This window comes from Sander lucioperca, chromosome 19, assembly GCF_008315115.2.
Source record: "Sander lucioperca isolate FBNREF2018 chromosome 19, SLUC_FBN_1.2, whole genome shotgun sequence".
Classification (NCBI taxonomy): domain Eukaryota; kingdom Metazoa; phylum Chordata; class Actinopteri; order Perciformes; family Percidae; genus Sander; species Sander lucioperca.
The window spans coordinates 19,581,494-19,642,441 of NC_050191.1; the positions used below are offsets into that span (position 1 = coordinate 19,581,494).

Genomic DNA, 60,948 nt, shown 5'->3' on the forward strand with positions numbered 1-60,948 from the left:
AGATCAGGGAGGCCGTTCCTCCCAATCACGCCTCTCCATGTGTCTCCATCATTTCCCACGTGCGCGTTGAAGTCCCCCAGCAGAACTATGGAGTCCCCCACTGGAGCCCCATACAGGACTCCATTCAAGGTCTCCAAGAAGGCCGAATACTCCGAGCTCTTGTTTGGTGCATACGCACAAACAACAGTCAGAGTTTTCCCCCCCACAACCCGCAGGCGTAGGGAGGCGACCCTCTCGTCCACCGGGGTAAACTCCAACGTAGCAGCGCTCAGCCGGGGGCTTGTGAGTATCCCCACACCCGCCCGGCGCCTCACACCCTGGGCAACTCCGGAGAAGAAAAGAGTCCAACCCCTATCCAGGAGTATGGTTCCAGAACCGAGACTGTGCGTAGAGGTAAGCCCCACCAGATCCAACTGGTAGCGCTCCACCTCCCGCACAAGTTCCGGCTCCTTCCCCCACAGAGAGGTGACGTTCCACGTCCCAAGAGCCAGCGTCTGCTGCCCGGATCTGGTCCGTCGAGGCCCCTGACCTTCACTGCCACCCATGTGGCAGCGCACCCGACCCCAGCGGTTCCTCCCACAGGTGGTGGGCCCATGGGTTGGAGAGAGAGGTGCCACGTAGCTTTTTCGGGCTGTGCCCGGCCGGGCTCCTTGGCAAACCCGGCCACCAGGCGCTCGCTGACGGGCCCTCCATCTGGGCCTGGCTCCAGACGGGGGCCCCGGGCTTCCTCCGGGCAGGGTCACTCCATCTCTACCTCGTTTTTTCATAGGGTTTTTGAACCATTCTTTGTCTGGCCCCTCCCCTGAGACCACTTTGCCTTGGGAGACCCTACCAGGAGCACAAAGCTCCAGACAACACAGCCCTCAGGTTCATAGGGACACACAAACCTCTCCACCACGATAAGGTGATGGTTCCAGGAGAGGTGAAAGTTAATACAGTGTTTCCTAATAATATTGCCTAGAGGAAGCATATATAAGGAGAATAGAATTGGTCCAAGCACTGAGCCTTGAGGAACGCCATGGTTAATTTTAGCGTAATTGGAGGGTTTATTGTTAACATTAACAAATTGCAATCGATCAGAGAAGTAGGACTTAAACCAGTTTAGTGCGATTCCTTTAATGCCAACTAAATGTTCCAGTCTCCATGACATGCGGGAATAACGGGACGGTTGGGTTTAGGAAAAGGTCGTGGGTGGGCTTACACTTCCATGACTTACGGGAATAACGGGACGGTTAAAGAAGAAAGCAACTTTAGGAAATGTGACAAGTGGGATACGAACCCCGGTATCCTAGGTGAAAGTCCTGTGTTTGACCCGTCCCCCACCCCCAACCCCCCAACCAACCTCCCTATGTGGAATTTTGGCTTTACATACTACTCGCTAAACCCCGTGTAGCTGCCTGCTCTCCCCGGTACGTTATACAAACACGCTGAAGGATGCCTTTTTTGTTGCTTCAGACGCTGACAGCCACTGTCGAAACAGCCGTATTTTACGAGTTCGGAGTGAGAATGGGTTGTTATCGAAGAATCTGCCTCCTGACTCTTCCTCTCACATCTACATGTGAACTTCCTGCTCCTCTTCACCGCCGTCTGTGTGAGGCAGCAGCTTTACAAAAAGCCAAAAATCCAACAAGGGAATGTATCAAATTAGAGACACTTGATCAGTTTCCATGGTAAACTCACAAACAGAGTCCCTGTAGAGGGAAATACTCTACTGGCTACCGTTAATGGCAGGTCCTCAGGAAACACCAGCAAAAGCCATTTTCCAATTACAGTAATTCTTTTCATCACTCTTCTTAAGTAGCCGTGTGGCATTGGCTACAAGCCACCGCGGCTTCTTGGATCCAATTCAAGCACAGAGAGATGGATATGGAATTTTGGGCCTTTTTTGTTATTTGAGGATACAGTTATTTATATAGACAAAGCTATTAGCGTCAGACTGAATACTTCAGTGAGAGCTATGGGCTTTCTGGTTATCCTGAAATGGCCTGTGACATGGGTCAAAGTTGAGTGTATTGAATTCTGTTCATACACACATTAGAAAAACAAGACTTGGGCGTCCTGATGGTCGAAGGGTTTAAGACGCTGATCATGTAATCTCAACATCCCCGATTTGAGTCTGGCCAGGTGCCTTCTTTGCACATCTTCCCCCATCTTTCTTTCCCCTTGTTTCCTTTCATCTCTCTACAGGCTCTCTACAGTCTTTAAACAGACTTTAAGGAGAAAGAAAAGCCCAAAAACATCTAAAACAAAAGTTAGCTAGCAGTTCTGTGGGGGTGTACTAACAAACAGTGGTGTTTTCAGCTACATGCTAATGCCAACATGCTCATAGTGATAATGCTAACATGCCAATTTAGCAGGTATAATGTTTACCGTGTCCACAATTTCAATGTAGCACGTACGAATGCTGACATTTGCTAATTAGCACAAAACATAAAGCTTGTGTTAACATTTCATTAGCTTTGCAGGTATTTGTTCATTAATATACGCATCGAATTTCATGCCAACCCACTAATAGTTGTCAAGTCTGTTCCCTATTGACCAGCATTATCTCTGCCGTTAGCGCCAAAATATTCTTTTTTGGAATAAGATAAAGTGATTTGGCAACAGATTTTGTAACACTCTGCTAAGACATCACTTTTATTTAGAGCAGACAGTTGCCAAAATTTCCTGATGTTGGACCCACAAGTGTGTGGTCTAGTTTTACCTGAGTCCAAGAACAATCATACCACACTGTGAAGATTTTTCCATGTGTGACTGTATTTGACTGCACAGGCCAAGTTCCAAACTCTTTGTGTGTCCATTTTCTTACGTTACTTCATCCAGGGAAGTTAACTGATACATGCTTCTTTTTTTTCTTTTCTTTTTTTCTTACAAATCTACAGCTCCATGTTCCTGTGTGAGTATAATAGATTTTTACTGAGCAGGAGCTTTGAGTGAACAGCTGTGCTGTAGGAATGAATCTAACTCCTCTTTCAAGGACTCACAGTTCAACTCACCAGTTGTGCTTGAGAAAAAGTGTTTCTTTCTCTAAATGCTCCCTGACCAGCAATGCCAACCTTGTCTGGGGATTTGAAGTATATCCTGTAAGAAGCCTGCAACCTTCAAGGTTTGATCCCTCGTTTTGTATCCCGTCTTTCACAATAAAAGTCATTTAACTCATTCCCTGGTCAAGAAGTGAAACATCTTTGGACCATCTGCTCTCTCTCAAAATAATCAAAATCACTATTACACAATCCTAAATGTGTAATGATGCCTTGATAATAAGCTCTAATAAGATGGAATTATTCTCGAGAAAGCTAGCTGTGAACTTACTGGAAACCAGAGCTCCACAGAGCTTTATTTATCTGAGACTTCTCTTCTAATCTAATGGTGTAAAACAAAAGGCCTAGTTTTTACACTCACACTTGAAGGCATCACAGGTCCTCAGAAACAGCAAATGAGCGACCTCCGCCCGTCACCGAGTGAGGGGGAGTATGAGCGAGAGACAGAGGGAGGAGGAGAGGAATGTTAGATGGAGTGGGGCAGTTCAGTAGTCATGCTTACTTAACTTTGTGGGTTAATTACCATACTGACAGATTGATTACTGAGAGTGACAGAGGAGGGGGGTCTGGCAGCAGCTCCCAGCTGTACTCCTTAACCTTCAAACAGTGTGTGTGTGTGTGTGTGTGTGTGTGTGTGTGTGTGTGTGTGTGTGTGTGTGTGTGTTTGGGGGAGAAAGTGAGACTGCAAATGGGAATTGCAGAGTGTGTGAAATTGTTGTGAGAATAATAAATGGTATAAAAAGAATTAGTATTTCCAGACCTCAGTGGATGTACATCATTGCCTGGTTGACTGCAAAATTTGTCTCTCTTTGTGGTTACGTGTAGATGTGTGTGTTGGACACCTGGAGCTTGAAAAGTGTTTAGGATGTCTGTATCTGTATACTTTTCAGTTCAAGGGTCGCTGCAAAGGTCCTCCATGTCACTGCAGTTGGAAAACAAACACATCAACAGACACACACACGCGATCATTTTCTTGTCAGCAGGTTCTGGCTCTGGCCACATGATTGTGTTAATCATAATTACTGTGTGCTGCAGCAGATACAGCATACACACCTTTTAATCAATTACAAAGTCTCTGCATAACACATACAGATAGTAGACACAAATGTGTATAAGAATACAGAGTAAATTCACACTTGGATTTAAACTGTTTTTTATTTACAACAGCAAACATGGTTACATGAAACAAGTCACGTACTCACAACCTCATGCACTAAACCCGACACACAGATGTGTGTGTTTACACTAGTTTCAACACAGCTGTTTTTTATTTAGTGTTAAGCTTTATGTGGTACACAAGACACAAACACATCAAGTGTCTGACTACTGCAAGAGGTCTGTGTATGTCTGTTTTGTATATGTATTCTGGTGCGTTCATGTGTACTTTAACATATAATAAATGAATAAATAGGAAAAAAAAAATATATGTCCACCTTAGAGCTCTTACATCTGCAGCTTGCTGCTGCCCTGCACAACCTCACTGACCTCATCCTCTGACATTTCAGATCTGAGCAGCGATGCGAGGGATGAGCCAAGAGACGAAGAAGGAAGTAGCTTAAGTGTTTTTTTGTCTTCCTCTGTTGGGGGATCAAAGTGCCTGCTATAAGAGCCGTCTCTCTCATAAGGAGGATTAGTACGAATCAAATGCAGCTCTGGCTCAGCCCTCACTGTCTTCCACTGAAGGAAGGAAGAGGAGGAGGAGGGGCGCTTTCCCATGCCAGCACAGGTTTGTACCTTACATGCACAAGGGGGCTAAAATGGCAACTCATTTGGAAAATAATCCTGTAAAATATTTTGGAAAGCGCTGCATATAAAATTGTGATATCCACACACACAAACCTTCCTTTTGATGTTGTGATGGGTCAGTTTGTTGGGGGAAGCCCTTGTTCTGCCAAGCACAGATCAAATGGAATGCTGGAGAGTTGAACAAGTACACTGTGCGCACCCTCTTTGGTGCGTGCGTGTGCACGCGCGCGCACACACACACACACACACACACACACACACTTTGTGTCTTTGCAGTATATGAGGTAATGAGAGTTAATGCTTTAGCCAGAATTAAAAATTGCTGCCACTTGAACCCCTTTTCATTGACCAGTGGTGAGCAACATCTACAGCTCTGTAATCTCCATTCGTTAAATTTGTTCAGTAAATATCAGAAACTAACTCCTCAACACATTACATAGCAGTGACAAACCCTAGCTTCATGCCTATATTAGGCCGTTCTATTTGACATCAAATTAAAGTGACGTGCGGTGCAGCTGTCTGCCCCACCTGGCCAGCACCCTCACCACATGCAGGTGACTCTGCCATCAACACTTCCTGTCACAGTGTGTGTGTGTGTGTGTGTGTGTGTGTGTGTGTGTGTGTGTGTGTGTGTGTGTGTGTGTGTGTGTGTGTGTGTGCGTGTGTGTGCGCACGTGGACACAGTGTGTTCCCCTGAAGCATGCGGGACAGGAATGGACTGCTATAGTGCTGTCCGAGCAGTGTGACATTTTCGTGCCTCGTCATTCCTCCCTGACACAGTGTATCTGCCAAAACCCCATTGGTCACACACAGTCCTAACCTTGTCGGACTGTGACAAGCACGCCATCACACTGACAATCATCATAATAAACACTATGGATGTGTGGTCAAAAGATGAGACGGGGGACCGACTCTGCAGGGTGATGGGGGAATTCTTTCCCACTGGTGCCAAATTGACTAAATGTTTATGCATTTGTGGAACCATGAGAGTGCTGGGATGTCTGGTAGACGATGAAGAACACACTGTAGGGAATATAGCACACATACTGTCAGATCACAGAGGGACATGAACTAGGTCATTTGATTTTATCAACAGCATGGATGGTTTACTGGACTGGGACAGATCCAAATGTATCACATTCTTATTCAAACACAAAAAAAGTATACATGCTGACCTTCGAATATATGTATCATAATCACTGCTTTTATCGCTCTAATTATTAAAATTCTAATAATAAAATTGCATTTGCTTTCTTGCAGAGACTTAGATGGGAAGCTTTATACCACTCTTGCCAAACCTTCAAAGTTTTTTTTTTTTTACTTTATGCTAAGCTAAGCTAGCTGGCTACTTGCTTAAGCTTCCTATTAAGTGTAAAGACATGAGAGTGGAATTGATATTCTCATGTTACTCTCGGCAAATATGCGACTAAGCATATTTTCCAAAATAACACAAAACACTAACATATATATATATATATATATATATATATATAATATATCCAATAAAATAGCATGTGCAAATACAGAAAAAAAGAATTAAAAAAAGGCAGAAACATTATACGATGTAATTAAACGAGGCACTTAAAGCAGATTATTAAGATGATAGAAATAACTTTTTATAAAATATTTCTTAGCTAGTTCTCCTAAGCTCATATAGACTTATAGTTCATTTAAATCCTGCCTGCGTTGAACCTAACTATGATAAATAAAAATAAACAAACTTAAGCAAGCAAACCCGAGACTGAAAGCAGCAAATGAACTGTGTGTGTACACACAAGCCTCAGTGTTGTTGGGGGGTTACCAGGCCTGTAGTTGTGCCCGGTCAACACACATTTCTTTCTAAAGTGACAACCACAGGGGCTGACATGTTCAGAGCTGTTTCACTTTGTTTCCTTTTTATACACAAACAAGGTCCCACTGTCATCACTCCATCCTTCAAATACCAAAGGGCCCCCTCAAGAGTACGGTCTCAGCGTTGGCCTCGAGTCAGGCCCCATGATTTCTCATGAAAAGCACATCCCCAAGGAGGAAACCTTTGCTCAATGCAAGCTCAGAGATTTTCTTCTCTCCAGGATGTAAGCAGCCTCACATCTAGAATAACAGAATATACCTAAACATACTCGGCCAATCCTGCTCCCATCACCACATTCTTACACAGAAAGGTTTTCTTCATTGAAAGGTGCCTTCAGAAGGACAATGGCCACCTCCCCCCTGATGTCTTGTGACATTCGGATTGCATTACACTCTGACTGACATAGCAACACACCCTCCCTGATTGTGTTTTACAGCTGGTAGTCAATCTCTCACCCTGTAAACCTGCCGGCCTGTGTCAGTGTGTGTTAGTGGGAGTTTTCTCACAGGTTATCACTCTTACAGCTGTTTTTTCTTGTTCGGTGGCTGTAATTTAAGCTACTCTGCAATGATAATGGATTTAACAGGTTCCTTTTAACAGCACTCTGACCAGATGTGCTCTGCAGCCTCAGGATAGACTGCTAAGTATCACTATGTCTTCATTTCGTCTAAGGTGGTCCTCCATTTTCAACCAGGTAAGTCTCACCTAGAGGTCCTCGCCACACCTCTTAACTACCCTTAACTTTCATGACGTTTATAGCCTCTCCGAACTCTTTTCTTCACAGCTCATCCACCCTGAAAACTCCAACCTTAAAGGGATAGTTCGGATATTTCCGTGTGATCTGTTTCTCCCCAACTGGGGTGCGTGCTGGCCGACATCCACTGTAGTAATACACTGACTATGTATAAGTATCTCAGACAACCCCACTTCAAAATATCCGAACTATCCCTTTAAGACTCAAGCCAGCAACACACCGATATGCTGATTATCTTGTTTTCAAATTCCTTATATGTCATGTCTTTACAACTAAAATCAAATTACTTCAAGCTTAAAGTTCACAGTATCAGTCGCTCTCTTGTAGTCAAGTATTTATATTCCACCTGAAGCAACTTCTCTTAAACAAATAGTTCAACATTTTGGAAAATACACTTACTTTCTTTATTGCAATGAGTTGGGTGAGAAGATTGATACCACTCTCATATTTGTACATTAAATATGAAGGTCGAGCTAGGAGATGGACAATTTTGCTTAGCATCAAGACTTAAAAATGGGGGAACAGCTAGCCTGGCTCCATCCAAAGTTAGCAAAATCTTTATAGGGAACCAGCACTTCTAAAGCTCAATATTTAACACATTTTATCTGTACAAAAAAACAAAGTTTAAACCCCCACGTACCCTCACAGGTGCTTTCAGTTATGTTGCTAATTAAACCTACAAAGCTCTGCTGGGATTTGTTTATGATTTATGTGAGGTCATTATGTACTAATAAAAAAGACAAAGTTGTAAATTGCCCAACAACAAAACTAACAGGAGAGCCCAAGTGCCGAAAAATTATTTCTTGTTGCACATGATAATAACTTGTATGTACAAATTATTATCTTGTGTGCATAACATAAAAAACAATTTCGGCACCCTGAAGGCTCCATAATTTAAAGTGCTCATATAATGCTCATTTTCAGTTTCATAATTGTATTTAGAGGTTGTACCAGAATAGGTTTATGTGGTTTAATTTAAAAAAAACACCATATTTTTGTTGTACTGCACATTGCTGCAGCTCCTCTTTTCACGCTGTGTGTTGAGCTCTCTGTTTTAGCTACAGAGTGAGGCATCGTACTTCTGTTCCATCTTTGTTGGGAGTCGCACATGCGCAGTAGATACTCACTTAGTCAGTACTTGGGCACAGACATTAGTAACGGGGAGAGTGTAGACTAACATGACTAGATAGAACTACGTGTGAAAGTTACGGACATGGCGGCAGTAGTTCAACTATACATGTTCGAACCAGAATCGGATCCTGAAGGAGGGGAGTCTCCTGCAGAACCTGAGACTCAGAGAATTCAAATGTTTCGGCCGATGACGTAGACGGCCCTGCCGAGTTTGACCAGCTCACCTGGAGACTGAAGGCAGGATACATTCAGAAACCTGTATCTCACTCACAACAGCTAGGTTTTTTATGCGTGTGGAAGCACCAGAGACACAAAATAACACCCCAAATCCCAAAAAAGTTTTTTTCATAACATGGGCACTTTAACACTCGGGCAGGGGCCATTTTGCCTAGTGAGTACTGTTACTTTTTAATCTTTAACACTAGAACGGCCATGACGGTCATTTTGACTGAAATTTATATGTGTAATAACTTTGCTGAATAAAACAATACAATCCTGCTGCTGCCTGACTTTTCCTAAAAGAGTAGTTTTTATATACATTACACAAAAGGCAAAGAAAATACAATCATTTTTACCTATTTCGGCCATACACGGTCATATTGACCGCTTGGATTTTCGCGGTATTGTTTTTAATTTTTTCGCGCGGTTGAAGATCTTGGTTGCTTAGTAACTACCATAGTCTCTGTCAGAGAAACATGACTAGCGGTCTCAAGTAACAAGTGTGGGCATCACCGATGGGCCGAAGGCAAAGCCAGAGTCAGTAACGTAGGCTACTACGGCGTGGATAGTTCTCAGTTCTCAGTTCTGAATCAGAAGGCAAACACTGGGCGCTCGCTCTGTGAAAGGCGCGGAACACGTAGATGGCCGGTGGCTGTTTACATGTTCATATAACTTTATACATCCTCGAACTGGCTGGAATCATTGCACACATCCTCTCCAAGGAGTGCACCAGCAGTAAAATTGTCCGGAGGAAGTTCAGGCAGCAACTTGCAGAGAGCTGAGAGCGGAGTTTATGGAGGAAAAAAGGTCAGCGGCTCACGGTCCGAGCAGCGCTGCGCACCGCAGCAGACACCAAAACGGAGGCAGAGCCAGGTTAGGTTATAGCTAAATGTTCAAATAAGATACTTATAATTGTTATTTGGCTGTTATGAGTTAAGTTGAATGAATTTCCACACCATATTTTTCGGGATATGAATGTATGAAATAATTACGGTTTACTAGGCCATGATATGAATAATTGAAACACGTATTACTACTCAAATGTATAATTAAACTCGTAAAAATGTACATTTCGGTGTTATTACGTTTTTCTAAAGATATCCTAACACAATACATAATACAATATCACAATTAGGTATTTATCATGAGAGATTATAGAGTTTTGAATCTGGCGGTCAAAATGACCGCTCACGGCAGTTCTAGTAGTTATGGAATTCCGGCACTTCTAATGTTAAGTACACTTCCACCACTGCACAAAAGACACAGAGCTCTTGGAGAAGAGATCAAGGAGGCAGAATGATGCAGCCAGGAGTAGGGCGTTATTATGGATTCCACTGCAGTTCTAGGCAAGACCTGCCCTACGAAGCAGCCCAATTGGTTGAGGTTAGCCGTTGACCTCAAGTAGTTAAAGTTAGCCAATTGGTCAGGGGATAGGACCTGAACAAATCGGGTTCCGTTACCTCGCGCGAGCATGCACGCCTGGCCATTTGAAGCGCGCAAATGCTATTGAAGGGCGGGTCTTGCCTAGAACTGCAGTGGGTTCCATAATAACGCAGGAGGAGGCTATGACAGGCATTTAGCCCCACCTTCAATAGTGGCCATTCAGAACAGGTATAAACACTTTTCAGACATGATCAGACAACACTTTGTACTAAGTAGTCTGCATACTAATACCCTGACATCTGAATGCTCTAACCGTGCATTCTTATCTAGTCTAAATAACTACTGTTTCCTCCAAATAGAAGTCACATTTTTGAGAGGTAATACCTACCAGGTTAACAAATCTTCCTATAGCTTATGAACAAGGATGATAATAGAGTTTGTGCATTCACTTTATGAAGCATCTCAACCTAAATGGCCACAAAGCCAGCATATCTATGCTCTTAACCTTTCCCAGATGTGCGAGTCAACAGAGAGAGGAGGGTGTGGATGAAGAAGGTGCAGCAAGATGGGAAAATATCGCTGAAAAGAAAGAAAGAGTGAAGCCGTGGGAGGGGGAGAATGTAGCGGGGTGAGTGAGGAGGGGAAAGAGGCTGTCACTGCCTCCAGCGGTGAGGCAGGGGGCCAGAGGTGAGAGAGATGGGGGTCTGTGCTGTCTGGTTGGTGGGACCACAGGGAATGACAGAATTATTAGGACGAGCATCTGACAGGAAATAAATACAGTGTGGGCAGAATCGCCGAGAGGCAGCCAGCCAGACATTGTTGAAAACTACAATAAACTGTGCAGCACGGGTTAAAAAAACTTTTCATAGTGTGCTGCACCAGAGAATTCTTAACCTTTGCTGCTCAGACTGAAAGCAAATCATTTATTTCTTCCAGAGGGCATCAGATAAATGCTCTCATCTGTCGGTTTCTTCATTTTATTTATGAACTACACTGTTGACTTTATCCAGTTTAATAAAAACTTTTAATTAGAGATCATTATTTTTGAGAGAAAAAAAATCCCATTTTGAGTCTGTTTGGAAAACATCGCTTCATTAATCTTGTTCTGATCATGTTTGTTGAGGTTGTTAAAAGACGTCACTGCGTGGGTTACGTTCCATCATGTTGTGTCTGGATTTGTTGTGATGTGTTGATTAACAGATGGAGCAGGAAGACAACTGGATACCTCTGTAGCTTCGCTGGTTAAGGGTCATCCATCCTCTCTGTCATTTGTACAAGGATATTTGAGAGGAAAAGAATGAAAGGCATGAAGAGCACAAAGACAGAAGAGAGCGGTGACTTTGAAGAATCCTCCTCGTATATGTCATTGTCAAGAGTTTTCAGCCAAAGCGGAATCTGGGACCCCTAAGCAACACAAACAAACAGCTGAAACACTCCACGGCACTGCTTCTGACACAGTCAAGGAACGACATGAAAGAACATTTTTCTCATTCTGCTGAAGACATGACTTATGTGGCATTCATTTTTTTTTTTGTTTTCGGCTCTTTTTTTTTTTTTTTTTGCAGACACAGCATTGGCTTACAGCAACCCCCAGTGTAACAATTAGTAAGGTTATTGGAAAGGCTGGAAAATGTAACAATCATAGAAAAATGGTCAATTAGCTTCAAACAGGGCAACTGATACATTATCCGGTCATGTTCACAATTTAACTAGCTTAAATGTCTGGACATAAAAATTGAAATGCCTTTGTAGCTTCAGTGTAACTAGATGTGTCGCTTTGATGTGGTTCTGACATCCCAGAATGACTCCACGATAATGAAAGCAAATGACTGTGCTAATGCTTCCTGGCCAGGAGATGAGGATATCGCTCATACAATTTGTAATACTTTCTGACCACTAAACACACAGACAGAGGCCTTCCAAGAGCAGTGTGTGAAAAGTAAATAAAAAGAAATGGATGTTAGAGTATGTTATAAGTCAGTTTAAGACAACTTTGTTATGTTGGATCAAATATCTATTGAACTAGAATCTTCTGCCTCCAATGTTTTGTTTTACAAGCTAATTTCCTAGTAGGTGGTTGGATGTCTAAAGAAAGTTGAAGCCAAGTTACAACAAATGTTGTTTTGATTGAAGAGTTTTCACTGTTTATCCAAGCGGTAGTCTGGTTCCAGACCTCTAAATTGCTTCTCAGAGCTCCAATTTCGTCAGTAATTGAAATGGGTCAGTAGTTGTGCTATTTGACTGCTCTTTCTCTGGTTGGAGAAACCACCAATCAGACAATCTGAGCTTTGTAAGTAAGATTTCAAATGAGAGCGTTATCTTTCTGTGCCAGAGCCAGAAAAATGGTTCCAGAAAAATTGACAGAAACATGGCGACAAGCATGAAAAGTGATTGACGCAAGTTGTTCCAAGCTCACAAAAACAAATTCTTAAATCAACATACACTCACCTAAAGGATTAATAGGAACACCTGGAAGATTTCTCATTAATGCAATTATCTAATCAACCAATCACATGGCAGATGCTTCAATGAATTTAGGGGTGTGGTCCAGGTCAAGACAATCTCCTGAACTCCAAACTGAATGTCAGAATGGGAACGAAAGGTGATCTAAGCAACTTTGAGCGTGGCATGGTTGTTGGTGCCAGACGGGCTGGTCTGAGTATTTCACAATCTGCTCAGTTACTGGGATTTTCACCCACAACCATTTCTAGGGTTTACAAAGAATGGTCTGAAAAAGGAAAAACATCCAGTATGTGGCAGTCCTCTGGGCGAAAATGCCTTGTTGATGCTACAGGTCAGAGGAGAATGGGCCGACTGATTCCAGCTGATAGAAGATCAACTTTGACTCAAAAAACCACTCGTTACAACTGAGGTATGCAGCAAAGCATTTGTGAAGCCACAACACGAACAACCTTGAGGCGGATGGGCTACACCAGCAGAAGACCCCACCGGGTACCACTCATCTCCACTAAAAATAGGAAAATGAGGCTATAATTTGCACAAGCTCACCAAAGACAGTTGAAGACTGTAAAAATGTTGCCTGGTCTGATGAGTCTCAATTTCTGTTGGGACATTCAGATGGTAGAGTCAGAATTTGGCGTAAACAGAATGAGAACATGGATCCGTCATGCCTTGTTACCACTGGGAAGGCTGGTGGTGGTGGGGTAATGGTGTGGGGCATGTTTTCTTGGCACACTTTAGGCCCCTTAGTACCAATTGGGCATCGTTTAAATGCCACAGCCTACCTGAGCATTGTTTCTGACCATGTCCATCCTTTTATGACCACCATGTACCCATCCTCTGATGGCTACTTCCAGCAGGATAATGCACCATGTCACAAAGCTCGTATCATTTCAAATTGGTTTCTTGAACATGATAATGAGTTCACTGTACTAAAATGGCCCGCACAGTCACCAGATCTCAACCCAATAGAACATCTTTGGGATGTGGTGTAACGGGAGCTTCGTGCCCTGGATGTGCATCCCATAAATCTCCATCAACTGCAAGATGCTATCCTATCAATATAGGCCAACATTTCTAAAGAATGCTTCCAGCATCTTGTTGAATCAATGCCACAAAGAATTAAGGCAGTTCTCAAGGTGAAACGGGGTCAAACACGGTATTAGTAGGGTGTTCCTAATAATCCTTTAGGTGAGTGTATTTCTTGAAGTAACAAAAAATTTAAAAAGATTTCAGGTGGACAGATATGTCTGAATGAGTAACAGCTAGCATGAATAAAATGACGAGATAATGTAGTGAAACAAAATGGCACATCAGTCTGATTTTCAGGCTACTGAAAGGTAGCTTGGAAACAAGAGTCTACAGCCATGGTAGCGGCTCTGTGAGGCTGTACTTTGCTTTGAGGTAAATACTAACATCTCCATACTAACATGCTTACAGTAACAATGCTAACATGCTGATGTTTAGCAAGTAATATTTATCATCTGTGTAGAATCTTAGGCAGTCCACAGTTGTCAAGCTATTTCACTTGAAACCAAAGATGTCAATGATGGTGGCGCTACAGGGAAAAAGTCACAGGAACACCAACGTTTTAATGTCTGTACAAAATGTCATGACAAACAATCCTGTAGTGGTTGAGAAATGTCAGTCTGAAACAAAGTGGTGGACTGAAAGACTGACCAAAATTTCCATTCCCAGAGCCAAGCTACTAATGTGGCTAAAAACATGAAAAGATGGCGCTACAGTTATGCACTTTGTTTCCTCAAAAACCAAACAATTCTTCAATTCATTTCAGTTTCATTTATAGTGTCAAAACATAACAGAAGTTATCTCAGTACACTTTACAGATAGAGTAGGTCTAGACCACTCTATACAGAGACCCAACTATACCCCCCATAGCATTTAAGATTAAAATTCCCAAATCACTTTTGAAAATGCAAATCAAGACACAGAATACAGACTTGACGCATGAATGCACAGTTATTATACTGTACATGTGTTTTGGGACAAGAACAGAGTTCTTTAATTAAAAGGGGCCAAGCAGTCACTGCTGTGCAACAGGCATGAAGCTAGAGCAACATCTGTGAAAAGTACATTTTCCATTCTATACCATACAGACAAAATATCCTTTCAGTACATTTAATTAAGCAAACTAGTGTTTGCAACAGCCAAAGGGTGTGTGTGTCTACTCATCAGCATTATCTTTAGCAATCTAAAAACTAATATTATTCTTTATGTTTTTTGGGGTTTTTTTAAGTGACCACCATGCTTCTATGAAAAAGAGATAATTTAATTTCCAGCAGGGCCTCAGTCCACAGAGGTATTCTCTGCTTGGAGCAGATCTGCTAGGATCCCCTGCCAGGATGTAAAGACTAACACAGGATCTCTGTTGGGAACACTGCACGGCTCTTGCTCTGGGTACATGTCTTTAACAATATGTCTTTTTTTGTACCTGAGGATGACAAAGATAATTTAATTTCCATGTTAAAAGACTGGTGGTGAAGGCTGAGCCCCTGGACACATGCCCTGAGGTCCCTCTAAACTTTTACTGCGTCCCAAACCTATTTAATATGGATACAACATACACATTATTGCGTGTGTGTCTTAAATAGTCAATGGGGATTTGGGTTATTGTGATTTTCGTTATGGTTTAGATCACTGCTGGGATTCAGCAAAATCTCAAGAATGAGGTAAGGATATTATACCCCTGCGTGGGACGAAAGATAACTGCAGTTGTAGTGCTTCCAATGGGCCATTGTATGAGCTATATAAACATATTACAAAGATTTTGGCAATTGCAAAACTTCTAACTGATAAAGTAAACTGTTCTGTTTCAGTGTGTCTGAAAAAAATGTATTTGAAGATAACACAAACACTCCTTGTAAAAGACAGACCCCTGGGGTCTTTGGTTTTATCGGCAGTCAATGTGATTGCAATCTGGCGGGATTCCTGGAGAAATGTTCAGAGACCAATTTCATACACTGTATATGGTCAGGTTAGAGGTTGTCTGTGTCTTGTTCTGGATAGATAGCTTTCTACTAACTCCTCTGCAGAACCATGTAGAGACATATTCAAGGAAAATTCCGGTTTATTTCAACCTGGCGTATTTCCCGTAAATATGGCTATTGTGGCGCTCTGGCTTGTTTGCACTCACCACATCAAAGAATTAGGGAAACGAGGACTCACGCAAAACAACGTATATTGGGGCAAGCTGCATAAGCCTCCTACAGCTCCAATACTTTCCTCCAAGTCTGAATGAAAATAAGGACAGAAAGCAGCCACCTGGAATGGCCATTATGGCTAACGGCATAGGGATCTACATCCGGGGAAACTTGCTGGCTAACCTTATTACACATCCGCGCATGCCGGTTTGTTTACATGCGTGATGCTGACTTTCACTGTTGTTATTCTGTCTTCTTAGGAAGCTCAAAAAGTTAAATGCAATGGTGGATTATCACCATATATAGACATTTTCCTTTTCTTAACACAAAGGAAGAGGAGACACGAAGAATGGAGGCAAAGAGGCAACAGGAGGAAAAGCTAAAAGTGGGACCTGTTGATGCCAAACTTGGAAAATAGATGTGTCTGCGGATGTGAGTGATCCCAGCTGTGTAACTACAACAAATGAATTTGCAGGGCCTATCAACATGATTGTCAAGTAGACTTTGTTTCACTGTCTGTCTCTACCATTTTCTCATTTTATTTTTGCAATTCATACACCTACAAACATTTGTTTGCTAATTCTTGTCTATAGCACAAACACAGCCTCACATGTTGTCAGGGTTTTGGTATTTTGTTTTGTTTTATTGTGTAGTCTTGTTTCTCTGTTTTGCTTGGTTTCCTGTTTTATTTTGTAGTCTGTCTTGTCTCCCTTGTCTTGTCTAGCTTTCTTCCTGTCTTTGTTCGTTTCCCGCCTTTTTTGATTGTTCTGCCCCACCCTGATTTGTTTCACCTGTTGTGTCACCTGTCCAGTGTTAGTCCTCGTTACTTGGTGTATTTAGTTCCTGTTCTGTCTTTGTCTCTTGTTGGATCATTTCATTCTGTCTGCCGTGTAATCGGTTTCTGTGTGTTCTGTCCTTGTTAATCCTTGTCAGTGGATTTTTTGCCACTGTTCTGTGTTTTTTCCTGTTCCTGTTTTTGGGATTCTGCTTGTACCTGTTTTTGTATTTGTCTGCCAACCTCTGGACACCTTTTGTAAGTTTTGCCATTAAATTTCTTATTCCGTGTTACTGCATTTGGGTCCTGCATTTCCTGTATCCCGTGACAGACTGTGACACATGTACACAAACCAATATGAAAATTGCCCTGGTTGTAGCTCCCTATGCAGTTAGACAAAAAGGCTGAGCCAATTAGTTGCTTGTGCAGCTTGCCCCGAATCTCTACAACAGAAGCGACAAGTGACAAGTTAGCATGACCCATACAGCCACAATAGCCACATTCATGGGAAATACAACAGGTTTAAATAAACAGTAATCATCCTTTAAGAAATCAAATACAGTCAGATATTGTAGTGGGACTGAATGTACCCAAAAACAGAGCAACCAAGGCAGATGTTTTATATCTGGGCTCATATTCATTAAAACTGACAAATCCCTGCTGAAGTAAGGTCTGTTAAAGTATTTTTTTTATTTATAGACCAATGTAATAATGTTTGCCTCAGAGGGCTTCATAAATTAAAAGATCAAAGAGTGGTCATGTTTGTCAGCGAGTACAAACAAAAACCTCAATCAACCCCATCTATTTAAACATTAGTTCTTGCTAATTAAAATACAAAATACAAGCTTGAGGAGTGACAATTTATATTTATATTTTAATTAGTTTTCTAATCACAAAATACAGCAATGGTTTAAATATTGATATCTTTAAAATTAAAATGTCATATTTACCACTGATATATCTGGAGACCTGCTGGAATAGGAAAAGAACAGGATCTGGTGCAGTTGGGAAATGAAACAAACTTTTGTAAAAACAGTAAATCCCACCAAAGATACTGTGGAGCCTTCACTTACCTGTAATAGAGTTGCAAATATTTTGACAGTGCATGAGTTTAATGATGTTGGACTATCCTATTACTAGTGGCATGCAAACTCTGTAGCCTACCTCCTGTCAGGGAACGCTCCGTTGCCTCGGGCTAAGCAGATATTACTTCAGGGAAAATAATCTCATTCAGCAGGCAGGTAATACTGTCTGTGTCCTCAGAGACTGTTGTCTGCTATCTGGATTTGAACAGCAGTGTTTTACAGCCAAGAGCGCAAGAGTTTAACATGATTTTCTGGATGATGACAAAGGTATGTCTTCCTTGTAAGTGTGGCCTATTGTGTCAAAGATATGGTATATCTGTTTTACATTACTGTGTGTCCCTAGCTTTACCCTGCAACTAATTCAACATACATCTCCAATAATCAGAGCCACATTTCTGCTGCAGGGAGGGAGATTTGTGGACTAGTATATATATATATATGAGGTCCAGGTCGTGATCACACTGTCAAATTGCCGTGGACGATTATTTTGTGCTGGTTACAGTCTCCTGGACCAAGTATATTCAAATAATAATTCACTCTTTATAATAACTACTAATAACTATATATAACACTCTATGTAGTCTTCAAATGAATATTAAACTATTTTGGGGCATTTTTGGAGAAGATTGATACCACTCTCATGGTTGTATTGTAATTATGTATCTGGAGCCAGCAGCCAGTTATCTTAGCTTAGCATAAAGACTGGAAACAGGAGGAAACAGCTAGCCTGACTGCGTCAAAAGAAAAGAAAAACCTTACCAGCACCTCTAAAGGTCACTAATTAACACATTATATCTAGTTTGTTTCACCCGTACAAGTGTTATAGCACTTAATGGTGTGGTTATGTGCCAGACTATTTCTTGGCTGGCATCCGTTAACTTCTTGAAGGTAATATAACGTGTTAGTTACTGATCTTCAGAGGTGCTGATAGGTGAATATATTTTACCTTTGGAAGGAGCCGGGCTAGCTGTTTCCCAGACTTTATGTGCATACCATCTTTATGTACATACAAAAGTACATACAAGTGTCTAGTTACTGTCTTTAAAGCTATTAGTGGTACGGCTTTGGTCCAGCTTTCATTCAATTTTTGGCTCCGAGTTCAGCACAAACACATGCTCTTTTTGAACTTAAGCGATCTTAAGAGATCTTCCTCAGATCAAATATCTGCAGATTTCCTGAGGATCAGCAGTAGATGAGCTCCAGTAGTAATTGAATCATACAGAACACTTACAAAAACAACACATAGATTATAACTTAACTTGTAACAGGTGGTGTGGTCAATGCAAAAGAGAACTTCAATCACTGTCATGAAAAACACTACTGTACATGTATGTGCAGTGCTGTGAAGTCAGTTAAACCAATGGCATGTGCTCCATGAGGATGAAAACAAGTTGTACAGCAATGGAAACCCATCACTGCTTAAAAAATCATATATGCTTTTTTTCTTTTAGATATGTCTGTTGAAATGAAATAAAATTTCTCTCCGGAGATGAGCTATCTTAAAAATGGAAACACTTCCCGTTGTTCACAGTAGGGAGTGAAGCTCAGACATGATCCAGATGCAACTGCAGAGCAATATTTTAGGAAAAGTCTTCCTAAAGAGAGAACTGGAAGTCAGCCTGAGGTTAAATTCTGGCAGCAGGCTATTATTTAAACACAGAAACAGAATAAGCAGCTACGCTGTGAAGAAATGTGAGTGAGCACGGTTGGTTAGCTGAAAGCATCGCTGTGCTTAAAAGCCGTGGCTGTAGACTCTTAGTCTTGATATAGTTTTCTGTGTGTGATTCAGTCCAGTTTTCCAGTAGTTATACCACCATATTAAGATCATATTGTAAGACACTCACTTAAAGGTGCAGTAGGTAAGACTTATAAAACTAACTTGCTGTCATATTTGCTGAAATTGACCCTATGTTGTACGAGCAGAACTACATGAAGCAGGTAATTTAAAAAAGAATCTGGCTCCTCTGGCACCACCTACAGCCTGTAGTGTGATTTGCAAAAATCCACAGCTCCTTGTTTACATGCACCAATCAGGGCCAGGGGGGGTGTCTAACTGCGTGTCAATCACTGCTCATGCACACGCATTCATACGCCCTTGTGGGGGATTTTGGGCTTTAGCAGAATGGGGGAGGAGCATCTCGCTGCAGTCTGCGGGAAGGCGGGGCTTGACATCAAGCCCCGCCCACATCCAAGTATTTTTTATTTATTTTTTACCTACGTCGTCTCCCCATACGCTCGAACGGACCAAGACAGTAGCAAAGCTGATATCCTCTTGTTTCACATTAGATGACAGAAACTGATGTAAGCTAAACACAAACGACATTTCATGCAACAACAGTGAACTGTAATTGGGCCCGTGTACTTTTTCGTTCATTTGATTTCCGACTTTGAAACGAAAAGAGTGGTTCGGAAATAGCGTAAGACTGCTCCGGTGAAAGCCTTGTTTTCATGAGCTTCTGGGGCTAGCTGCTAGCTAGCTCGGAAGCTACATCTGATCATGGCAGGCAGGTTGCTAATTAGCCAATGCTAAAAAGTATGGAAGTAGCCTACTCGTTCCCCCTGCTTTCTATCAATATTCCTCAGTATTTGTCTTTTGGTGTAGTTTGCTAACATGCTCGTAGACATGTAAATGAACTGTTTGCGTGGTAGCTAAGTCAACGGTCAACACCTTTTATATTGTAACGTGAAAGCTCAGGCTGCGTTAGCTTCAGCTAAACCACAGCAACGGTACGATCTGGCGACGAGTGGATCACAGAGCCAGCCTTAAATACTGCAGGAGGGTGATTAGGGAATGAGCTTCACCTGCCAGCTAAGCCACGCCCACAGCTCAGTCATCGGCACAGGAGGGAGGAACATGAGGGAAAACAAACCACACAGAACAAAAAGAAGCACGGGCTGCCATGATGACATCATGACACGTTTCCTTTAATCGTTTGTTTATTACTATTGCAACAATCCATAAAAATGACAAATACTGTCTGGAACATTCTCCAGAATAACCTCAAATGTACTGTATCCTCAAAAAATATGCTGAAAGCATAATATGGCAAACAACAGATGGGCATATTGAACTAAATGTAACATTACTTGGTAATACTAACACAATGTAGTGTCCCACTTTACACTTGTTCTTCTTTCTTCTTTGTACTTATTACACTTCTTAGGTCTCCAATTACAAACTATCCAGCACGTCCTGCCTTTGGCGCATCAGCCGTATGCTTGGCCAGCAAGTGGTATTTGAGACTCTACCCATACTCCGGTGGTAACTCAATTCACATCGACAGTACATGCAAATAAACTTTAGTCTTGTCGAAAGAACCATCTGGAAGGGTTTTGAAACTAAACTTGCCATTCAAAAGACCCTTTTCGTTATCCAATTCTGCTCAAGGTTGGTTTCTGCTAGCCATCGACAATGTTACTGCTGCATCGCTTCCTGATTTCCCAAAAGACGGAGCGGCCCAAGGCCCAAATCACAGACGTGCGTTAATCGTGCGTCTAAAAAATGAGTGGCATTGAAAGGAATTTGCGTTAAGTCGTTAATATCACGTTCATTTTGACAGCCCAAACTTATAGTGAAAAGATTACACTTCCTAGAAAAAATCCAGGTAGAGGTCTCTTATCTCTCAAACAGCTGTAGGGTCAAAAACATGAAAGAGCATGAGACATTGATCAAATGTAGGGGACATGAGGGACCAGAGGCTTTGATGCTTTTGTGCGTATTTATTTCCTGTACGAGCATATGGGGATACTCTAACAACAGGGTGTTTATCAAACATGAATAGACTTAAATCACCTGAGAGGACTTTGTGTTTGTTCTTCCCGGTACTTTCTGTGTTTCCTCCCTGTTCCCTCTCCTCTTTAATCCTTTTCTTTCTTTCCGCCATCACACCCCATGAAGGTCCCTTGTGAGATCCGGGTGTTTGGAATCATTTTGCTTACCACAACAGAGAGAGAACATCCCACATTTGTAAATTGGCTCTTGCAAGTTGGACAGGTTTTCAAGTATTTCAGCAGGGGGAAAGGAAGTCTGCTCTTCAGAATCTCAGCAGCCAACAGCGTGGGTTGAGGGTGAAATGCATGACCCAATCTGATCTAATTAGATTTTTACAAAGTTTTACACAGTTGACACCTTCTTCTAAGATCTCTGATGCAAGTCCTCTGTGTCTATTTACAGATCTTAAGTGCTGGGTGAGATCCCATAAAGATGTGTTATCATTGCGGCGATACTTGTGAGCTGTCAGGGATTTATTAATCATAACATTGATTTGTTTCTTTTCCAAGTTCTTCCCTTGGACTTCATTTCTTGCTTGTCTTTCCTTTATGAGAATTAATGTAATCTTTGTAAGTCAGCCAGAATTTTAACACTGAGCCCTTTTCTAAGACCAAATAAATACAAGCACGTAAAAAAAAAAAAGGAAAGCAATGTTGTATGCATTTCCTTGGTTTGGCTTTTTTCGTTGCCAACAGAGAGAATATAGCAGATAATCAATAAATCAAAGTTTTGTTTTTTTTAAGTACTCAATACTAAAGCACAGACACCATTGCTATGTCTCAAATGGAGCAGAAGAACCAAAGTGGCAATACGCCGAGGTGTCATGGACGATTTGGTCTGCGGTGCCAGTAGAAAAACCCAGAGAGCAATCCGACACTAATAACATACATACAGCTATGGTAAAATATCAGCATTTCATAAATTGGAAACATCTGGAGGACAGTTTGGAAACTTGTCAACACCTCCATCCAAAGCTCATCTACAATACCTAAGAAGATATGGGTGATGTCGCTAAAAGTAAAAAATGAGTGATCCCCTTATGTTCGCTTCAAGACAGTCCAAGCCAGCTGAATATGGTGTAATATCAGTTTACTGCATAAAGATAACAAAATGGTGACACACTCAAAAACTTTTTTGACTCACTGTCTGCAGTGCATTTATTGGAGCGTAGTGTCTTATCAGATTAGGCCTTTAAGTAGTTTTTTTTCAACCATAAAAGCGAGATTATGTAATCTTTAAGCAAATAACCATTTTATTACAAAAAGTTGAATTCAAAAATAATAAAACACACCTGCTTACAATTCAGTCAGGGTTTTTGCTGCTACAGCCTTACTTGGTGTTCTATGGCCAGTATTTCATGATCGCTAATGTTAGCAAATTTTAGCTAGATATTGAGTTAGTTCACCGACTCTTTTTTACTTGTGTATACTGTTACACTACATTATAGGGATATCCTATAATGTTTTATATCACAAAACTAAAACAAGTAGGCCTACTGTACCTCTCCACGTGACAACCAAATGGCGTCAGTAGGCTAATTTTCGGTAGCCTTGCGAGCTTGTCTACTACTCTAGAAGGTGAAGAGTGAAATACAAAATACAGCTGCCCTTGAAAAGTCCATACAACAAAAATTAGTTAACTTTTTAATTTCTACTTGCTGACACAATGTCCGCAAACATTACACAGTCCCACCTTAAAGCAAGACAAGATAATCTGATTCATACTGAAAACTGAAACATGGCACAAGTCATAAGAATTGACTATAAAGCATACATATGGCGGTTATGAGCATAAAACTTTTTTTTAAAGTTTTCCTTTATTATTTAGTGTGAATGGAAAGAATTATGCATGTGAGTGCGCTTCCACTTGATGACAAAGCAGCTCTTGGAAAAAGTAGCTCTTCCTTTCTGACTGTTCTCATTCCTGTGTTTGCCAGCCATGGAATTTTACTGGAGAGTTTGCCTTGTGTTTGACTGCCCAGTCCTTATACATACGAGTCAATGGGAGATGGAAGGACTTCAGGTTTGCTTCTTTTCAGCGTCCACTCTTTTGTTACATCATGTCTCTTTATGTTGAGAAAATGTCTCCTAATTAAGCCTGATGCATAAAGACAGGAGAAACTCTTGACTGCTTGCCGTTCACTGTACTACTTCTTCTCAACGTGGCAAAGGCAGACTGGACACACGCACGCACGCACGCACGCACGCGCATGCACACACACACACACACACACACACACACACACACACACACACACACAGTAAGGTTTTTACATTCTCTTTCAGGAAATGAGATGTATTGGACATGGTGTTAAAAATACAACAAAAAAGAGGGTAGTAAAAAAAAGAAAAAAAGACGGTCTCAAGTTGTTTCCATGAATGACCCCCAACTGGGAAAGGAAGAGAGCAAGGGACAAAGATCATGTACCCCATCAGGGAGCCCACATAACATCTCGATGATGGAACAAGGGGTTTTGTAGGTCTGAAAACGCACTGCTGTGACGGAAAAGTAATTAACTGTCTCTTTTATTCCACTTGCAGATTGGAGACATTTAATTCCTTGATTTATAATGTTCTTTTTAAATTTGTGGAACAGGATCAGTTTATTTAAAGGTATTGATGTCACTAGTGCCTTGTCTGATTTGTTAGATGTAATAACTGAACCTACTTGATAAGTTGTGAAACCACTGTGTCTAGTATCCTTGATAACATCCCGTTGTTATGTGTTTTATTTTTTTATTCCTCAAGGTCTCACTGACTGGCTGGCTGGCTGCTGCAGGTCTACAGAAGGTGGGAGGCGAGGCAGTCAAACAGTGTCAGTGGAGCAAAGCTGCACCTGAGAATCACCACTGTCCCCTGCTGGCCTCCATCTGTCTACAATTCTGTGCATTCTATACCATTCAATACATTCACCCAGTTTCAGTCAGAGAAAAGGAGACAGACTAATGAGGGTGAAGCAAATGCTGAAGTGACCTTATGTAACACCAGGTTACTTTACAAGCCAGGTGTGGTTCACATAAAGGAGGGGTATGGAGCAGGCAGATATCTGCTGTTCTCACTTTCTTTCTTCTGTGAGAGAAAACATAATGTTGAACTTGAAGGTTGCCTCACACAACTTTTAACCTTGTGACAACTAAAGTGTTACTATCCACTGGGGAATTCAGTATTAAAATGTCCACCATTATTTCAATAAAAGATAAACTTTTAAACATGCTACAAACCCCATAGGGTATTGTGGTTTATACAGAGTGTCAGCAGTGCAGGTTAAACAGTTCACATTTTGCTGAAATAAGTATGTTATTAAGTTATGTGACGTAGAAAAGCAAGGCAACATTAAAGTCAACTCAACAGATTTTTCAATGGAGTTGAATTTTGTGAATGGCGTGAATTTCTTACCCATACAAAGAGGGAAAGAATGGCACGTATTGAGGCTACACTGAGATAAGCATTACTGTGAGGAAATGCACAGTGGGGAAATAAGTAGGACCAGAGTGACGTCAGACGGCAATGTCAACAAAACTAATTTAACTGTTTGCACCATGGCAACACATTTCACAAATGAAAATGTTTTTTGAAAAGGCAGCCAGAACTGTCATGTCAAACTATCATATCAGAGCAGGCCTTTTGCACAGAAATGCTAGAAAATATAACTTTTAAAGCTGCTCTTCAGCTCTGCTGAAAGGGCCACTCATAAAAATAAATAAAACAGTTTCCATTCAAAGCTTTTTAGCATCTTTCAGCTCATTGTTTTGGTTTTAGTTGACGACATCAAACAGAAGTCAGTCCAGCAAACAAAGAAAAACAAAGTGGAAGCTCCTTATTTTTTTAAGATTATTTTTTTTCCGCCTTTAATTTTTAGACAAGACAGGACAGCTAGGTGAGAAAGAGGAGAGAGAGGGGAAGACATGCAGGAAATTGTCGCAGTTTGGATCAGAATCCTGGACCCCTGCGTCGAGGCATAAACCTCTAGGTATATGTGCGTCTGCTTTACCCACTGAGCCAACCCGGCCACAAAATGGAAGCTCCTTTAATAAAAATGGTCACCTCATAAGTCATGCCCAGGCCTACTTGTAGACAGCCTTTTAGTCAAAGGGACTGCAGTTGACTGGAAACCATCTGGTCTATGTAAGAATGCTGCTGCAGGCGTCATGGCAACACAAGGAGGAAGTTAAGAGCAGAGGCAGCCATGGTGGGAAACTAATCTGGGCAGTGCTGCACAAATCAGCACAGCATGAAATGGCCGTGTGTCACATTTAAACATTCTTCAGAGCTTAAATGAATCACAGGTTACATTTTTGTTGTTGCTATTCCTACAGGTATAACAAAAACAGATGGAGCAGAAAAAACTCCATGCAGGTCAGAGTTTCGTTTTCAGGTATTGATCCTCCTGCTTTAATTGACTTATTTGTTGCTAGTCACTGGGGGTCACAAACACAACTCAGCCGAAGGAAAAGAAAAATGCAAATGGTACAAAATGTTTCCAAACATTTGAAGAGCATCACTCAGGAGCCAAGGAGCTATTGTTTGTATTGTAGTGCAAATGTAATACAACCTGCATGAAAATTGTACTGACTCGAAGGCCCGCTCGTCATACATAAAGTGTGTATATGAGAAAGACAGATCCAGGGGTGCATGTATTTGTGTGTACGTGGATTTACGGGCAGGCTGAGTTTGTGTGTGAGAGAAAGGATGGAAGCTGGCTCTCAGAGGGCCAAGCGGAGGAAGAAACGGGGATAAGAACCTCTTTAAAGAGCAGCGGGTTTGTTGAAGAAGCCAGTGCCATTTAGCACGTACACCCAAATAAGTGAAGAGTAGTGAGTGAGAGGGGCTGAGAAACAGAAGAGGCTGGGGCTCGTTGATACTTGGATGGATAAAGATTCATGTCACTTTAGGAAGCTTTACCCAACATCAGAGCAATAAACGCACATTGGATGTCACTGTAGGCTTTGAACTCCACTCCCCTGGTCGAGCGTCTCTTGTTTCCAGTTGTCTGCTTTGGCAACCTTCTTTTCTGTCACCTCATCTTACAAGCAGTGGGGGCCTTTAACCAAACTCATTCCCTTGAAATAGGCTAATTGTGTTCAGTTGACTTCCTTAGATGCAACAGCCCTTACAAGTTAATCACCCAGGAAAGCCTCTTAGTGATAGCTATGCCTTAATTGCATACCAGACTGTGCCCATCAATTTGGATGGCAGCAAATCCACACATTCCATCTGCATGGGAATGAGAGATTCTGTCGAAAAGTGTTGGCTCTCACTGAGTGAAATCTTCATCTTAGGGAAACACTCAGCACAGACAGGCATTGGAAAGCCACGACAGTCAGGTTGTGTAATGCAGTGATTTTGAATAAAGGTACCACCTCAACTTCTGAGATCCCACGGTGTTGCTGTTATGAGCCCCTTGGAGGTCTTTTGTGTTTAGACTCTTCAGCAGAAGCTATCACCAGGGGCCCTTCAGTCTTCACCAAAACATTAAAGGCAAAACAAACTGACCAGTGTGACAATAAAAGGGGAATGCGGTGGGGTGGGTTAGATTTGTTTTTGTGTGATGTGACCGTGCCCACTCATCTTCGCTCCAGTCTCAGCTCTTCTGCTTGTTCCATGCTGCGTTTTAGCAGTTTGTCCAAGGAAGCGGGGGTGAAAACTCTAACCTTTTCCACACAGCAATAACTTCCCACCATGACATCGAACCAACATCGCTTCAGCGTCCCTCAGCTCTCGCTGTGAAAATGTCAGACGAGTTCTTTTCATCTGAGGGAAATCCTATCTGATATACTCTCCCCCCTCTTCCTCATCTGAGGCGCCTGTTTGTACAGGGCCATGTTTCATTTGAATATCAAAGCCTGTGAGGAGGTGGTCAGACACTTTAAATGCCATTTTTTGGGCTTCTCTCAAGGAATGTGACTGCTTAAGTGTCCTTGACGAAGGGACCTGATCACTGAGACAATGCTTCCTTTGTGGCGGCAGGGTGACGGTAATCTCTATCTATCTACTCTCTGCTCCGTAGATGAGATGAACATAGAAGTTAATTTGCATTTCAGTGTGCAGCTCTTTTAGGCTCCAAGATGGCATTCAAGCAATTGTTCTCTTTTTTTTTGCCATGAAACCAAACAACCATGATGGTGAATGTGAAATGAAAATTGTTACGAGAACAACTTAATTGTTTAGTGTGTAATGACAAAGTTGTCCTCTGCATAACAGCTGCTGGAATCTTCACTTGAGGTGGTCATATCCCAATTAATATGTGCAATATCAGAAAATAAACAACTAAGATGTCCACTGTCTACAACGTGCATACTGCTGTATCAAAAATACAATTCCAAATTTAACTAGATTTCAAAATCTTAAAGATGTCATGAGTTTTTTTTTGTGAAACAAAAGTTACTTAAAGTGGACATATTATGCTTTTCCGTATTTTAGAGAAATCCCCATGCATGAGCTAAAATGTTCACATTTCCAATTGTTCTGAACGTTCCAGTTTCAACAGTTTGTTTTATTCTTGGCTGAGTGTTACGTAACACTTAGCTGGCCTTCTCCGGCCTGATTGGTCATCTGCTCCGGGCAGTCAGGACTGGAGTGTTATTTTTTATTTATTTTTTTTAAGCTACATGGCAGAGGATCGCCCCGCTACTCGCCTCATTACAGCTGCTCTCGATCCCATTCTTAAACCTTTCTACCACCGATGTGTTGCCCTTTTGATGTATACCCTCCTGTTTTTACCTCTTATGAGTTTCTCCTAATGTCAGCAATTGATTTTTAACATTGTCATCTTGGCTGCCAGTGTTGATAAATTCCCCCAATTCTGGGTCACATTATTCCTGAATATTTTCGAATATTTTGGTTTAAAAGCCTTTATCTGCGATTTTTTATTGTGGTGTGCTGCTATACTCTATTAGTGTCCACTGCTAACTATAGCAGCTATATGCTAACGGCAGTAAAAGATGTCATCTTTTCCTTCTATCATCAATTGACCTCTCTAAGAGGAGGAACCCATGAGAAAAACTGCATATTAATAAAGAGACTGTTGCACGCATCTTAAAGCTCATGGTCAACTGTGGGAGTGTTTCATATTAATATTTTTATAATTTTGTTTGAAAAATTGAGACACTGGAAACCTGTTTGTACAAAGAAAATAATTGTAACCAAACAGTCTTTATCATATTTACAGTTGTAGGAGATCCTGCAAAGGGAGGCTATGTCTCATGACGGCTACGCTGCAAAGTTATTAGGCTATAGCTCTAACTTGCACAAAAATAAGTTCCACAAATGTATTTTACCGTATCTAAGAAAGGACTTCTGTAAGTAGATCTATTGTTGTAGCCTGTATTGGCTTTCTTAATGCTTTCTTTATGCACACAGATGAGGCCATGAGATAAATCCTGAAATACAGCAAACAAAAACATAACTGAAAAATGGCTTACTGTTCTCATGATAACACTATCAAACATCAAACTCTTTATCTTCTCTGAGTCTCTTTATCTGGGCATGAAGAATCTGCCTGTATCTTCCAGATTCTGCAACAAAAGCTTGGCATGTTCCTACACTGCTCCTTTAGGTGCCTCTCATACTTTCATCTGATGAGCGTGGTATAAATAGAGGTAAGAGCAGTGGCCTATCTTTGTTATGAACTGAGCACCTAAACGCAGGCAACACAAGGATGAAAGTATCTCTAGGATCCACAGATTCATGCTGCAGTTTATCGTAAAGACTGAAGGATTTATTTTCCCCTGCACTGGCACGTTATGTTTAAATCTTCCATATAGACAAATACATTCTAGCTTTACACTGATCTCTCTGGGCTTTTAAGCTCTATGATCCAGATGTCACTATCACCTTTTCCTGGGATTTCTCCCTTGTCTTAGATAGGATAGATACTTTTCAACATGCCATATTTTCATTGCTTTTCTCCCTTGTGTTTAATTTTATTTGATATTGTGTTGCAATTTGTTTTGGGGTTTATTGTAGATTAATTAGACTTAGGCTATCTTGGCTCATAATGTGCTGTCCTTGATAAAGGACAATAAAACCTATAATTATATTCATCTGTTTTTGAAATGGAATTTCCTGTTGGCCATGCAACTATTGTTTATCAAGCCAGTTCATTAAACACAACCACATGTCATACACAGACATGTTTCTGTTGGAATTTGTCTTTTATTGGTCTTCACCACTATCGATGTAATAAGTGGCCTACACCGTGAGTGTCACTGTTTTCATTCTCGCGAGATTACCAGACAGGAAAGCGAAGGTCAGGAATTAAACATGGCAGCTCGCAGTATGTTGAGGTCTGTGTGGACCTCAATTGCGGGCTTGAAATTAGGTGCCACGGGCACCAACGTGAAGGTTCAACGGAGGATAAATGTTCCCCAGCTACCGAGTTTAACCACTCAGAGCAGAGGGATCCGACAAGGTGAGACTTATCTTCAACGTTAAGATTTTAGTCGAGCAATGTTAGAAGAGCTAACGTTAGCTAGCATGTTAACGCAGTGATTAGCTAGATGCAGCAGCACACGACCTGCATACAACAACACGCACCTCTAAGGAAATACTGACTTGCTAATGCAACAATGGGAGAAAAATGTTTATATTAATTAGCTGTTACCAAAAGCCATGCGTCCGTTGAGGCAGTCTTTCCATTTGACATCTTTTCATTCACTCCTAAACCTAAACATCCTTAACATGTCTGGTTTATGTAGACTATCTTAAGTATTTCAATATGACTATAATATATGTGGCATTTAATAACTCAACAACGATGTAAACAGTACTTACTGTAGCCTCACCTAACCACATTTTGAGTCATGATTACTGTATATAAACACCATTTGTTGTTAACTGTGATTTAGCTAAAGTTGGAGACTCAAGCTGAATGATATCTACTGGCTGTCAAAGTAATTGTAACTAATGTTTGTATAACTTGGGACCACACTAGCTGCAAACGTCTATCAAAGATTAGGAAAGCAGTAAAGAAATTTATTTCTATAACTGTTTAAAGTCTTAACATCATACAATGTGTCTGTTTTACAGTGGTGGAGAAACAGGAGGGTAAAACAACAACAGTAAGTAAAACCAGGCTGTAATGTGAAACTGATAATTATGTTTTGGTTGTTAGATAAAGCCCTTGTCCGTTTTATTTGTGATACGCACACAGTTTTGATGTTTAAAGCACTGTAAAAACACAAGCATCAAACTGTATTAATTGAAGCATTCGAATGAATTGGGAACTAGTGGTGAGCAGAAATACACATAATCTATATAATGTATTTCTCAAATCCTTGATCGCTATTGTATTACATCAGGCTATTTAATAAAGAAACACATTTAAAGCCAGATAGAGAAAACTCTTCTGCTTTATTATAGCATGGATGTTCAAATTAAAAGAACACTGTGCAATACATACAATTCAACAGTGATCTATCATAAAAATAAGATGTTTATGTATGCAGTTGTTTTTTTTTTCTTTTACAGTAGTTAGCAGGGCCTTTCAGTTTGGAGTAATATACTCGCAGTGATCTTATATTGTACAATTCTACTCAACATTTCAAAGGTGTTATTTTAGGATCCAGGTGACATCATTGCAACACAGAGCTGTGTTTTCCAAAGGAGAGGCCTTGTCAGATGTTAGGAGATTCAACAAACTTTTGGCCTACATTGGCACACCTCTATGACCAACAGTTAGATAGGATATGGGGAGAGCGACTCGTGTCTCATACTGCATACATAAATATTCAGTCACCTTGACAAGGAACCTACCATAACGTGATATTACGCTAACTGTCTGTCAGATTGAGGGAGAAATACTGAACATTGCTGCAGGACCACAGCCTCCAAACCCCACAGCCAAGTGTCCTATCTACAGATGGAACCTGCAGCACAAATACAACTACACTGTAAGTCCGGCCACAGGCATGTAATGATCAAATAATCTCCCACATTATGGAAAATGTATCGGCTGTTTATTGTGTCTGGTTTTCTTTCTCATTTTTTTGTTTGACTCCCTCCAGGATGTCTTGTTGCTCAGTCAGTTCATCAGGTCAGATGGAGGCTTGTTGCCCAGGAGAATCACTGGTCTCTGTCCAGAGGAACATCGCAAGATTGCCATGTGTGTTCAGATGGCTCACAGAGCAGGTCAGTGTTAACGCCTGGCTTTAGTTTGTGTGTTTAAATCTTTGACCGCTTCAAACTCAAATTATCCTCATATTCATTATCTGTTTGACACTGGGAACCGGTTACTAACTTAAAATGATTGCAAGATTTCTGCAAATTTCAACTACAGTGTCGTCGATAAGCAAATAAAGGCATTTACAGGCTATGGTTGTGCATGTCTGACGTTATGCTGTTTCTTCGGGGCTGCAATCCTCACATTTGAGAATCGACTAATGTTGGGCATGTTTGCTTGAGAAATGACTTAAATGCTTGATCAGTTATCAAATTTGTCCACAATTTCATTGATTAATTGAACAATAGTTTCAGCACTGTTGATTTTAAAGAGAAACCAGACAATGCTGCTGGTAAAAGTGCTAATGACTTAGTTTAACTGTGCTAGTTCCTAGTCGAATAGTTTGAGTCTTAAGCAGCAAAAGAATCCAGCAAATTATTTCTGTTGTACCTTTTTTGGACCTGCTTTACTGATGATTAGCTGTTTTGATGACTAATTTAAATAAAGTACATAAATGTGACTTTTGTTTTCCTCTGTGTTCAAGGTCTGCTCCCTGACCACAAACCCAAACTTCCGGAGGGCCATGTCCCAAAGAGGCCCAAACCCCAACTCAACAGGTAATGTTTGCATGTGTGTCTGCTTACATGTGTTTCTCACCATTATCTACCAAATTGTCTAAGTGCAAATGAAACTAGCAATGATTTTCTGTTGTGCAGATACCTGACTCGCTGGTCCATTGACTCTGTGAAACCAATATATAAAACCGGACTAAAGTGGTGTAAGAAGCGCATGGCTGTCGGCCACCCAGTACTCAAGGACAATGTGCGTTACGGTGTCAAGCCCCTTAACATAAAACACTGAAGGACAGAGAGCCTGATGAATCAGTGCAGCAGCTTGACAGAAGTGGGTGGGCGCATTTTTATCCGAGGAGTTTCAAGGGGATTACATTTTGTCATACTGCCCTGGGAAAAGGCCTAAAAGCTTCATCCATTTGTATTTATTCTACCTTTTTGTTTATTAAGATACGTCACCCTTTTGATAAGGCATGCTCAGTCCCACCCAGAACCATCTATTCGGTCTCTGCTGGTTTTCAAAAAGGCCTTGAAGTAAACTCTCTGACAACGTAAGTTGAGCAACAACTGGGACCGCAACACAGATGTGCAAATAAAATGTGTGTGTTTACTCTGCCTCTTATGTGTTTACTGCATAGGAATAGCTTTTGTATGTGAGAACTGAATGGAACAAAAAAGCTTGTAGACACAAACTGCATGTACCTCCTTTAGTTTATTCGTTTCAAGATAAAACCAACAAAAAGTCCTGCAATGTTACATAGAATACATGTTGAGGGTTGATGTGAACAACAGAGATACATGAGTCTGTAGCTTGAAACAGGAAATGTCTCTTTTTTTTTTTTTTTTTTTTTTATAGCATGAAGGGAAGGTCCAAATTCTTGATCCCATCACCGATATAGATGTATCCATGCTGAGGTGTCATTGGCACATGGTAGAAGCTCAGGCCAAGCCACAACAGGCTGCGAAGCACGCACACTTTGCTGGCACATTCAAGCTGAAGACTCCATGATCCTACACACAAACAAAGGCTTGCTGTAAACAATTGATGTGAAATGCAGGAGGGTGCCACGCCATGTTGAGTGGAATTGTAAATAGAGGCTGCAGTAACCTTTAAATCAGTCCAAGAAGTTTATACTATTCACATGCTAGAGGCAAGCAAGGGATAATTCAATAAATCAACCCTTTGTGCTCTTGATATTTACAGTTGAACCTGTTTCTCAATATGTTTGGGTGTGACCATGAACCCAAGACCCAGGGAATTGAGAACAATAGCTGGATCAGCTACTATGTAAACATAAAAAGCCCTTTGATTAATGCTTTTACACAAAAGGGAGATGACTTCGATCAATTTGACTTTTTTTTTTTGCTTTTTGAACTTATCTAGTATGATTCAGCTAAAAATATAAACATGTTTGGTGTCCAGGTTATAACTGTACTGCTGCAGGAAGAGAAACCTAAAGCCATAAATCAGGAGGTGGGAACAGTTTGCAGGATTGTTGTGGAAAAGAGGGGGAGCCCAGCTTAGGGTCTCGGAGAAAAACACCTGTCTTTTGGTGGAGATACATCGTACCACATTTCCCCCAGGGTCCTGTTTTAAAAAATGTTAACTCATTCTCCTTTTCAGCAAATGCATGCAATCTGCCGTGGTGACGGCTGCAGTGAGTGTGGCGTTGAGACAGCTGTGTAATGTCTGCTGCAGCGCTGACATCTGCATCAGCTCAAAGAACACACACAAACATAAACACATGTGGAAGCCCTCTTAAATCAGACATCTGTTGCATGTTACGGTTATGGGCGCTAAACATTTTTGTCTTTCACACAAACACTTGTACATCCACTTTATCAGTGTCCACTATGGGCTGGAGTGCATTCATCTGCTGTAAGCAACTCACCTCAAAACTTTCTTAACACCATTTAATTTACATTCTTTACACAGTTTAACTACTTGCTTATTCTTTGCCTCATTGGGTTGATTTTTCCAATATATGTAGTACTTTTCAACAGCTCACATGTCTGAGCTTCCCAACAGGATTTTAATTCACAAACCTGAAAGACTCAAAATCATTTCCTGCTTTCAACTACACAAAAACAAATTAAAGGCAATACAGAATACAGGGAAATTACCATTCTCAAGAAAGCAAGTCTCAGTTCATTGTCATACTGCACTTCAATTATGAATGTTGAAAAAGGTATTAAAAAAAACAAGTGTGCTCTCCATACTAATTGGCAGTAGTAATGTTTCATACATTAGTTAAAACTTGCTAAAACACTGATATTAATACTCAAATTGTTTTAGTTTGAATTCCTACAGATCTGAGCAATCCCATTAATCATCATCTGTTTGGTTGTAGATGGTCCTCTTCCATTGTACATATTACCAGAAAATCTGTTGCATCATGACAGCTAGCATTTCTTTGAATATATTTTTTTCAGTTGAAGCTTGCGCAGCCAACCATTTTACTGTTAGAATGATTAAGCTTTTACTTGGAAGATTCCCTTGACTTCCAGTTAGTTGAATCACCATCATGATTCGCGCTAAAATCACACCTCATTTAGTTGTAATGTAGCATGGCAGTTGGAACACACTAAATGAGAAAAAAAACTAATGTACCACTGGCATTGTAAATGCCTCAGCAACACTTGCCAATGCTCAAAATAGTTGTGTTTGTGGTCCAGATCATAGGATGGCCTTTTTCCTGCACTGGCTTCATCTGTAGTTTTCTTTACAAACCCTCTTAAAGTCCAGTGATCATAAAATAACAAATCTTGTAAGACATATCTGTTATGTGATGAAACGACTGGTGATATGTTATAGTGTGGAATAGACTGAACTCTGTGGTTTCACCTTTAGGAATGTCATCACTCAGTACGTCCAGGAAGTCGATAGCTGGGTTCAAATCACCCATTTCCAGGATGGATTTCTTCTTCAGATTTTTCGCTTCGCTGAAGTGAAAGAAGTTGTCAAGCTTCCTTGCTTCTGAGTGAGACAGACCTGAGGAACAGTGCACATTGGCAAGTAATTCAAATGAATCGCGGCAAAGATGATGCAATTTTACAGTCAAATGATGTCAGAATATACACAGACATGCATATGTTAACAAAGTAGGGGTAGCAAGGTAACCACGTCATTTTGAGAAGTGTTTTTCCTAAAATGTTTCGTCCACTTAAATATAAATACCAAATTTGATCAAACGCCTTAGGGTCATTCACATGCCGCAGAGGATGTTAACACTCCACAATGAGACACAGACACACACCATGTGGGAGTGATATAAATATTTACCACCAAAGCTGCGGTTCATCTGGACAAGACCATGTGGACTCTTGACGAAGGCTCCGCGTGGTACCACGGATGCTTCATCATCAATCTGATGAACTGTCACTGCCAGCCGGCTCTCCTCATTGACTTTAGTCTGAAACCAAGAACAGTCAGTTACTAAGTTGGAATTTTATGGCTGTAGTGTTGCAGATAGCGTTGATATCAGCCATAAATTGACAGATTCAATTCTCTTCTGCACTAATTCTTCATGAAGAAAAACACTTGTTTGTTGCAGAGATAGTTGACCTTTTTTGTATGATTAATTGTGGTCACATACATCCTTGTTTTAGGTTTAGTTATAATTTTACTTGCATACTAAAATATTTTTCTTTGGATAGCTAAATGGCTGGATTTATATTTATAAACTCGTCCCTTGCTCTGATACAGTACTACTGAATATAATAATGACACTATATGTCTTGAGTTTCATCTGACAGCTCAATATTTTCACTATGTTGAATTAACTATACAGTATTGATGATACTTACCACTACCTCTTCTGTAGTGTCATCCCTCTCTCCTTGCCTGCGGATCTCGATGTGCTCATACACATATGAGGGGTCTCCTATGAAGCGACTCTTGATTTTGGACGCTTTCTCGATCATAGATTCTGTGGCAGGAGGGAGCAGGAACCAGTCCATGCAGTTGAAGCTGGAGATAGCAAACCAAAGGACACACAAACAGGTATTTTACACCGCCAAGGGCAGACACAAAGTAGCTACAATGAAACAGAATCACAGTTAAGGCTATTTTACCTATAGAGATTCTTTTTATCCTGCAGTTCATCTTCTCCTTTCCCCTGAGCGATAAAATAATCCTCCTTTAAACCCAATATTTTGCCCCAAAACAAGACTCGATGGAACTTGTAGTTTTTCTTCAGGATCACCAATGAAGTCTGCAGTGCGGTTCTTTGCTCAACGTTTAAAGTACTCCCGCTACCGGCAACGAGTTCCAAAGAATAGTATAACGAATTCGAGTCCATTGTTTATGTAATAAACGACTATATGGCGTAGATATTAGTTACCGTAACGTACCTGGTGTTTTAAACTACTTGCTAGCCAACATAACAGCTAACCAAAGCCTTCAGGTCCAAACGCTAGTTTGGTTGCTAATGACAACAAACATTGTTGCGCTGGTTGTCATACCAACGTGCCAGTTTGTGTTCCTTTTTTTTTTCTTTTGCAAATTACTTTTTAGTTAGTGTGTGAATATTGTCGGTACACGATCCGTTCTGCACATGCGCAAGATAATACTGTTTTACGTATCCATACGACCTGCACGATCTGTTCCACGCTAGCCTATGGCTAGCCTCCACCGGGAAGCTAACGTTAGTTTAGCTAACAGCTAATTCGGCTAACCGCTAGCTGACAGCTAGATTCAGTCTAAAATAACGTTAACTCAAACGTAATGGGAAAAGCAGGCTACAGCTAAATTAAGACTTCACAGTAATAACAATAAAGACAAGTATTGAGTGATTGTATTTTAAATGAGCACAAGTAAAGTAGAACTGACGTAACAGCTGTTATATATGTTAGGTGTTTGTTATATATGTCAACGTTTATTTTCAAGTTTTATTTTGAGGGTCTTTTAAAGTTATTACATGCTGTCTCAGCTAGCAGTTAGCCGAATTAGCTGTTAGCTAAACTAACGTTAGCTTGGCTGTCGACCGGAAGCGTGGAACAGATCGTGCAGTGTCGTAAATCCTCGTACAACCGCGCATGCGCGAACATTTTGCGCATGTGCAGAACGGATCGTGCAGGCAGAACGGATCGTGTACCGACAAATATAACAGTTTAAACAGAAACAAAACAGAAATTGTTACCCGTGTCATTTTGGGTGTGTTTGCACGTAGTGTTTGTCGGTACACGATCCGTTTTGCCTGCACGATCCGTTCTGCGCATGCGCAAGATAATAATAATAATAGTAAACTGTTTTACCGAGGATACGACCTGCACGATCTGTTCCACGCTAGCCTATGGCTAGCCTCCACCGGGAAGCTAACGTTAGTTTAACTAACAGCTAATTCGGCTAACTGCTAGCTGACAGCTAGATTCAGTCTAAAATAACGTTAACTCAAACGTAATGGGAAAAGCAGGCTACAGCTAAATTAAGACTTCACAACAATAAAGACAAGTATTGAGTGATTGTATTTTAAATGAGCACAAGTAAAGTAGAACTGATGTAACAGCTGTTATATATGTTAGGTGTTTGTTATATATGTCAACGTTTATTTTCAAGTTTTATTTTGAGGGTCTTTTAAAGTTATTACATGCTGTCTCAGCTAGCAGTTAGCCGAATTAGCTGTTAGCTAAACTAACGTTAGCTTGCCTGTGGAACAGATCGTGCAGTGTCGTAAATCCTCGTACAACCGCGCATGCACGAACATTTTGCGCATGTGCAGAACGGATCGTGTACCGACAGTGTTTATACAAACCAGACCACGCGCGAGGCTGGTAGGTCTGACGTCATGCCCCATCTTTTCAAGTGAGTGCGTGCAGAAAGAAGCAGTCCCCCAGGAAGCAGACAGAGCATTTATGTATAAATATTATTATGGCTGTAATTAGTTTAATTTGTTGCTAGGAGAGAAAACGATGGCAGCTTCCTGACTCATCCCATACACTACTGCTAATAAATAAAATCTAAAACTACTGGTGCTTAGGTACAAAACTATTCATTTCACTTTTAAAAGTACAACTAAAGTAAACGTATCTACCACTGATCTAACACTTAATAATATCAGAATCTTAACCTCAGGACAGCAGGACATTTCAGGTGTAGCCTATCTAATAGCATTATGGTGTCCCAGTAAGCAATGACAATGAGGATGAGGATATAAGTTAATGCATAAAAGCATGCAGCCATCATACATCTCCTACTGTGAAAAGGCAAGTCTCTGCCACAAAAATGGAATATTAAACACATGAGACATAGATACTCGACATACAGTACAGTATAGAATGTTACCAGAGTGCTGATTGTGGGCACTTTGTGCAGGCTTCAAGCCCTCTCTCTCACTTTCACCCATAAAGCCCAGGGGCAGGGAAGCATGCAAAGGAATGGGAGGACTTAAGAGTCCGGCAGTTTGGTTTCTGTAAAACAGAATCAGTTAAGCTCTTTGCACAGCTGGCAGGATGCATGCTTAGATCCCTCTATTGTGACTGTAGGGCACTTTGGAATAGGAGTGAATAGTGCTCGTAAATCATCTTGCATTATGCTATTTACACACAATCACTGTGTGTTTTTGTCTGTGTTCTAGGGAAAAGAAACCGCATGTTAGTGTTCACCTGAATAGTTTACAAATACATGTCTAAATAGAGATTGCATATTGTAGAGGTAGGCTACATTTGTCAAGTCCTCCCATGTTCAAGGTAACTTCAGGACATGAACTCCCAGCACATGGCAGGCTGTCTTCCTTTGGGCTTGCTAGGATTTTGAGCTGGAAAGTGAGAGTATTTCATATCTGTCATATCTGATCAATCAGCTGTCTACCAATCTGATATTTAATGTGCTTTTATCTTTTACCTGCTGCAGCTTCTTGTTTACCAATGGATCTCTTCTTATCGAAACTTTGCTCATTGTGGTGATGTAACGTCCTGGTCTCAGTGGTCTATATCTACAGGCATACTGAGCACTGAAATCACTGGTTCATCTGAGCAGTGTATGGAGCAAATCCTGCAAGACACCAAATGAACATCGGTTGTTTGGTTTATCCTGGCTCAGATCCAGCAGTCTCAGCCAGTATACGCAGTGTGAAGCTGGCTTAAGTTACACTTAGAAAAACATGATTGGCTACTGTCCAGCAAATTATTTTTGACAGTCTGCCAGTGATGGGCTAATCTTGTGGTTTGTGATCCTATTTTGGTCCCTCACCTTGCTTGACAATACTGGCTTCCTCTGTATTCATTTGTTTCTGGTTTCCTGAAAAAACAGGGCTGTGCATTCATCCATGCTGGATGACCCTTTAGTGCCCTCTTCATTCTAACCCTCATGTCCTCACCACTGAAAGTTATAACCATTAAGAATTACATGAACTAATTTGTAATCACCTCTCTTTAAAGTGCCTTCACACGCACAGGTGATTTACAGGAAATGAGCCATGCAATCCAGCATTACTGTTTGTAATTTTATCTCATTGATATCGACCGCACTGTTTACTGCTCACTCACCTAATGCTGTATCAAAGCTGTATAAAGTTACTGCTAATGGAAATCCAACATTTCCTACTGCGGCTGCATCCAACCAGCCAATTTAATGTAAAGCATGTATTATTTCCTTTGAATCCCTTGAGCGTGTGAAGGCAATTTCAATTCAGCATTGGAATGGCAGACTCAGCCACAAACAATGAAAACTACTGTCTAGAATGCAAATACATTGAATGTCTATTGCAGAGAAAAAGCAGACCATAAATAGTAACAAAAATGGGATTTAATTTCATGAACATTTTAAGGGTTGTAACTTCAAGAACCCATTGCAGGCAGTTTCTCTAAAGAACACAAGCAGGTTTTTCATTCCCATGCATGCCTATTCCCATGCCACACTGCATTTCCAGATCTCTGTGTGTTGGCTGTAATTGTCCAAACAAAAGGGTCTCGGTCTGGAGTCACATGCTTCATCAGCAGCGGTGATTTCAGCTGTCAGGCCCTCCGCCCTTCTGGCTAATGTAGTCCTCCAACAGAAAAGGGAGGGAGAGTGGGGTGACTTTTCTACAGAGTACCCCACACAGAAGAGAACACACAAGGACAACCCCTCACCAACCCAGCCACTCACACAGACAAACACACTTTGAGCTTGTGGCTCAGGATGTCACCTCATTAGAGTTGGCAGTCTAGGTGGAAGTTTTGGACTTGGAAGCCACAGAGTGACCCACACAGACACACCACTCCAGTTCTGTTTCCCAATTGGCCGGGAAGGAAGTAATACTTGGAGTGAAGCAGCCTGTTTCTGTCCTGGTCCCGCTGTTCTGGGAAACTAACCTCCCAGGCGACCAGCGTTGCCACGGCACTAATCCTGACGGACAAAAGATGGGAGTGCCACAGAGCATGATGCTGCCAGACACTCTTATTGGCTGGCACCATCCCACGCGATGCTGTGATTGGCCAGTGCTATGTTTATATACAAATCGGAGCAGTCAGAGGTCACATCCATCGATCTTAGTGGTGACATGAAGGAAACCTGACCTCAAAACCTTAGAACTCTAAATGGGTTTAATTCCTATTTGATACACACACACACACACACACACACACATACATACACACACACACACACACACACACACACACACACACTCTTTCTTAGGTTCAGTGGCCTGGGAGTGCAGAATTATGTGAATACTGAGAAAAAGAGAGGGAAGTGACTAAATAATAGTGTCTGTGGTATACAAAAACACAGATGACAACAATACCAGGAATGCATAGAGGGCACTGAGTTGTACTGGATAAATATTCTGATCCGGAGAAGGGCGTGTTGTGTGAACTAGTAATACCTTACAGACTAAATTACTGATATTTCATTTGACCTGGGGTGCCAACAAACTGCTTGAAACCAGTAATTATCATCAATAGGTTTAATCTGTTTTCCTCAAATTTCAAAACATTATTTTCCCTTAATACTCCCCTTATTTACTTCTCTGTGTTTTCCAAAGCTATCTAGTATCCACACTTTCACTTTAGATTGGATTAGGAATAGACAAATATACCTATAGATAAATTGGCTAGGCTTACATAGTGGCCAATTTTAGGTTGTTGCAGATATATCTGTATCAGTGTATGTGTTGGCCAACAAGTAACAAGAAATTTCAGTACAGAAATGCCATTCATATGTTTGAGGAAAAAAGTGTCTCATTAATATTTTGTCAATTTTTTCCACTGTTAAATCCCCTGCTTACATCTCGGTCAGAACTCTGTAAAGGAATAGTTTGACATTATGGAAAATATGCTTATTTGCTTTCTTGCTTAGAGTTTGATAAGAAGATTGATATCACTCTCATGTCTGTGCTAAATATGAAGTTACTGCCAGCAACCTGTTAGCTTAGCTTAGCACAAACACTGGAAGCAGGGGTAAACAGTTAGCCTGGCTCTATCTGAAGGTAATAAAATCCACCTACCAGCATCTCAAAAAGCTTACAAATTAACATCTTGTTTCTTTAATCAAAAACAAAGATATGTGAAATTTGTGTACAGGCAAGCATACAATTCAACATATTCTCTGATAATAAATTAATAGTTAATATTTTCTTTGAAATACATTCCCTTTACCCTATAATTTGATTTAAATGAAATAGTTGTTTTCTAGGAAACTTCTTGGAAATCATTAGCAAATTATTAATTAACCACTGACCTGTCAAACACGGTTTTACCACACAAATGTAATGGTGTCTGATGATGTCATCTGGGTCATCTCAAAGTAGGCTTGGGACTCCATTTTGTTTTTAACAGATCTGTTTGAAAGATCTGTGCATTTAAACAGGAAAAGAGAGAAAATAATCTATCAAGCATTATGGGAAAGGATCCAGCATTTTTAGATCTTGTACCACGCGAGGGACTGAAGGTCAGGACGGTGCAGCCTCTGGTGCATTTCGACAATTCTTTTTTTTTTAAACTGGAGAATCCCTTTAAGTGTCTGAGTGTAGGTGTAGAGCATTGTTCTTATGTCTGTGACAACATATGAGTGAGCTGTTTGAACATGAGATGCCACAAACCGCTCCCAGTTTGCATGTAATTGGATCAAACTTAAGATCAGACTTTCACACACCCGTTACTAGAAGCCCAGAACCACGTGGGCTGAAACTGAGCTAGTTAATTTGTGGTGTGTTTAACATCGGGTCAAAGTTTGGATTTGGGTTTTGGAAAGCTGTACACTAGTTCTGGCTGCTGCTGGTAGACAGGGCTGCTTCCCAGGCTCCTGCAGCCTTAACATCCACATTATTCCTGTTCCACTGAGCTCGCAGGAGATAGTCTTCTGTAACAGCAAGTGCATTAAACACATATTTCATACACACAAAACCCACAGACAATATATCAGGTGTCTAGTATAAAACACTCATCTCTTCCCCAGCTCATCCTTGACGCGCATGAGGATATCTGCAAGTTATTAGTGCCCCCGCATCCTGACCCTGCGCAGCTTTCTCATGTGACTTTGTTGAGGTACAGTATGTCTGTTCACATCTGTCTCAAAGTCTGTTTCCATAGAAATCATGCAGTGTACGTTTGTGTGATTATTAGATTTCCATCAAAAACCAGGCTGTATTGTGAGTTTTTCCTATCACTTTCAGCACTGTTAAGAACAGTATCTTTATTACTTAAAAAACACACACACACACACACACACACACACAACTTGAGAAAGTGAGATTGTTTTGTAATGCTTAATCTTTGTCCGACAGTGGTAAAGCAGAGTCAATAACCTTTGTGCACTCAGGTCGTACAAAATGTATATTGCAATGAAAAAAAGTTTAAAGATGTGCTTTGTCAAGGTCTCTTGGTAAACAATCTTTAAATGTGTGACCACTATCTAAATATGCAGTTATTAGCAGCAGCTCAAATGTGATGGTTTTAAGAATGTCTTTAGTACACTGTGACTTCTATGTATTTAGATGTAAGGCCTGTAAATGTGCACATATAGGCAAATAATAAAGCCGGGGAAGGGGAACGTGTGTCAGATACTTGAGCCAGGAAGTACTTGTTTGTTGTTAAGCTATTAAGGAACACTTCAATAGCTACTGTTCCTGAGCTTTCAAGAACTAGTGTGAGGCTCCATTAGGGTACACTGATTCTCGTCCAATAGTCAAAACCCTTCTTTCTGCAGCTGATAACCTACATATGTTAGCTTAGCACTTCATTAACCATATTTAACAACTGTGCTAATCACTACAGCTTGCTAAAAGTCCTCAAATGACAATAGAAGTCTTTCTCAGCTGAGGCAGGTACCGTGGTGAGAAAGGGTAAAGGGCAGGGAAAGAGGAAGCGAAAGGAAAGGGAACAGACAATAGTGAAAGATCAGGTGAGGAGGTGGAGCTACTGGAATTGTCGCCCAGTAAACTGGCTCATACCAATGTCAGAATAAGTTAGAAATCCTCAATGCAACACTGTGCATTTGTCCTTTTAACACCTCTGAATGAATATTTCAGAGGTTAAGCAATGGCACTGTAGCTCAACAGTGCCACCCAATGACAAGATACGCTCATAACCGTAAAGTTGTTCCCATTTGTATTTAAAAACATGTAAGATTGTTTTATATTGACATTTAAATCACCAAATACAAAGCTAAGTCTGAGTTTCTCTTAACATTTGCAATCTGAAGACATTTTATCTGCTAAACTTCAACACTCTTTTATTAAAGTTACACATTTGCATTTAGGGTTTAGCTCCTTGTTAAAATGCACATTTAAAAAAGCTGCAAAAACATAACTTCAAAGTAAATTAAATACAAAAAATGTTGACCTGTTTAAAACGTTCCTTCATTAATGGAACAACATGATTGTCTTATCTGAAACAATAAGAGAAAATAATAGCTCTAACCCCATTGCCATATGTGAATTAAATAAAAAGTATACATGAAATACATGTTTGTTCTCTTGTCATATTACAAAAGCCAACATTAACTTCTTGTGTTAGTAACAACAAACAGCCCTCTCTTGATACAAAAAGTGCATCATGAACATTAGGAAATAAGGTATTCCCTTGGCAGGTGTTGTCATCTGGCATCAGAAAAGGCACTGTGAAGAAATTTAAACTGGAACAAAATCTGGACAACAAGTAACAGTAACAGAAATTTCTGCTTGTCCACCTCTTTGGCATCAGTGTTGCTGACTTGGCTTGATTGTCTTGTTCTGGTAATACTTGCATAATCAGCTTCAACATGTGCAATGAATGAATTATAAAGTTGTTGTTTTTCACATACAACATAATGGCTCGTTTGAAATGGCAGGTTTTGGCTAAACATACTTTGGTGATTGAGAGGTCTCATACAGAAAATACACATATGCATATGTAACTAATTCAGATAGACTCAGCACATTCATATTTACCTTTTTTTCTGTAGAAGGCAATTTAAATGTAACACACTGTCCCCCCACTGGTTATTTTACCAGACTTTCCAAACGCAGAAGGTAAGAAAGGGGGACTTGTGTTGGGCGGCACAGTGCAGGTCTTTGTAATCTTTTGCACATTCTTCTGTAGTACCATCTGGAGATTTTCTTCTCCTTAGCCTCTCCTTTCTTCTTAGCCTGGCATTGCCAGACTAATTCACACGTGTATTACTATGAAACCTCTCAGTTAATTTTCGATTTCCAAGGGACATTAATAAGGGTGCAGACCAAAATGCTTCTGGATGCAATTGGATAGACCTACAACCAATCAGAGCAATGAAACGTGTGACATAGCGCTGAGTGACACATGAAAGTTGGGGCAGTGCTTGGTTCGTTTTCAAGCAGGTAAAAAAATGGCGGCCCGGGTCACAAACTTTCTCAAATTACAGCTAAACATTACAGTGAAATGTCACTTCTAAAAACATTTTAAGCGAGAACTAGGCAATAATGGCACATAATCTTGATTGGTATCTGATTAGCACTGCCCAGTTTGACAGTTTGATCTGAGTTTCGTGAGGCTGGTATGTGAGCCAGGCTAGAAATCATTGTGAAGGAAGCAGATTTACGATCAGGAGTTGTGGGCATCCTGACTCCAAAGCTTTGACTCAGTGTTGAGATACGCTGAATCGGCCATCTGACATGCGGTCTGTCACTGGGCTGGAGCTGTGGACCGGGCTGCCCTCTGTAGAGCCGTAAGACTGCAGATGTTTAGAGCCCTGTTGTGCTACGGCAGGTGATTTGGGATTAAGCACTCTGGGAAGGTAGACCTGTAATTATACCATACAAAAGAGATGAGTACTGAAAACAAACAAAAGGGCTCTTAAGGGTGTTTTTCAATATTCATTGTTGTGTATTCTTTTATCTCTCTGATGTGTATGATGCAATACTGCATGCGTTGGCCAAAGTATGACGTTGATACAAAAGAATGTTGAAGATTAGGGAAAGAGAAAAGCTTGTGAACATGAATAAGGGGAACTAGGATGTGTTAGATATGAGGATAAGGACCAAAGTTCACTGCAATAACAGCTCATTGTGAACAATCAGGTCTTTACCATATTGTTCAGAAAGCAAGGATGAAAACATTGACCTTAAAAATTCAGCAAAACAGCATTACAGCAAAGCTGTAAATGTAAGTTAATTTAAGATTAGGCCTGCCCTAAATACATCTGATCTTTATTCAAGCTGTGGACTTTGTTATGGAACAAGTACAGTACCTTGGTGTTTTCTTCCACTCCCTCTACTTTATCCTCATCCTCCTCTTTCACCTGCAAAAGAACACAAACAATATAAAGGCTCAGTGGGAAGGATGACAAAGAAATGACAGCATGTGCCCACACAAAGCAAGCACTCACCGCATAGTTGTGTGGACTGAGGTACTTGAAATGGCCAAAGCAGGTGTAGCTAACGCAGATGAAGACGGTGATACACAGGACCACCAGTGTGAATAGAGATGTAGGTTTCCAGAAACCTGAAACACCACACACACACACACACACACAGTTTAAATGGCGACGTAGAGATTTTACGTTTTATGTAGCTGCATGCAAACACCTACATTTACACACATTACTAAATCTACATTTACAGTTTGTTTACATCACTAGTACTTAATTGCCACTAGTGAATCTCAGGTCACTTTACTTATGTTAACTCTCTCCAGGTTTGGCACATGCTTGTTTCTAACCTGCTCTGAGGACAGAAAAGAAGTAAAGCCATATTAGGCAGATGATGGGCGCGGCCAGAGCTTGATTGACAGCTCCCAGGTGGACCTGGCGGTCTAGGCGAGCAGGCAGGTAGGCAAAGTACAGGTTGTGTTTGTCCACCAGGTGCTTCAGCATCATGTACAGGAGACCTGATGAAGACACACACACACACACACACACACACACACACACACACACAAAATAAAACCCCACCGTGGAAGTGAAAGGAAATATGTTGTATGTATAGAAGTGTGTAAGAGAAACTGAGGTCTCTGGCAAAGGCTGACAGTGTGAAGCAATCAAGATAATGTTAAATAGATCTACTGATGATATACTAAAAGTGACTGAATGTGTTGAGTGTGTGTGAGTGCATGCTTGTGTGCATAACTACTCACCGAAAGGCACAATAATAGGACATATGATGCTGTAAGCCATAATTACAGTGAAGACACATAGGGTCCAGCCATACATGGCTCCATATTCAAACTCATAGGCCTGGTTCTTTAAACAGAAGTAAAAAAAAAAAAACAGTTGACTTATAAATGTTGAGGTGAGGCTGACAACAAAGCAAACTACAAACAAAATATATAATATATATATAATTCTCTTCTGTAATGTGCATTAACTTGACTCTAAAGGACAATAAAGCACAGTATAAATCTCTATAGTCACAAAATGCATTTATCATTCTTTGGCCAGAACACTTGATATATTACACATTGTCCATCTGTCTACAGGCATATTTAAAGTGCCCATATTATGAAAAAATCACTTTTTCTGGGATTTGGGGTGTTATGTTGTGTCTCTGGTGCTTCCACACACATACAAACTTTGATAAAAATCCATCCATGCTGTTTAGAGTGAGATACGGTTTCTGAATGTGTCCTGCCTTCAGTCTCTGGGTGAGCTGTTCAAAATCGGCACGGCTTGTGACGTCACAAGCCGAAACGAGCAGGCTAACCGCAACCATTAGCTCGTAGCGTTAGCATGCTAACGCTAATGCTAACACTAGCATGCTAACGCTAGCATGCTACCTCGTTCTCAATAGCAAAGCACTGCTACAACACACACAAATTCACCGTAATCTACAAAAGAACTACTTACATGTGCGCCCTCATTTAGAAGTCTCCCAGCTAATCCTGCCTTGTAACTGACCAAAGTTGTGGAAACAGCCTTTCTTTTACTGTCTATGGAGCTAGCTAGCTGACATGATCTACATCTGAGCTACTGGGCATGTGCAGTGCAATCAAAGATAGTACAGAAGAAGAAGAAGAAAAGAGGTCTCACTCTGTAGCTAAAACAGAGACCAGCTGAAAAGAGGAGCTGCAGCAGTGAGAGAGAGTACTGCAGTACAACAACAATATGGTGTTTTTTGAAAATTAAACCATGTAAACCTATTCTGGTACAACCTTAAAATACAATTCTGAACCTGAAAATGAGCATAATATGGCTGCTTTAAACTTGTTTACATATCATGCATAGTCTGGAAAAACTGACCAAAGATTTTCCCTGCATGCCTTCATGGAGAACGTACAATCTAAAAGTGGCAGCCCTTTATATATATTAAAAACAAAAAGTTGAGAAAGGACCCTTAAAAACAGAAGAACGTGCATAGAAGAAAATCACAAAATATTTTTACAATTTAATTGTTCAAAAAATTTATGAGCAGGACTCCTGGCCAATGAAAAAGCCACAGGTGGTCATTTTAGTTCCCTAGTGCTCTGTTTCAGGCTATGTAAGATATTGATATAAAACACACCAATGACTTTTAGGTGTAACTTTCCTTTAAAGGACAATGCCTTTACAAACCTGTTTGACATATTTCCTTTCAGCAGCAGAGCGAGCAAACGCCATACGGATGATGTAAAGCAGTAATCCTGGCAACCGCAGCAACTCCATCCCAGAGCCCACCAGGGCTGCTGTGATCACATAGTTGACAAAAAAGGCCCCTTGATCAGGTAAGAACACACACCTGGTGTAATGGAAACCAAAAAGACAAAAGAAAAGATGACTATAAAATCCAACAATTAATAAAATCCAGTCCACTCTGATTAAAAAAAAAAAAAACTGTACACATGCAAGAACATTTTCTTATTTTGTGTTGCTCACATATTTTTCTGACCAAATCAGTTTCAACAAACTTTTGAAAAACTAAAATTACAACCAAGCTTTAAAAGTTAATTTTAAAAAGAAGAAACTAGATTATAAAACAATGTTGTCTTGAGTGACTGCAACAAGAGTGGGTCACACATGGCAACTAAGGGAGGTTTTATAAATAGCAACTTGAATACAGCTGAACCTTTATGATGCGAGTTGAAAGTAAAACAGATTTTTCTCTTTATAATGTAATTACTATCATTATTTTGATGAGAATAAAAAAGCAGAAGCAAAAACAAGAGGGATCACTTACTCAAATCTCAGTTTCCCATCTGCGAGAAAATTTTTATCAAACAGCCAGCGGAAAAACACTTCAAGACTAATGGGGGGAAAAACAAAAAGTTAGGAAGTGTTCTCCAATTATACAAACATCATCCATTAAGCCAACGGACATTCACTGTTTTATTTGGTATTTTACTGTATATACATCCGTATTAACTGAGTCACATCTTGTGCCTCCTATTTTTTCCAAGTCATGCTCAAGTTCCCAATTTATCACTGTACATCTGACACATCTGATTGCTACAGCAAACTAAAACTAAATTATTACTGCAAATAAACAATGTTGGGCAAATTGTTGCTTATTCAAACTGATGGTTATGCAAATTACCTGGTGAGTCCTAGCGAGGGGAGGATAAGCACCATGAAGAGCAGGAAGAAGTACAGCTTACGCATCATGCTCAGCTGCTCACTGGACCTGAGACACAGATGGCACTAGATCAAAACATGTCCTCTGCCAACAAAAAACAATCACTGCACTACCAGTGTGTGTGTTTGTGTGTGTCCAATACCTGCTCCAGTGTGCCTCTCCTATTGTAGAATAGTAAACTATGGTAGGCAGCAACGCAGAGAAGGACCACAGCAGGAGAGTGGGGAAGAACTGACTGATAATAGGACTCTAGGGTGAAAAATAAAACAATTGACGAAGGATTTATGGTTTTGAAAGCAGAATTGTGACAAGTATGTGTGTCTGCACGTGTCTCACATTGAGATAGTAGATGGGCATAGTCACGTTCCACTTATCCATGGTGTTGATAATGATGGTGGGAGTCGTGAGGAAGGTGAGCAGGACGAAAAGGAAGAAGTTGAGCGTAACATAGCGCATGAACCAGTGAAAGCCCCGCACTGAGAGATTGTCCCTGTAGCATGAGGAAAACAGGGAATTGAAGCAATACGACAGATTCACATAAAGAGGCAGTGCAAAGTAGAGAAAACATATCAGTGTGGGGTACACACAAATTCCTCCCACACAGATTTATATTCCTCTCCTTTGGGAACTCAAATCAAAAGTGCTATTTTGCCATACTGCCTAATCACAAATAGAAAACTCTAACTGGCGATCAATGCAATTAATTGTGTTCACTGTTATGACTCCCTTCAGACAAAAAAAACCTAAAACTTCAAAAACGTTTTTTGTTAAATTGGAATTTCATTGGAATCATTCATTTCGAATTTTCTAAACAATAATACCATATGATTACACTAAAAGTCAGTCGATGATAATATTGAATTATTGCCCAGCCCTATTGGCACCAGTACTATAAATACTAAGTCATATGATCTGCATGGTGCACATACTGTGTGAAGGGGTTGGTGTTTCAGACCTTACCAATACACATTTCTGGGATGGGGTGCATAGCTGACGCTCCACTTGTTTACTTTCAGAGTTCCACTGTTGGATGAAGGTTGGGGCAGCCTCCCACAACAGCAGCTTTTGCCACCACACTCGAGTGCATTGAAGTCTTTCAGAATGCTGAAGTGAGTAAATGACCGCTGTTAGTGGTGATACACATTAACCAGCCTTAAACAGTGGCAGCTGTGCAAAGGCCTGATTTCACCTAAAAGTCAAGTGGTTACAATAAAATCAAAAGATCACGGTCCTGATCAGGCCAACAAAAAAAACCTAAGCGCCATCCAACATAATACTGCTGCTTCTCTGCTGTACAGTAAATACAGATGCAAGTACTGACAGAAAAAGACACCTTTAAATTGGTACTCACTACTTGGCCATAGCCTCGGTCTGCAAGGTGACAAAGGCCATCCCCAGGGGGCGCTGTGGCACAAGTTCTGTCTGCTTCCTCACCTCTTCCAGCAGGTCTTTTTCTTTAGTACTGTAGTACTCTATGGCATCAACCTGAAAATACACACACACACACACACACACACACATACATAGAGGAAATGCTTTAGTTGGAACTACCTTCATTTAAATCTTGGTGTAAAATAGTTCACACATGCACACTTCATTTACTGCCACTTTAAATTAATAAAACCGATAAACCCTAATTTTATCACACAATTTTAAGCTTTGCACTCATAACACACCTATATGCAGTATTTGCTTTCACTTTTCTTAACCAAAATTGTAACATAAAAGATAAAAACTAAAAGCAGTCAGACACCATGCATGAAACTGTTTTATCATCTGATCCATCTCACCTCAGAGTGAGAGCAGCAACAGAGGTGACCACACAAACGGGTGTTAATCAACATACGTGTCCCTGTTTTCTCTAGGGCATGCTCATAGTAGCGCAGGTTTTTTCCTGCTCGCATCCTGAGGGTAAAGAAAACAAACAATCACATACAAGCTGGTTTGAATTAGAAAAAATAAAGCTGAAGTAAATATCCCTCAACATTTTGTTTTCACTTGGAATATGCTTCACATGTTGGTGCTTGCAACCGTTTCCTCTGCAGATATGCATACAACTTCTGAAACTAATTAAATATTGAACAGTTAGAGTGAGACTGAACCATACAGTACATTTGTGGTCCATACAACTAAGATAACAAGCTTTAAGAGGCTGCAAAGCTCACGAGAGCTGCTGAGTTAGGTGAAAATCCTCTCTGTGAGTTTGCTGCTGCAGACACAAAATTCACATTGCACATAAAACTTAGATGCACGGTTAAAATGAAAAATATTTATTAGTGGCACACACCAAAACATAATCATCAGCAAGGACTTGTGCACAGTTGTCGGCTCTACAGACCATGGCACAGAGAGCATTAGTCACGTGATTTATTTTTAGTTAGTTGTGATTACTCACCTTTCTTTATCAAGGTGCATGAGCTTTGCCACGTCATAGCCCAGGGTCACGGCACACACTTGACAGGAAGGGTACGCCTCTCTATACAAAACAAGAGCAAGGTGTAAAGACCAAAATTCGACTTTACAAAATATGGAAACATTGAATTTTACAATTCAGTCTACTTACGTGAAATGTGTCTTTACATCTTCCTCTGTTGCTGTTTTAGGGACTGAACACACAAACAAAGTGTTTCTGGTCTACAAACAGAAAGACAGAATGACAAATCAGTCACGTACCAGCGTAGGTGAGCGACACTCAGCTCTACCTAATATAATTAAACATTGTGATCTGGCTTTCATTATGTGCTTAGCTCCTCACATACATGTGCAATGCAATGTAAATAGAGATTGTAAAACAACTAATGTGGAAACAGTTGAAATGTATAGGTTTGTTGCAGACATTCAGACGTGTCTTGTAGCTAGTAGTCTGACACTCACCGTCTCTCTGCGCATGCCTTTCATTTGTGATGTGTGACGCCGCAGCAGAACAACTGTCAGGATCAGGTACAAAACTGCAAACACTGTATGCAGCCATAACAGGTTGTTTCTAGAAGCAGAAATGGCAGAAACCAAGAAGCAATTTGTCATAAGGAACCCACAATCTGTTTTGCAATACAGACATTTGTTTATATATCCAAACAATTTAACTTCTACAGTAGTTACTTTATTGGAAGATTCCCAACAGTGGTCCTTCCAAAACTCTGTGGATTATTCTCTGAAAAAAAGAAACATATATACAGTCAATAGAAATGAAAATAAGAAAAGACAAGAACATGACCAGAAAGATAGATCTGAATACAAGCAGCCTAACTCTGGAGTTCACAAAAACGAAAGTATTCAAAATCACTAATTCAAAGAGTACACACTTTAGGGACAACAATATGAAGTGGACTGTGCAGCACCTCAGTTCTGATTGGTTGATTCACATTTGAAACAATCATCAAATACACACCTGACCCATTATTTGTACATAAAATAACCTTGAAAATATGTAATCTAACTGTAACTTCAACCATTAACAGACAGAGAATAGCGCAAAACGCACCAAACAGGTCTCCTGTCATGTTGACTGGCAGTATGACTGCAAGGGAGGTGACAGTTATAACTGACAGCAGGGTGATCAGATGACGCTGGAAGGACAGGTAGTGAACAGCATCCATGCCACATCTGGCTTTTATTTTTTCCTTACTGACACACACACACACACACACACACACACACACACACACACACACACACACACACACACACAGGGATTACACATGCTTGTATATATGATAAACATAGTTTTGATTGAGCCAAAAGTGTAGAAACAATGTCCAGCAAAAGTCACTCACTCCATTCTGAGGATGTAGGGCAGCCAAGAGCAGCACCCCTAAACAGAAAGAGAGATATTTTGATTACACCAACATACAATGACAATTATATTAATAAGGAATATTTGTTAAGTTCTTTATGGTTAGGCCTGATTTTAAATGATTACAAAAGTACATTCAATTGATATGTTAAAATAGCAGTGTTGATAAAGCCAGTTTGACATGATATATATATATATATATATATATATATATATATATATAAAGTTATTACTCATCTTATTGTATTAATATGCTTTATGAATACTGATTTTGGTGCTGAAACTGATGACAAAGATTTTGTTTTACATACCAATTCATACTCAAGGTCATCCATGCTGGACACTAAGGATGACATGCGACGGCGTGTTGACTCGGTGAACCTGACACACAAAGTTCATTGTCAAGGAATGAAACAAGTTGACAAAATGGATTCATTTCACTATTTACTATACAGTCAGTATTTCACATCTGAAATCTGTCCTACAATGAAATTTGAAGTATGTGAGATCATGAACTGACCCTTCGTTATCTGCAACTAATGCCAGACGCCCGTAGTCCCAGAACATCCTCCTGATAATAGAGAAGACAATCAACAACACCTGTAGGTGGCATGGGAAATAGAACCAATCAGCTTTCACCTCATGACACAAAGTAAAACATATATTGATACAGAAAGATTTCCAGTCTTGTCTCACTTGATCACATCACAGGCAGACAGACACAGTGGATTACTAGACATACCAGAAAGACCGAGAAATCGAGCAGTAGCACAACTGGCACTCCTCCAAAGCCGACTCCCGTGAGAACGGTGCTCTGTTTGGAGCTGTAGCAGCTTCTGTTGTCCATGTAGGTACCATTTGTTTCCAGCAACTGCTCCCACCACACAGAAGACATCACTGGAGTGGAACCAGCAGTTTGTCTGCAGAGATTGATAGCAGTAGGCTATATATTAAGAAACGGCCTCCCAGAGCAAAAGCTGCTCCCACAGTGATCAAAATATTTTTTGGGATTAATTGTTGATAAAATGTCTGAAAATACTGAAAAATATAGGTCACAGTTTCCAAAAGCCCAGGTGACGTCTTCAAATTGCTTATTTCGTCCAACCAACAGTACAACCCCCCCGCCAAAAAAAAAAAAGATTTAATATAAAGAAAAGGAGCACATCTGTAAGAAGCTGGAACCAGCTAATATTTGCCATTTTTGTTCGACAAATGACTACTCCATTATCAAAATTGTGGGTGATAGGCTGCATTTTCTACATTAAGAAGAGCAATACAATATTGAGAACCTAGATCCATTTTTAAATTGGGTGCCACAATGAAGAGGAGAGAAACACAGAGGGATACTGTCTGTGCAGGAGAAACATAAAGGCAAGCAATGTATGAAAATACTGAAAAGTGCTCATCACAGTTTCCCAGAGCCCAGGTTGACTGTCTGAAGATACTGACTTACACTGTAACAATGATAGAAAACATAGAAATGCCACAAATTCTCACATTTGAGAAGCTGTAATCAGCAAATATTTGGCATTTTTGTTTGAGAACTGACTTAAATGACTGAATTTCAGTTTTTTACTTTTCTGCCAATCCAGTAGACTCCTTGGCTTGTCAGTGGGGAGCAATGAGGAGAACCAAAAGGCTGAAGCCATTTATCCCAACAACTAAGAAGCTTTAGCTTTATAAAAACCTTTCATTCCTGCAACTAAAGATTAAATCAGATGATTTCAGTGATTAGCATACTTCAGACCAGCTAGGAGGAACTAATACATTTGCTGGTGTTATCTCATGAAAACCTACATGTTCTTGGTTTCAGCCGGAGGAGAAGTTTCAGATCCTTACTTAGATAAAATAGTATACTTTTCAAAATTCTACACCAGAACGGCCCCTCTCTCATGTTATTTTATATTATATCCTTGGATTCCGTTTACAGATGCATTACTGTACACAGTTTTTGTAGCTGGTGGAGCTGAAGCTAGTATTAACTATTTACAAGTTTTAAATTTTTTTCTATGCATTACATTTTACAAAGTGACCACATGTGCTGTATGCTGTATGTTGAATCTGATTTTTAAGTACCTAGTATATGTGAGGGAGTAAAAAGTACAATATTATTCATATCTGAATTGTAGTAGAGCAGTACACACACAGTAACATATAAATGGATAATACTGTTAAAAAATGTACTACTGTAATACTTCAGTACTTGAGTTTATGTACTTGCTTGGTTGGTTTAAGACCCCTTAAGTAACTTTATATTTTGAAAGACATGTATCATCATAATTACGACTGTGGTTTTTCATTTTCTACAGTATGTGGATTTTTTTTTTTTTGTTATGCTGAACTATGACTTGGCCGGAAGCAAATATAAAACAAATGTCAGTCAGTGAGTGTGGTTTCAGTTCTGGAGTCCATGTTAATCTCACTCGTCATTAGCAAAGCCCTCGCGCCACACCTGATGGTCCTCGTTCTTTTTAGTCACGCGGGCGCACTGCAGTTAAAAGTTATAATGTACTGTAAAGTTATGCTGTACCCGCTGACCTTTGTCTTAACCCCTGACGTTAAAAGTGACCAAAAACACAGCTCAGCAGACAACTAGTCCAATGTAATCCGTCGGCTCTTAGTTTGACTGGAGACATTTCTCTCCGAAGTACAAGTGAAACCCATATTTTCCCCAACAGCTGTTATTATGTTGACAGTTTGCCTGAACACACTAGCGGTTACTGTTGACACTTAACGTCAACAGTCTCACCAAGCTAAAGCCAAACAAAAGAGTATTGTGTTGTACTGAACACCTAGAGCAAAGAGTTAGCTACGTGGAAGCTACAGTGTACACAAGTTACACAAAAAGTTTGCTAATGCGGTAAGCAGAAATGTGCCTGCTGGCTAACGTTATGTCAACTTCATACATCCGCTAACATAACCTCATTAACTTGTCTGAAAATGGCACAAATCGCGTTTCCGGGTTGCCTGCGTAAGTATGTGTCATGTGTCATGCCTTACCTGTATGTTTGTCTTTTATTCCGGCGAGAAGGGAACTTCTTTTTATACTGTAAATACCATAGACAGTATATAAGAAGGTAAATACTCGAATGACCGCTCCCTGTTCCGCGTGTGCGCAGACGCTGCAGCAGAGCAGACGGCTGTCTCGTGCTCAGGGTTGTAATCAGTCCTCAAGCATCTACAGAAAAACACACTAGTGGAATCCTGCTGTTTCTCCTGTATACTTCTTACTCTTTTTACGAGTTTTTTAGGCGTAGTCTAAATTAAAGAGTGTCCACTGATGGGAATATGATAAAGAGCGAGTAAACACTGAAAAATGTCGGAATTACAGCATAAAAGATTATTTAATTGGCTTGCCTTGTCCTGTAGCCTATGTGATTTGATTTGGTGTGATTTAATGTCTTATTTTGTCAAGTAGCCCACTACAGAGGTAGCCTATGACCAACATACTTAAGTTTAAAAATATGTTAAGTGCGGAACGAAGTATTACGATGTTTCACTTAAAAATAACAATACCACAAGTACAAAAGCAAAATGTAGCCTATACTAAAACTAAAACTGAAAGTAGGCTACTTTACAGTAGGTCACATGGCAGAATGGACCCTGTCAGACTGTTAAATTATATTATTCTTATTACTGATGCTTTACTGTGTAAGCAGCATTTTACATTTTTAAACTTAATATAGTAGGCTATATTAGTATAACAATGCATCACACTTAATAATAATGATAATACAGTGTACAGTATAAAGTACAATATAGAGTGTCTCTCTAGGGGTTCAGATCATTTCACACAAACCATAGTCAGGGAAAGGTAGTTATTAGCCTTGAAAATGACTAATACATTGCAGGCTCTTTGAAATTACTGTTTTATCTTGTCATCTTTGATATAATTACCTTGTGAAGGCGGAAAAAGTTAATCAAAACTTTTTGACTGATTATCTGTTACCTATTTAGTTTTCAAAAGAAGAGTCCCTGGCATCTTTTTGTAAAAGTTTAAACAGATGATGACTCATGGGCCTGGGCAACTAATTCAAAAATGTTTCTCTTCCTTGTTCTCCAATTCCTTCTTTTGGGCTGTTGATTTTTGTGTTTACTTGTAGGGTAAAAGAGAAGAAAAAAAAGAAGAGAAAAACAGTGGCATGTTGTATGGGAAAATGACATAAAAGGTCAAACATCAAAAAGCTGATCATTTTACATTTCCCAAGGCTTTGGAAAAATCACCTAAAGCAAGTCTCATAACGTTAATACAGTGTACAACACACTCCTCCTGTAGCTCTTCAGACATTCCTCTCAATGAGGAATGTCCCACCCAGAGAAGTCAGTAAAACGCTCACTGTCATAAATAGAAACCAGAGCAGATCAGTCTGTCTTCTCCACTTTCAACCCATCGGAGAGAAGCTATAATATGCTCTTTGTGACTTCTCCCATCTCATCTGATCAGTGATTAGTCAATGCTCTGCTTTACTGAGATTTGAACAAGAATTAGCATAACATCAGACATAGCAGAGAGAATCTGAATTGTTCCACTTTTGAGACATCATAGAAGAGGTGTTGTTGTGGTTTGTAGGACAGAGCATTGCTAACCAATGTCACGCTCCCCTATCAGATGTGCCAGTGGTCAAATTAACGAATCCAATGCAATTAGTAATTTAATGTACTGTGAGATTCTGTGGTTGCTCGGAGTATGTCTCTCTGCCTCGCCTCTCTCTCTCTCTCTTCCTCTGCTTTTCCATTATGGGATTTTCTGTTTATCTGTTGTGGTCTTGGCTGTTCATTTCTGCTTCCCATGTCTTGCTGTGTGTATTTGTGTGTGTTTCGTGTCTCTGTGTGGATGTGTGCACACAGTGATGTCCGTGTTGTCATTGTGTATACACCAACATCAATCTGTGTGTGTGTGTGTGTGTGTGTGTGTGTGTGTGTGTGTGTGTGTGTGTAGTGACTGTTCATGCCTCACTGTGGGACGCGTTGATTAGCACTCACTGCGGCTCAGCTCCCAGCTGTCCTTGCGGCTGGCTACTGATTGAAACCAATCAGGCTTGCGATGGCCCCATCGCAGTGACCCCTCACCCCTCCCACCCCCGGCCTAATCACCTGCTGATTGGCCCACGCAGGGCCCCCTCCCGTTGGCACGGAAGGTTAATTTGGCCGGTGGATGAAGGCTCCAGGAGGGAATAGGAACGTGCGCTGGGTGATATTGCATGGATATAGCCCACCTGTCAATCACAGCCACTTAAAGAGGAGCAGCAAGGGAAACACACTGACAACCAGAGAGAGAAAGTTAGGAAGGGAATAAGGAATGGTGGTGATGGTGTAAAAACCTTTTAGCAGAAGTGTATCCTCTGGAAGCAGCTGTACTTTGTCACATTAAAACATCCTCCCTCAAGGTCCACTTGCAAGCTTTTTCCAGAGCATCTTGAGTTCTCATTAAATGGATCTTTCTCAGTAAACTCAGTAAATCGTTAGAAGTAGTCTGAAACTTAGCAATGTACTGAGGAAGACCACAAGATGTGAAAGCTCAGGAAAAACAAATACATTCTTGACAATGGTTTCCAATGGCAAGACTGAACGTTTATGCTCAGGTTTGTTTACAATCTGTTGATTTCTTTTGTATTTCCTTTCCCTTACTTTACTCCTCTATCCCAATGGATGACTTCAATATTTTTTTATTACATTAGTGTTAGATATGTGGAAATGGTTACATCAAAATTAGCTATTGTGATATATAATCGTATGACAATATTCTATGAAGTAAAGCAAGGTCACAAAACTCACCTGAGTCAAGTCATTTGAACAATAACTATTAGGTTATGGTGATGTTTTTTATTTGTCGTATTCATATACACAGAAATTGGATGCATGGTGTAATGGTTTTTTTTAATAGCCAGCTTATAGACATGGTTGGATGAATTTACAGGATCTAAAATCCTAAGTAACACTCCCATTTAACTACAATCCAAGTTTTTTGTACCATTATAAATACTGCAGTGTAAAGGTTTGTCCAGAGGGGGGCAGTGTTGTATTCAATGTATAAAGTTGCAGCCTTTGGAATAAAAGGTATATTAGTAGTCCACTGCTTTATAGTCAACTTCTCTATTTTAATGCTTCAGGTCTGATTTTATTTCAGACTTCTTCTACAATATATATATACTTTATCATTAAATATGTATTCGAGTTACAAGTTCATTCTCGACTTTGAAAACGTCCACATACTAGTCTTTTTCCGGAGCTTATCTCGTGGCAGTTCATCAGCTGATGGAGTTTGCAGCTGTCATCAGTGATTAGGTTGAAAAGCTAAAAGAAATCTACAGTAGTAAGTGGACCTTGAGTCAATATGTAGAATTTGTTTTCCGCAGCATAACACTGATTTTTTATTTTTAAGTTTTAAAAAAGTGTTGCACTTTACAGTACATTACAATTTACTGCTAAAATGTGTGTGTGATCAACCGAAGATACCATCAACCTTTTGACGACACACCCCTTCCCCCACACTGGTCTTAGCCATGTATGTCAGTCCATAGATTTTACCTTATCCCTGTGTGTGTGTGTGTGTGTGTGTGTGTGTGTGTGTGCGCGCGCGCGTGCGTGGTGCGTGCGTGCGTAGTTTGTGACAGGTTCTTCTCCCTCCTAGTCTCTTGTGGGCAGAATAATGTTGCCAGATTACCATAGCATTACCATATCATTTCCATGTCATTATCACACTTCTGCCTGCGATATGTGTCTGAGTGTGTGTGCGTGCACGGTATGTGTGCGTGTGTCTGAACTTTGCATCAGATCTTCAACTGTTTCTCTTTGTGTTGCTCTCAAACACACGTTCTTACACCCACCCACACACACACACACACACACACACACACACACACACACACACACACACACACACACAATCTCCCATAGGAATACACACATCCCTCTGACACGCTCCCTCTGTTTTTCACTGTCATAGACTGCCATAGACTCTATCTCTCTATCTATGTCCCACACCCATGTAAGCACATCATAATTCTCAATAATCTGCCATGCAGGATCCATGTTTCCTTAATTGTTTGTGTTAATCTAATTGCCAATTAAAATTAACCTGTTAGTGGAACGGCAACAATTGCGAACACTTATTTTAAAGAAAAAGTTGGATCTGTTTTATTGGCCTGTAATGGCAAGAATTTACATTTTTGTATAGTGATATGAGTGTATGTCACTAAACTAACTTCCTTTTTAACCATCATTGGAGCTGAAGCTATTAGTCAAATCAATCAATTAGTTGATTGTGAAAATGAATCAACTTTTAACAGCTTTTAGATTATTTGTTCTAACTTCTCAAATATTAATATTAGCCGGTTTTCCCAGTCCTCTTGTACATTAAATATCTCTGGATTTTGAGCTGTTAGTAAAAAAAAACAAAAAAAAACAGGCAATTCGAAGACATCAACTTGGGCTTTGATAAATTGTGATTGTGATGATACTTTTCCCCCATTTTTTACATTTTATGGACCACATCATTATCGTGAAATCACCATCAGATTAATCCAAATCAAAACAAATTGTTAGTTGCAGCCCTGACTGTTATTACTGTTTAAATGGAAAGAATCCAACATTAAGATTCAGGCTGCATACAAATCTAAGATTAGGTTCCACTTTTAATTAATGTTAACTTAATTTCCATGATTATTATGTCCATACAAATAAGTAGCTACGTGGTTCTGCATTAAAAAAATCTGTGATTCATTGAGTTGTACTGATAATCCATCACATCTTCCCTTTATCTTGCCTATTTGTCTCCAGATTGGAGCAAATGTAAAATTCAATCGAACCAGCACACCATCCCCTTTTGCTTAAAGTCAACCATTCTGGGGGTGTTGGAGCGCTGAACTCACAGCTGCTAACACATTTTGGATACATGACAACCTAACATCTTTTGTACACAGTCAGAAATGTTGCAGTGATGAAGAACAGAACGCCCTCCCCTGTAATACAGTCAGTTAGCCATTCTGGCTCCAATACTCACCCTACAAGGTCAGCCATTTTGGGGTCTGCAGCTGCCAGAAAATGCCCATTTAGTGAGGGGAGCATGTTTGGGGTCGTGCCCTTGTTTACATGGGGAGCCTGAGCTGATGGTTTTAAAATGGCGTCCAG

At 40.4% G+C, this 60,948-nt stretch overlaps 3 protein-coding genes and 1 long non-coding RNA gene across 5 annotated transcripts; 2 read left to right on the forward strand and 2 right to left on the reverse strand.

Moving 5' to 3' along the window:
* The first annotated feature begins 29,590 nt into the window (after positions 1 to 29,590).
* Positions 29,591 to 32,719, forward strand: mrps18a (mitochondrial ribosomal protein S18A). Its single transcript, XM_031321833.2, has 6 exons — positions 29,591 to 29,788; positions 30,406 to 30,437; positions 31,164 to 31,268; positions 31,383 to 31,506; positions 32,082 to 32,154; positions 32,254 to 32,719. Exons 1-6 carry the CDS (start codon positions 29,641 to 29,643, stop codon positions 32,396 to 32,398), a joined length of 627 nt encoding a protein of 208 aa, XP_031177693.1. The 5' UTR covers positions 29,591 to 29,640; the 3' UTR covers positions 32,399 to 32,719.
* rsph9 (radial spoke head component 9) lies at positions 32,586 to 36,564 on the reverse strand. Its single transcript, XM_031321831.2, has 5 exons — positions 36,184 to 36,564; positions 35,917 to 36,079; positions 35,393 to 35,522; positions 34,955 to 35,101; positions 32,586 to 33,120 (listed from the first exon to the last, which is right to left on the reverse strand). The coding sequence occupies exons 1-5, from the start codon at positions 36,408 to 36,410 to the stop codon at positions 32,960 to 32,962; spliced, it is 828 nt and encodes a 275-aa protein (XP_031177691.1). The 5' UTR covers positions 36,411 to 36,564; the 3' UTR covers positions 32,586 to 32,959.
* LOC116066064 lies at positions 36,031 to 42,862 on the forward strand. Its single transcript, XR_004108888.2, has 2 exons — positions 36,031 to 36,112; positions 42,485 to 42,862. It is a non-coding gene; the product is annotated as an uncharacterized LOC116066064 (long non-coding RNA).
* A 756-nt stretch (positions 42,863 to 43,618) lies between these two features.
* Positions 43,619 to 55,869, reverse strand: tmem63a (transmembrane protein 63A). 2 transcript variants are annotated; one of them, XM_035995260.1, is made up of 23 exons: positions 55,819 to 55,869; positions 53,561 to 53,738; positions 53,339 to 53,418; positions 53,130 to 53,199; positions 52,799 to 52,836; positions 52,507 to 52,649; positions 52,129 to 52,176; positions 51,900 to 52,012; positions 51,589 to 51,659; positions 51,421 to 51,501; positions 50,816 to 50,930; positions 50,377 to 50,510; positions 49,986 to 50,129; positions 49,362 to 49,515; positions 49,168 to 49,274; positions 48,987 to 49,073; positions 48,630 to 48,695; positions 48,029 to 48,191; positions 46,615 to 46,720; positions 46,201 to 46,368; positions 45,869 to 45,984; positions 45,731 to 45,781; positions 43,619 to 45,283 (listed from the first exon to the last, which is right to left on the reverse strand). In XM_035995260.1, the coding sequence occupies exons 2-23, from the start codon at positions 53,711 to 53,713 to the stop codon at positions 45,122 to 45,124; spliced, it is 2,370 nt and encodes a 789-aa protein (XP_035851153.1). In that variant the 5' UTR covers positions 53,714 to 53,738; positions 55,819 to 55,869; the 3' UTR covers positions 43,619 to 45,121. The 2 variants fall into 2 exon arrangements, with proteins under 2 accessions (XP_035851153.1, XP_031177690.1); XM_031321830.2 differs by having other exon boundaries at positions 51,900 to 52,008; positions 52,125 to 52,176.
* Between the last annotated feature and the right edge of the window lie 5,079 nt (positions 55,870 to 60,948).

Coding starts and splice junctions, on each gene's coding strand:
- mrps18a (XM_031321833.2), top strand. CDS start 29,641: ATGGCAGCTCGCAGTATGTTGAGGTCTGTGTGGACCTCAATTGCGGGC. Junction 29,789..30,405: donor GAGCAGAGGGATCCGACAAG/GTGAGACTTATC, acceptor TCTGTTTTACAG/TGGTGGAGAAACAGGAGGGT. Junction 31,507..32,081: donor TCAGATGGCTCACAGAGCAG/GTCAGTGTTAAC, acceptor TCTGTGTTCAAG/GTCTGCTCCCTGACCACAAA.
- rsph9 (XM_031321831.2), bottom strand. CDS start 36,410: ATGGACTCGAATTCGTTATACTATTCTTTGGAACTCGTTGCCGGTAGC. Junction 36,080..36,183: donor GATAAAAAGAATCTCTATAG/GTAAAATAGCCT, acceptor TGCTATCTCCAG/CTTCAACTGCATGGACTGGT. Junction 33,121..34,954: donor GAGTGATGACATTCCTAAAG/GTGAAACCACAG, acceptor GTTTGTGTGTAG/GATCATGGAGTCTTCAGCTT.
- tmem63a (XM_035995260.1), bottom strand. CDS start 53,713: ATGTCTTCTGTGTGGTGGGAGCAGTTGCTGGAAACAAATGGTACCTAC. Junction 53,200..53,338: donor TTAGTTGCAGATAACGAAGG/GTCAGTTCATGA, acceptor TTTGTGTGTCAG/GTTCACCGAGTCAACACGCC. Junction 50,130..50,376: donor ACCGAGGCTATGGCCAAGTA/GTGAGTACCAAT, acceptor TACTCACTTCAG/CATTCTGAAAGACTTCAATG.